Here is a 72,089-nt window from a genome sequence, read left to right as displayed (position 1 = left end):
TTTTCTGTTCAGATATTTTACTTCTTTTTCTATTGGACTATTCATGTACTTCTTATCTATCATAAAAACTACTTTAAGGTTGACATCTTTAAAACATTTGATCTTCCCATTAGGGACATAATACATCTCCCCAGTTTTCCAAATCCTCTTTTATGCATCAGTAAAATTTTAGGATTTTCTTTATATATTTCTTATTGTTGCTATGATGTATTTTGCTGCTATTGCAAATGGAATCTGCACACACACCCCATAGACTATATTATTTTTCTATTACTGCATAACAAATTACCACAAATTTAGTGACGTAACACAACACAAATTTGTTACCTCCCAGTCTTGTGGGTCAGGGGTCCAGCTCAGATTAGTGTCACAGGAAGCTGAAGTCAAGCAGTCAGCCAGGTGAGTCCTCATCAGGAAGCTTGACTAGGGAAAGATGCACTTCTAATCCTCCTTGGGTTCTTGGCAGAATTCATTTCCTCGTGGTTGTAAGACTAAGGTCCCTGCTTTTTTGGCTGTTTGTTGTCTGGGGTCCGTTCTCATCTACCAGAGGCTACTCTCATGTCTTTACCATGTGGCGCCTCCCTGTAAGCCTTTGAATCTGTGGGGAAGAGTGTAGTACCTTTTAAGGTCTGATATGATTAAGTCAGGCCCATCCAGGATAAGTCAAAGTCAACTGATTAGGGAACCTAATTACACCTTCAAAATTCCTTCTGCCATATAACACAATCATGGAGGTGACAGCCATCATCTTCACAGTTTTGCTCATACTCAAGGGGAGGGGATTATTTACCACAGGGCAGAAATCTTAGGGTGCTGTCTTAGAAATCTGTGTACCCCATGTATCAATGGGCTATGGCTGGGAGCTTTTGCTTGTCATCACTTGTTTCCTTATAGCGTAAGAAGTGATGTTTTCTAACATAAAAAGTTCTGGGGCGCCTGGGTGGCGCAGTCCGTTAAGAGATTGCCTTTGGCTCAGGTCATGATCCCAGGGTCCTGGGATCGAGTCCCACATCGGGCTCGCTGCTCAGTGGGGAGCCTGCTTCTCCCTCTCCCCCTGCTCCTGCTCTCTCTTGCTATCTCTGTCTCTCTCTCTCCAATAAATAAATAAAATCTTAAAAAAAAAAAAAAAGTTCTGGCAGGTGACAAGAAGATCAAGGTGGTCAATAAAAATATTGTAATCACACTAGTGGTAGGAGTCAGCCCACAGAATTCTGCATTTCCCTTGTAGGAAAGGAAGCACAGGGAGTCCTCAACTTTTAAACTGTTAGGCATTCACATATCTCTCAGTCACCCTTTGTTTACCAAGTGCATCTTCCACGCATCACTTGATAATGAACATTTCAAAGTATCATGTAATCATAGCCTGCCAGTCAAAATTCCAGCAGCATCTCTATCTTCGTAAACAGTATTTGTGCAATTATTTGACAGCTTGTATTTGTTAGACCCCACGCCCAGCGTGGAGCCCAACACGGGGCTTGAACTCACAACCCTGAGATCAAGACCTGAGCTGAGATCATGAGTCAGACGCTTAACCGACTGAGCCACTCAGGCGCCGCTGTTCTTATTATTTTCTAAAAAAAAGAGCAAAAGGGAAAAGAAAGGTAGCGATGTAAATAAGAACTCATAAAGTTAGTATAGTTGAAATAAAATAGAAATAAATGGGCTGAAAGTGCTATTTTTTAAAGACTCAAGGGGACACTTACTGGAATTAAGGTAGAAGAGCGTATAGCATCAGTCGAGGTCTAGTCAGAGTAACATAAACCATGCAGGCGAGTTCAAACAGAGGAGATTTATCAGCCGCTACCAGGAGAAACTGGAGGCTAAAGCTGTAGCTATCCTCTGTGTAGGGGCTTACTAAGTGCTTTTCCCTGGTACTCACGGAGTGCTCTCTCTATATTAGCTATTATTATTTTTATTGTAAGAGTTGGGGATTCCATACAAAATTAAAGGGAGCCATGGTTCAGTAGAGGACACTTAACATATACATCAGTTGTATTATTCAGAACCCAGTGAGGAAACAGAAACCACTCTGAGTATGTAAAAAGAATTTACATGTAGGAATTAACGGAGGAAATTGACTACAAAGTCTAAAATGTCAACAGGGGACAGTGAAGCGACCCACAATTAGCCATGGCCATAAGCTGCTACCACTCTTAAGCTGGAGAGACCTAAGTTGACCAGTCAAAGCTGGAATCATGGTGGGTTTATCCACTGGAACCTGGAACCGTGAAAGAGATGGAGCCACTGCCAGAGAAGGAAGATGAGTAATACCGGGGCTATTCCCTTCTTCCCCCCTCCAGTCTCGGATTGGTCAAACCCAGCTAGCAGCCCCCAGAAACAGGAATCTGGGAAACAGCCTGCAGAGCGAAGCCTCCTGAGATACAGAGCAGAGCTGGGGAAGCTTGAAGAATGATCTGAGGGCAAAGAGCACCGATCAGTCCTGAAGGGGGTCCTGAAGTCCTCCCTCCACTGGCTCATGCTTACGTGTGTACACACATGCAGCTCTCAAATCCAACACTGCGGTGGCTTCATCTGCAATCTGAAATATGTAAAGTACCAGACTGTTTGGACTGGTATTAAACCGTTAATCTATCCACATCCGGCACTGATAAACAGTAAGTATCTAGCACCCTTCCCAGCACATGAGTGATTGGGATTTTTATAGTTCTACAAGAAGAAATGGAAAATTATAGAACCCAAATTGTTGATAAAAGGTAAGTGTAAGTCCCTTGCCTGTGATTATGGCGAGGACATTCTTCATGTACCCTTTTTTATTTGTGCACATGCCTGAGGGCAAGCCCTGGTGGTCTGTGTTAGACCTGCAAGAGTTACATTTCATTTATTCTGAATCATAGCATGTGACATGCTTTCAACTTGAGTAGTCTTTCATTTCCTGTCAAATTTTCTTCCCTTTCTTAAGTTACCCGAAGCTGTGCGCTTTCTGCCCCTCTTCATTATGCCCTGTGTACAGAAGTTTTGAAATCAGCATCCCTCTGAACAGGCTCTGCATTGTAAGAATTCCTTAGAAGATGGTTCACCATGGAGATCTGTGTTTGAGAATGGTCAAGATTAAAGGCATCTCTGGGCAGTTCAGATGACTCTGCAGCCTGTGTGTCTCTTTCAAGGCACAAAGAGCCGCCTGTTTTCTGCTAAAAGAAAGCCAAAGTAAGCAGGATATTTGGAATTACATCCTAAAACATTTAGGTTTACAAAATGCATCCAGGTCTCTCGTTCCCCTGCACACATCTCCAACCCCATCAGCTAGACCATGGTTTCTGGTTATTGCTTAGTTGATATAAAGTCAGATCATTGGAGTGGAAATCAAAACAAGCCAAAATATTAATCCCCTCCCTCACCTATCAGAGTTTTTAGCAAATAACAAAGCAAGCTGAATGCAATTTCACTTCCTCCCAAACTGCCCAATAGAGAATGCTGGATAGTGACAACATGGGAATTGATTGGTGGCAGGAGGGAGAAAATCAAGAGGTTTGGATATGAAACAAGAAATGGTTAACTGAGGGCGCCTGGGTGGCTCAGTTGTTAAGCATCTGCCTTCGGCCCAGGTCATGATCCCAGGGTCCTGGCATCAAGCCCCACATTGGGCCCCTGCTCAGCGGGAAGCCTGCTTCTCCCTCTCCCACTCCCCCTGCTTGTGTTCCTGCTCTCGCTCTCTGTCAAACAAATAAATAAAATCTTTAAAAGAAAAAAAAAAAAAAAAGAAATGGCTAACTGTCCAAAGAAAAAACAAGAGTGAATGGAACAAATCACTATTTATTATGGCATGGAAGTTACCAGTTGTACCATTTGCTAACCACTGCATGTAGAAAATTGAAACTAATTTTAATTAAGTTAAAATTGGTTTAGGGAAATTCTCTTCTTATGTTCTTTACCATGATTTGAAAATAACCCTTTGGCAATATTATCAGATACTTTGGCATTGTTATCAGAATCATCAGCCTTACAAAATTATCAGCATGATCAGAAACATCCTGTTGCCCCTTTTCCTTCTAACTCTTGGCTAAATGAATGATTCCTATTTTTATGGACTGTTGACCTCCTCATTTATTTATGGGTTCTATAGAAAGCATGCTTTGCTATTTATAGATGACCCAAAGCTGGGAGAGGTAGTCAAACTCCTTGCCGCAAAGTGTCTCGGGGGTGGGGCACAAGAGGGAAAACTGAATTAGCCACTTGTTAAATGAAAACCAAAGAATTATTATACAGGAAAAAAAGTCACCTGAAATTGAATGGGAGACCACAAAAATCCTCACTTATCCGTTAAACAGATATAAACATCCAATGACCCCAGCCATATGCAAATTTTCTTTTTGGATCTTAAATTCACCAGTTAAATGTGGCAGCAGGTAGTTGTATGTGATCCCCACACCAGGGATGAGAAGAGATACCCTACAGCTTGATCCCCTCATGGTTTTTTGCGAAATCTCGTCAGCTAACTGGAGTCCTTGCCATGGGCTCTCATTTTTTTGTTATTGAGGTTATATTAACATATAACATTAAATCAGTGTGAGATATGTTCCCATACTTGTATATATTGCAAAATCATCACCACAATAAATCTAGGTAACATCCATTGCCACATGTAGTTACAATTTTTTTTCTTATGATCATAACTTTGAAGGTCTACTCTCTTAGAAGCTTTCAAATACACAATACGGTATTATTAACTATCTTATCATGCTGTACATTACATCTCCAGGACTCACTTATTTTATAACTGGAAGTTTGTACCTTTTGACCCCGTTTCCCCAATTTTTAAGGTGATTGCTCCCTTGGGCATGAAAGGAAATTTGCACCCATACCCCCTTTCATTTAGGTAGAATTCTTCTAAGAGCCAGGTCACTTCCTCAGCATCTGCGTAATATGTCCCCAGGAATTTCTGCTTCTTGGTAATTCATTAGTGTCTGATGACAAGTCAAGGTATGGTTGGAATATTACATTCTGGGGCTATGGCCCAGTCACCACGCCTTCCTGGCCCATATTCATGCACATAGACAAAGGCAAAGTCCTGCATTTCTACTTTGACGATAATTATATTGCTCCATATTTCACTACTAAAAACCAAGGTAACCTTAGTGATATCGTAACCACGATAAGAAATAAAAAGCATTGACAGATGTAAACTGTCCTGCATGGTTAAAAACCCTGCTGGATTGTGGTGCTCAATGCCAGGCAACATGTTTGTTTTAAAGATTTGTTTATTTGAGAGAGAGAAAGAGAGAGCACCTGTGAGCGGGCGGAGGGGCAAAGGGAGAGAGAGAGAGAATCTCAAGCAGACTCTCTGCTGAACACAGAGCCCAACAGGGCGGCTCGATCTCCCGGCCCTGAGATCCTGACCTGAGCCAAAATCAAGAGTCAGACACTCAACCGACTGAGCCACCCAGGCGCCCCAGGGAACATGTTTTAAGAGGAACGAGGGCAAATAGAGCACAGGGATGTTTCTTGGCAGAGGGAGCTCAAAAATCATGTCAGAGATGGAACAGTTGGAAAGTTGGAGCAGGGTGGTGAGGAGGAGACCAGGGCTGTCACGAAAGGGAGGGAGGAGCCTTGGTCTACTGTGCTCTGTGCTCGGGCGGATGGGATGAGCTTCTCGGAGGTTATCTGCGGCATTCCAGCACATGTCAGAGTGGAAGTGGTCGTTGAGGATGATGTTGGCTTCGTAGTAACCGACCAGCTGCCCCCACAGTGAGCAGGCAGGAGCAGGGGTGCTGTCCGAATGGGCAGTGGCACCTCCACAAGGCGTCTCCTTGAGGGGAGTTTGCATAGGCAGTGGGTTGATTCTAGGAGACAATGATTACTACGTTCCAGAAATAGGATATGAATTGGCAATGTCTAAATCCCCGAAACTGAGCTTAATAGGTAGTGAGTGTCTCGGGGACTGAAATCAGATACCTACTCTCCAAACAGCCTGGAGCCAGAGCCAATTTAAGAGCGACGAGGCTGGGGGCGGGGCAGACCCCAAGCTTTATAAAGCAGGGCTCGGGGACATCATTTTCCTCTCAACGTTATCTCGGGACTTTTAATTTCGAAGAGACTCCACCCAGCCCTGCCTTGCCCAGCAACTGTGCCAACCCTCTCTTTCACGTTGGGTTGACTCCGCCACTTGAGTTAGCTCCATTATTCCTGGAAGTCATTCACTCACTTATTTAACATTTATGCAGCACCTACTATGAATCAGGATCCGGTGCTAGACACTGGGAATAAAAATAAGAGAAAGGCACAGTTTCTGTCTTCAGAGAGCTCTGAGTCTGATGAGAAAGGCAGATTTCTAAAAACAAATTTCTAAACATACGAATGCAGAACAGGATGGTGAATGCCTTGGTAGGGGTGCGTACAGGTTGCCCGAGATGGGGAGAGGGAAGAGGAAGAGGCGCTGCCATGGAAGGCTTCCTGGAGCAGGTGATGTCTGGCTATTTGCAAGAGTATGGCAGGGAGGGTAATGAGAGGAAGAGCATTTGGTCAGCGTGGCAGCACAGAGGTAAGGAACAGCCCCCATTTCAGGGAACTACAGACTTGGGGTTGCCAGAGCTTATGGTGCAAGGCAGGGGTGTCCGGCAATGAGCTGGAGAGGCCAGCAGGAGTAGAGCATGGTGAGCTCTGTATTCCTTGCAGAGGTGATTGGGTTTGTAACCAGGACTGGCCTGGTCAGGTTGTTTAGGCAGACCCTCCTGGCTGCAAGCAGGGGCTGGACTTGAGGGAGCCCAGTGATATCCGGAAGATCGTTCAGGCCAACAGCTGTCTGCAATGCGACTGTGTCCTGATCGATCTGAGAACTGTCTCTGTGAGAGTCCACGGAACTGCCCAGGATTTGAAGCCTATTTTGTCTGGACCGCCTGCCCTAGGAGCAGCCTGAGCATACCTGCTATGATCATGCATGAGTATATTTTTCTCAGAAGAAAAAAGATGATGCCCACTGGTGTGGGTGAGAGATAACAGGGATCGAAACTTGCATACTGATAGCTGGGTTGATGAGGAGGGAAGGGTGACAATGAGAAAAATCTAGAGGATGCAATCAGAGGATTTAGTGATTGATCAGTCTAAGGTGGTGGTGTGAGAGAGTGAGAGGACCACCGGGATCTCCTCCCTTGCCAGGATTTCTAGCTTGGGTGGCAATTCACAGACTGGGATGCCGCCGAGTGGAATGTAAGTGCAGCCAAAGAAACAGTGTTCAGAACGCACAGAAGGAAGACCGTGTGAGGGCACAGCCAGAAGGAGGCCATCTGCAAGCCAAGGACAGAAGCCTCAGGAGAAACCAAACCTGCTGACACCTCGATCTCAGACTTCTATCCTTCAGGACGGTGGGAAACCAAATGTCTGTTGTTTAAGCCCCCCAGCCTCTGGTATCTTGTTATGGTAGCCCGAGCTGACCAAGACAGGTCCATAACTCAGAACCGGAGCCTACCTCTCAACACTTGCATTCAGAAGACTCAGGCATGTGCTTCTACTCACTTTGGGGAACCGGTTCTGCGGGGGAGATGTATTAGCGCAGCGGCTGTCAAGCTTCGATGATCATGAGCATCTCCTGGAGCTTGTCAAACCCCAGTTGCTGACCCCACCTCCAAGCCTTCTGAGTCCATAAGGTCTGGGGAGGGGCCCGAGAATCTGCATTTCTACCAAGCCCGGCGGAGGCTGCCGGGCCAGGCGGCATGCATTAAAAATTGAAATAGAAAGCTAAAAAATATTTTTACAAATTCATTTTAAAATAGCAATAATTAGCTCCATTATATGTTAGAATAAATAGCACTATAATGAAAAAATAGCTATATTTTCTAAAACAAAAAAGTTAACAAAGAGAATGGCATTATTTTGCATCTTTTGCAAATCTTTTTTGCAGCCAGATTCTCCTATTTACTTCTGTATTCAATCTGTGGCCATATCACACATCATGTGGCCTCTGGAAAACTCCGCTGTGCACACGTGACAGAATGAGGGTGGAAAAGATAAACAACATCTTATTATTATGAACATAGTTTCGATGTCACATTTTCCCTGAGACTGTCTCAAGCAGCCCCAAGGGTCTCTGGACCCCACTATGAGAACAGATGATTTGTGGGATGGGCAGAAGAAGAGAGCCCCCAAAGAACGGGCCAGAGAAACAGGAGGAAATCCAAGAGAGGCTCAGCAGCGGGAGTAGAACTGCGGTCTGCGCTGTGGTCAGAGCCCAGCCAGCTGGGTTGGAGTCAGTCCTCCTCTGGCCACATGCACATGGCTGAGCACACATGTGCCTTGCACACTGGGGAAATTAAAATCACGGCACAGAGCAAACATACTTGGTGTATGATTAGCAGCTTCATCCCATTCAAGCACATGGTGGGCTTCAGATTCTCGGACTATAGGTTCTGCTCTTCAGCCCTGGACTTTGGCACTAGATCCTCTTATGAATCTTTGCGGACCTCCTGGGCTTTGGAGTTTGTTGATTTTCTTGGAACCCTGGTGCTGTTCTTCTCCTTCCTATCTCCTTGCCTTTAGCATTTGTCCACAGCATGCATTTCCTTCTCCCCGACCTCTCCACCAAGCTGGGCCTTCAGAACTGCTCAGGCGGAAAAACAGCCCTTAGTTCTTCCGGGCTGCTAATTCCCTTACATTTACACTCTATTTTTAAGGGACAGGACTTTATTGGAATATGCCTTTGAAACTCGCCTATAGTCATTTAATTAAAAAATTTATTTTTTTGAAACTCGCCTATAATCTTATTTAATTCAATTAATTATTTTTTTTTTTGAAACTCACCTATAATTTTAAAGTCACCCCTTTCCAGTTCAAGAATAGGTAGACTTTGGATTTCAGGACACAGGCTGGGCAATAAATATTTATTAAGTGAATAAAGAAATAAATACATATTAGCATTCTTCCAGAGGCAGAAACATGAAATGACCCTGTGATGTGTCCCTTTTCAAGAGTGAGAAAATTCTTTCCAGAGTCCTTCTGGCACATTTCCTTCTTGTCTCATTGGCCAGGATTATTGCACATGCCTGTTCCCTAAAACAAATCACTTGGCATGAGACATTCGCCTCCCGGGGCTAGAAAAAGACCATGCCTTCCCTGAAAGATGTGGCTGCTTGGAGGACAGTGAACAACATTTGGGTTCTATTAGCAAGGAAGAAGGGCAAGTGGCAGGCCTAGTGACTGACTGTTGGGTAGACAACTGAGAGTATCTGCCAGAGTACAGTCTTCCTCATAGTGATAATCTTACCATTTCCCCACTCCTGTCACCCACAGGAAAGCCCTTGGTTTGTTCTGCAACCTACCGTCAGCTCTGGGTACCTTTTGGAAATAGGAGACCTCCAGGGAACGGGCTTAGGATAAAGCATCAGGGAAAGTAAGCCTCTAAGTCCAAAGGACGTGTCACAAAGTTCCATTTGTGGATATTAACTACTCTCTTCTTGCACTAGTAGTTTTTCTACTACACAAAGGCCTATCAGAGAACTCAGGTCTGTTTTTTAGGGAAGTAGCCCCATCTCTGTGTGGTTGCTGTGGAATGTTCCTGAGAGGATCCATTTTCATGAGTGTTTTATGTAAAGACTAAGGAGCTTACATAAATTTCTGGCTCACTCAGTATCTTGCCTGTAATGTTTGCTTCCTGCCTCCCCAGGGATCTAATCTCCATGGAATGTGCTTTCCCGCCCCCCTCCTGGGGCCCCACTTACTGAGGAGCCTTGTGTAAGCCTGGGAGCTCTCACTTGAGAAGACAGTTTTTTGGGTCTGTCATTTTGCCACAGGCCCTTCATTGTCTCTTGATAATTCTTCAAATGAAATTTCGGCTCTCTCATAATGCCTGTATTCTTTCCTAGACTCAGAAACTGAATTATCAGGAATTTGTTTCCAAATTGCTACTAATGATTACCACCATATCTCTGTTATGATGACTGTTACTATACTTTAGCTCACTGGTTGGTCGTTTCCACACTGGTTGTTATTTCCACCGGTGTGGTCTTCATTTCTACACTAAAGAAAAAAGTATGAATCCCTGTGATAAATTTCTTCATTTACAGAGCTCTCCACCAGTTTATTTATTTAAAAGAAGTGTAAGGTGATTGTTCCATTCCCTCTTCTATTCTGCCTGCTGTACTTTAGTCCGCCAGTAAAAAATAAAATGTATATACAGCTTATAAGTTTACAGATTAATGATTCTCAGTAACACACCTGCCCAACTGATTGTCACCTTTCATGAAATAACTTTTAAGTATATGTATTTAGAAAATCTGCGGTTTAATCAGATAAAGGAGTTTCATCGGAAGTCCCTGAAGGGGATACCACCCATTTAGCAATTAATTTGTCTTCATTGCCATATTTTTGGTTTCCCCAAAGATTGGCAAGATGGTAGGGGCTGTATTTGACAGTTCTTTGTATCTTCCACAATACTTAAAACAATGTGCTGGGCACAGAACATAATGATGTTAAGTGATGCATATTGCATTGAACTGAAATCCTAGGCTTGCCTTCCTGTGAGTTTCAGAGAACAGATGGATAGAATCTGGTTGGGAAAAGGATCAATCCCTTTTAAATCTGTCACCAAAATGAAGTTAAAAACTTGGCTCGACAATTAGAAAACAAACAACCCGATTAAAAAATGGGCCAAAGACCCGAAGATACACAGATAGCAAATAAGCATATGGAAATTCTCTACATCATATGTCATTAGGGAATTACAAATTAAAACAACACTGATATGCCAAGGCTTACCTATTAGAATGGCCAAAATCCAGAACACTGACAGCAACAAATGCTGATGAGGATGTGGAGCAACAGGAACTCTCATTCATTGCTGGTGGGAATGCAAAATGGTACAGCCACTTTGGAAGATAGTTGGCCATTTCTTACAAAACTAAACATATTCTTACCATTTGACCCAGCTATTATACTCTTTAGCATTTGCATGAGTTGAAATGAGTTGAAAATTTATGTCCACACAAAAACCTGTTTATAGCAGCTTTATTTATAATTGACAAAACTTGGAAGTAACCAAGATGTCCTTTAGTAGGTGGATGGATAAATAAACTGTCCTACATCAAGACAATGGGATATTATTCATCACTAAGAAGAAGTAAGCTATCAAGCCATGGAAAGACACAGATGAAAATTAAATGCATGTTACTAAGTGAAAGAAGCCAACCGAAAAGCCCGCATATTATAATATGATTCCAACTATATGACATTCTGGAAAAGGCAAAACTATGGAGACAGTAAAAAGATCACTGGTTGCCAGGGGTTGTGGGGGAGGGATGAGTCAGCAAAAGAGAGTGTTCAGGGTGGTGAAACTATTCTGTATGAAACTATAATGGTGGATACATGTCATTACACATTTGTCAAACCACAGAATGTACAACACCAAGAACAATCTATAGTAGAAAGCATAGACTTTGGGTGCTAATGATGTGTCAATGTAGTTCATCAAATGTAACAAATGTACCAGTCCAGTAGTGATGGTGATCATGGGGGAGGCTATGAATGTGTAGAATAGGAGGTATATGGAAAAGCTCTGTACCTTCCATTCAGTTTTGCTGTGAACTTAAAACTGCTCCCAAAATAAGGTCTGTTTAAAAAGACGAGTACGATTGGCCGGAACAGTACAGTGTTGACAAAGGTCCCCATAAAGTCATGGCTCTGTGTCACTGTTTGAACAAAGTCTTCCTAGAATTGCCATTATCCCCATTGTAAAAATCACTTTGGCTGTGGCAGTATGCAAAGCAGATCGGCAGGTGACATTTCTCTAAGTACCAAAGAGTACAGGAACTCAGGGCATAACCCAAAACTTTAAACCTTTTGTTCTAGAGGCTCAGCATCTATTTCATTTGTCTTTACCAGACCTCAGATGGGGAAAAGCTTTCAGCTTATCACTTATTACCCTGTGCTGCCATCATTCCCCTATGTTTACAGCAGAATTTTCAAGGATTTTGTACTGAAGGTTGAAGTCCCTGTAGGAATAAATCACATTTTTCCAGCCAGATGGTTACTGCTATGTTCCCTGCCTACTCTTGACCAATAGTGAGTCCTAGATGTACTCAGTCCAGATGATCCTGCAATGTCCTCTTACTTTGCTACTCGTTTTGCAGCCTAAAGAAGCTCAAATTTAGGCTTGTTGGGGTGGAATAATGCAACTCTAGTTGAGGTCATCGAAGGGTCTGAGATTCATATTCCTATAATATTTCAACACCGAGGTATTGAGTGTCTTTTATGTGACAGACACTCTACTGGTGACTATGTATCACCCCCAAGGAGCGGACTGTTGTATCAGTTAAGATGCTCTCAGCAGCAAATAACAGAAAATTCTACTTATTGTGGCTTAAATAAGGACATTTATTGAACATGAAGTTCAGAGGGAGGGCTGCTCCAGAGTTGGTTAATTCAGTGACTCAACCACATCATCAAGGATTCAGATGTTTTCAACTTTTATGTTCTGCCACCCTTAGGATCTGGGGTTTCTCCCCATGTCATCATTCCCCCCCTGGGGCAACAGTTGGTCCAGGTGTCCCTGCTGGATGAAGCAATGTCTAGAAGAGGCCCAGTTCTTGTGGTATCTCCTGGTTTAAGAGGAAGAGAATCTTTCCCAGTAGCCCCCTGCCCTTGCACATCCCATTGGCCAGAAGGAGGTCATCTCCCCAACCCTCAAATACTTCTCAAACAGGAAAAGGAGATAACCATAATAGAAATTAAGCAAAGGAAGAAGAAACTCATGTAGAAAGAGGAGGCCCAGACTCTAGTAGGATTATCCAGGGGGCTCCTGGGGATTCCCTAAGAAGGCAAGGAAGTACAGATTTCCCTCCCCTTATAACTTGTCACCAGGACTCTTATTGTTCTTCTTGGACTTTGCATCAGAAGCAAGGATTCAAGTTATACCATGGGCAGCTGTGAAGATATTTTCCCCCTCCTGCCTGACAGAGCCTTGGGAAACCAAAGGCAGAGGGAGGCGGGGAGGTTCCCCTCCTGTCTGAGCCCAACAGGGTGCATTATTAGCAAACTCTTGGCTTTGAAGTTAGGAGTCAAGTCCAGTATATCTAATTCAATTCAAATTTTCTGTTGGAGTTATGGTAATCCTAGACCTCAGCTCATCCAGAACTATGAGCTAAACACTTAATTCCTCAGTATATTTAACTCATGTGGTTATGAGTCATTGTTAATATGTTCAACAGATATGCTGGTTTCCAAGCTGCATATCCAAAGTCAGGGTTTTAATTGTTTTTCTTAGTGATTTGCTCATGTCTGCATACCAGCAGTCAGGCTTGGCTGACCAAAGCCATCTTGAAATATTTAACTTAGAATTGAGTATAGGACCAAACATGTTAAATATTTCCAAGATCTCTATCCAAAGACCTACAGATCCTTCATCAAAGTTAAGGTCCAAACCAAGTTACAGTAGTAGGTAAAACCAACGATGTATTTTATACATTAATATCATCTATGCGATGAATGAAATTTTACATGCCATGTAGACATTTTTTTGCATGTAAGAACAAACCTATTGTGTCTTTTGCAAAACTGGGGGAAAAGAGGAAATGTTTATCTGGTGAGCAATAGTTTTGAATTCTAGAATAATATCGATAATAACGAAATTCATAAAGTTGCTTATCTTCGTATTGATGTATATCTTGAACTGCAATATGCCTTCATTTAGCTGAAGTATGAAATAAAACAAGTAATAAAAGTTTGCAAAACAGGCTGTTCTTTCTTACCACTTTGAGTATGCCCCATGGCACCCAATTTTGGAGGCAGGTGGTAGTAGATGCTCATTTTGAAATCAGACGATATAGAAGTGTATAAATCTGAAAGTGAAAGGTTTCCTTGTTATTAACTCTCACCATGATCTCACTCCTTGAAAAGAACTATTGTCCATAGCTTAGTACATAGCTAGATGTTTCTAGTCATCAAACATATACACAAGACAGTGTTTGAATATAAGTTAAATAGGATTATTGTATTCATATGTGATATTGTGACATAATAAGAAATATATATTTGATCTTTGTCCCCACTTCTGGCACAGAGCTTCTAAAACCCTTGGAATTTCTGAAGTGATAAGCGTGTTAAATGGGTCTTGATATTCATAACAAACCCCTTTCAACCACCTGGGTTTATGTGAATGAGATGACTTTTGGAAAACACCTAAGGATGGATACTGATTGCTGGGGGACCAACCACATGATTAGAGGGTTGGCTCTTTCAGTCCTACCCCGTGACCTCCAAGGAGAGGAGAGGGGCTGGAGGTTGAATCAGTCACCAATGGCCAAAGATTTAATCAATCCTTATAATGAAGCCTCCATAAAAAACCCAAAAAGTTGGGCTTTGGAGAGCTTCCAGGCTGGTGAACTCGTGGAGGTGCTGAGTGGTTGCTCAGAGACCGTGGAAGCTTTATGCCCATTTCCCCAAACCTTGCCCTATGGACCTCTTCACCTGGCTGTTCATCTGTGTCCTTTATACTATCCTTTATCATAAACTAGTAAATGTAAGGAAATGTTTCTCTGACTTCTGTGAGCCGCTCTAGCAAATTAGTTGAACCTGTGGAGGTAGTTATGAGACCCTCCAACTGTAGCAATGGGTCAGAAGCAATGGGGACAACCTCGTCTTGCAATTGGCATCTGAAGTCAGGGGCAATCTTCTAGGACTGAAGAACCCTGACAGTGGGATCTCCAGACAGACAGTGTCAGAACTGACTTAATTGCTGGATGGCGTTGAAAAAAACGTACACATTGGAACACATTTTGTAACCTGCTCTTTTCACTAATGATACTTCCTGGACATCTCTCCCCGTGAACATTTAGAGTTCCTCCTTTTCCTTTATGACATTTTCACAGCATTCTAATGAATAGAATAAGTTATATAACCAGTTGCATATTTATAGATACTTAAGTTTCAGGTTTTTTTTTTTAAAGATTCATTTCTTTGAGAGAGAGAGAGTGGGGGAAGGGCACAGGGAGAGGGAGAGAGGGAGAATCTCAAGCAGACTCCCCGCTGAGTGCAGAGCCAGACATGGGGCTCAATCGAACAACCCTGAGATCCCATGACCTGAGCCAAAACCAAGAGTTGGACGCTTAACAGACTGAGCCACCCAGGCGCCCACTTAAGTTTCAGTTTTAAATGATGCTTCAGTTAATATCATTGAGTACTATTCTAGTATAATGCTAATCTCATTCAGAACTTATTGTCTATTTAGTTACTTGCTCATTGTCTGACACCCCCTGGAATATAAGCTCTGTGAATGCAGGGGCTCGTCCCTTGTTCCCGATTAAAGATTTTTATTTATTTATTTGACAGAGAGAGACACAGCGAGAGAGGGAACACAAGCAGGGGGAGTGGGAGAGGGAGAAGCAAGCTTCCCGCTGAGCAGGGAACCCAATGCGGGGCTTGATTCCAGGACCTGGAGATCATGACCTGAGCCGAAGGCAGAGGCTTAACAACTGAGTCACCCAGGCGCCCCCTCCTTGTTCCCAATTATATCCTTAGCAGCTGGGACAGTACCTGACAGATAATATCACTTGTTGTTGTTACTGGGAGCACATAGATATTTCTAGGTCTTTTCAACGATCCAACCTGGGGTGAGGTGGCTACTTCTGGCCCTCTCCCTTCCTAGTCCTCTGACTTAGCTAGTTACAACTCCTTCTTGCCTAAGCAGTGCCCTTGTGGGGATTCTGCTTCTCTAACACCTTGAAATAGTCACAGTTTGAAAATTAGGAACCAGTTCAGAGCTCAGGAATTCCACCCCCACCACGTGTCCTTTCCTCTTGGCGACTTATCTGACTGTATGAGGCAGGTGGGGAGCCAGGACACATTGGGTCACTCACGTCCTTTGACACGTGTGCTCTTGGTAAAATCCAATGGCTCGTTTACCATCCATCTGCATATCTTCTTTGGTATCTGTTAAGGTCTTATGCCCACTTTTTAGTTTGGGTTGTCTGTTTTCTTATTGTTGAATTTTAAGAGCTCTTTGTATATTTTAGATAACAATCCTTTATCAGATGTATCTTTGCAAATATTTTCTCCCAGTCTGTGGCTTGTTCTCTAATACCCTTGACATTGTCTTTCACAGAAGTTTGTAATTTTATTTTTTTTTAAGGTTTTATTTATTTGAGAGAGAGAGTGAAAAAGAGAGAGATCACAAGCAGGGAGGAGGGGTAGAGGGAGAAGCAGGCTCCCTGCTGAGCAAGGAGCCCAGTGTGGGACTTGATCCCAGGACCCTGGGATCATGACCTGAGCCGAAGGCAGACATTTAACCAACTGAACCACCCAGGTGCCCTAGAAGTTTGTAATTTTAATGAAGTCCAGCTTATCAATAATTTCTTTCACGAATCATGTCTTTAGTGTTGTATCTAAAAAGTCATCACCAAACCCAAGGTCATCTAGGTTTTGTGTTTTACAGTTAAGTGTATGATCCATTTTGACTTAATTTTTGTGAAGGATGTAAAGTCTTGTGTAGACTCATTTTTTTTTTGCATGTAAATGTCCAGTTGTTCCAGCATCGTTTGTTGAAGTATGGGAGTTTTTCCAATCTTTACTTTTACCCAACTAACTGTGATTAGCAACAGAGCGCTGAGAAGAAAGCACAACCTGCCTTTTTCCACTTGATTTATTAATAGATTTACCAAAAATCTCTATGGTTTGTCTGAGTGGTTCCTCATTTAGTTTTACCTCCCCTGATTTTTGAGACTGTATGCTAATTTTTGTGTTTGAGGGTCCTGAATGGTGCCTACATCTGAAAGCCCTCAAGAAGTGACAAGAGTCAGGCAGGTGAAGATAACAATCCCACTTTTGTTAATGTTAAGGCTGCTGCTGCAAAGCATGGCTTGTGAGCCTAGTGGGCTTGCTTCTGCTCCTTGCCTCCTAACCCTCCTGAGTTTAGACCTTCGAACAGTCCACCTAAGGGAAAACAGCTTACACCCACTACCCTCCCAAACACACATGTTGGATATTTATTGATTTTAAAACCTAGAATGCTAAACACACACTTCAGTAAAAGGCCTTTATAACCAGGAAATGTGGAATAAGCATCTCAGTAAAATATAAAAATAAATTTAAGGTTGTATTGTTGTCGTGGGCCTTGTTTTTTTTTTAAGATATTACTTTAGTTATTTGCCAGACAGAGAAAGAGGGCGCACAAGCGGAGGGGAGGGGCAGCAGGCAGAGGGAGAAGCAGACTCCCTGCTCAGCAGGGAGCCTGATCTGGGACTCGATCCCAGGACTCTGGGATCATGACCTGAGCTGAAGGCAGACGCTTAACCTACTGAGCCACCCAGGCCTCCCGTTGGCCCGTGTTCTTTATGAGACACACGATTTTAACTCTTTGGTATATCTCGAGTTCTATCCTATGAGGACCTTGCCTGCCGCCGGAAGTACAAACAGTTGACTTTAACACCCCCACCCCATGGAAATGACGCCGAAGGACTGCAGCTCACAGGAGGAACACAATCCAGTATGGACACCAGCCTCTCATTCTGCAGAAACCGTAAAACCAAAACATATGAACGAAATAGCTATCGGGAGTCACTGAGTTCAGGATCTATAGTGTGTATATAATCTTGCCAAAATATAACTTACGTGTTCTTCTTGGCTTGTGCTCCAGAGGTGAGCGGTACATCCAGTAGGGAGAGAGGGATCCCTCGGAAAGCTCCAGTAATCTCCCAGGACACAGCTGGGCCTTATCTGTGGCTAACGTATGTGGTATTTTATCTCCCCGATTAAAAATAACGAATCTCCGGCTTAGGTGTCAGGTGGGTAGGAACGTTATTTTTGCTCTCGGCAAACACTTTAAGAGGAAAAGTTGACTCACCTGCTCTGGAGGGAAAGGACTAAGGCATTTTCTAAAAGCAAGAGCTAATCTCTCAGCTGTTTTGGCAGTAGGCAGGGACAGACAAGAAACATCTGGCCTTCACAGTTCTTCCCAAGTTTGGAACTACCCAGCCAACTGGGAGCTGCTGATCAAAACGGGGTGGTCCCTGAGAATACCTCGCTGTAGCTACTAGAACAGAGCCAGTTATAAATGGCCAACATCCCTCTCACATGCCCCGTCTGAACTCAGCAGCCTGGGCCGACTGCATTGCTCTCAGGGGTGCGTGAATGCACTGGGGGAGTCTCTGGAGAAGGACAGGGGTCTGCCTTCTGCCGAAAGTCACCAACGCCTTAGCCTTAGACTCTCCCTGACCTTCAGCCCTCAGACTTCTGCATTCACTTCTGAAGTTGGTGAGTATGAATTATCCACGGCCTGGGGCACTTAAGATGTGGGTGAGGCGGGGGTTGTGGCGGATGGAAAGAATTTGCCATCATGGGTTTTCTGAGGACTTCAGTCTTCCCTTGTGTCCCTCCATATCACATCCTGGGGGGTTGGTCGTCTGGCCTCCTGTGTCTCCCAGTGCTGGGATTAAGTAAGCAGGTCTAAGCTTTACTCGTGGGGGTAGGAGTAGAGTCTCGGGAAGGGTCTCAAGAGAAAGAAGTAGGCACAGAGGTTCTCAAAACACCTGTGGGATTGCCAACAAAAGAGAAAATGGCTTCGGGGACTGAGAAGCACAGCAGGGAAGAAGCAAAGAAAGTTTGCACTAGATGAACTGGGGGCCTTCTGGGGTCTCAGTGGGGTCTGCTGCCCCCCCCCCCCCGCAAGGCATGCGGCTCACAGCAGGAGGCCTTGACTGCCCGCAGGCTCCGTCCCCCTCAGGCAGCTGGGCTGGACCCACTGCAGCAGCATCAGCTAGATCCGGGCTCAGTAAATTTTCTTAAAAAAAAAAAAATTTGTAATTACACCACATGATATATTAACAGATTCTCTTTATAAAAATTTAAACATTACAGACTGGGTTCAAGTCTGCTTTGATTATCACCTACAAGGCTGATCTCCTCCCCAGAGATCACGCATGTTATCACATTTTCTGGAGTCTTCTTGTGCATTTACATTTATGTATCTATATAACATATACAGGGTTATTCTGTGTGGAGAGGAATTGCTTACATGCATGGTATCATTATGCATTTAGATACATGTATATTTAACAAGAGAAAACATAGTACGGTTCTATGGGGGAGGGTTTACATACACGGTATTCTGTAAGTATAGTTTTGGGACTTGCTTTTTGGTGCATAACAATGCCTTGGAACTCTTCCGCATCCGTGGCTTTAGATTTCATTCCTCTTAAGTGCTAATTCTTTAGGTGTTCTCGCCTCTTTCACACGTGGATTCATTCTCCTCCAATCGCTCTGGACACTTGGTGAGTAGAGGACAGGATTTTATATTGTTTAGATCTCTCCCAAGTGTCCAGGGTAGCCAGACTCTGCCCTGCCTCTGAAGTCCCTGAGGCTCCCTCCCCCTGGTTTCGGGTGTATTTGCCCCTTTCCTGGTCTTTGCTTCATCAAGAAAACGGTGGAGCCTCTCCGTGTCTGCGGGGCAGGCCTGGAAAGCCCTGCCCAGAGCCTGAGGACCAGGGACAAAGAGGCAGTGATGACGGTCAGTCGACGAAACACAGTCCTCCTGTTTTGTTTTACTGTACTTTTTCTTCGCCCACCGCATGCCAACCAGGTCAGCTCTAGAAACACAGCGTGCCATTCTCCTTCCCTTGGAGCCTGCCCGGATAGAGGTGGCGGCAAGTGCCAGCAAAGATTTTGCCGGTGGTCAACTTTGTTTACCGGCTCTGGAGGTTTCGGTTTCACGAAGGTTTACATGAGGGCCACTGGACTGGCCATTCGAAAGGATGAAAACGGCTACAGGAGCTTATACTTGTGAATTTTTCCAGATAAAGTCTAAAATCTATTCAGCCTTATATATTTTCTGACCGTGAAACTAATTAGATCCTAGAATAGGCTCCCAAGAAAATAAACCCACAAACTTGCCAGTTTTACTTTAGTTAGCACCTTAGAAAATAAGGTGGAGAAAATATTAAGGTATTTTATTTTCTTTTGCTGTTAAGAAAAACTTTTCTTAATCTTTCTTGATTTTTGCTCTCAACATTTTCTGAACGTAATATGTAGATTATTAAACATCGAGTTTAACAGACTCTTTGCACTTATGTCAAAACTCCGTATCCAAGCCACGTTAAGTAGGAAATATTTGTGATAATAATGTAAATAAATGGCATGAGTTTGGAGAAAATGGCTTATTTGAAAAACTTTAAGATGTTTCTGTTGAAACTTAAGTAGATTCTCTCTCTCTCACCCCTCCTTTTGTGGTGGATATCCTTAGAAGTTTTTCTGGTTTTCTCCTTTTTCCTTCTAGGGATGGAAAATAAAAGCCTTGGATTTGGCTGGTGAAATTTATTCATTTTAGCGTCATTTTTTTCATTTATTTTCATTTCTAACTAGTGTTTACCACTTCTAGTCCTTCCTTCTTTTCCTCTTCCCTACTTTTTCCATAAGGCTACCTTTTGCTTCCCCACCCCCAGCGGTGTCCACAACAGACTTTCCTACGCTGTTCACCCTTCACCCCTACGGTTCAGCTCTGGGTGCCAATGCATTTGGAGAAGTTTGGATTAGGCTTTTAATCTTGTCTGCTCTCTCTGTTGGTGCAAAGAAGTTAATGAAAGTTTGATTCTTCTGCACATACAGATCACAGTGGCCACTGTTAAAAACCTTCAGCGTCTGGAACTTTCAGTCTTTGACTTGTGCTGGGGGCAGTGAGGTATTAAAGATTACGCTTTCCATGCAGAAGAGTTATAGCAAGGCTTCTTGTGATTATTAAAAAATATATCTTTCCTTTCTTGAGAGTACCAGTGCTTGCCTTGGCAACGTTAAAACTTTCCAGCAGTGGTAACTGGAAGAGCCCACCAGTGGCATATTTCTGAGAAGTAAGGAAGCACTAAAGTGGTGATTTTGATGATCGATGGTAATTACAAGCTGTTTTTGGTCTAGTTCTTCGAGGGAAGTCTAGGAAAGATTCCTTCACTACCATAAATAACCTAGCAGATGGATCCTAATGGATGTACTTTTTGAAAGATGGCATTCCATAAAATTTGGTTGATTTGTGGCTGATTTTCAAGGTGAAATGCTTTATATTTTTTCTGCTGTGGAGTTGAGCTGCACAATGCTCATGCCAATATTGTTATTGTAAATGTAAATCTGTAATTTAGGTCCACTTTCTTGGTCAAAAAATGCTCTGTAATTCTTATAAAAATTGAAGTCACCACTTCTGAAACAGTTGGCTCTTTTTGCATCACAGACTCTGGTCTCATGAAAAAGAGAAACTGCTGTTTTCTTTTGAATTAGATGATAGTCTTGAAGTCTGCTCTTAGAAATAGAATATTTTTAAAAATTTAAGCTTACTGATTACAAATGCTATGTTCCTGGTTGAGGAATCATTTAGAATACAGGTAGGTATGGATGTACATTTTTATCTTAAATTGCTAACAAATCAAATCCAGCAGGATATTAAATGATACACCACGATGACTTTGAATTATTCAAAGAAGGAGAGAATGGCATTATACTGGGAAATTTATTTTACGACATTAGATTTGTAGATTGCAACATTGCTGGCCAATGACTGAGTAAGGTGGTTCCTCCTTCCCCCCCTCCGCCCCCCCCAGCCCAGGCACACACCTAGACTGTATTTCCCAGCCTGCCTTGCAGTTAGGTGTGATTCTGTGCCTGGGTTCTGGCAAGTGGAATGTAGCTGGAAATGATGTGTGCCACTTCCCACTCGGACCCATAACAATCTTCCTGTGCAATCGGTTACTCTCTCTTCCTCCATCTACTGGCTGGGTGCAGAGAATCCTGCAAAGAATCTGCAGCTCTAAGGGATGGCTGTGGATGGCTGCATCGGAAGCTGGAAGTGGTGGGTCCTTGAAGAATCCGTTGGAGGGCTACCTCAAGAACATTTGCACCTGTTCCTTCAGCTGCTACCATCTTGAGGATTGTTACAGCAGTTAGCCTACCTTGACTAATACAGCAACAAGGCATTCAATAAAATTCGGCACCTACTGCTAATTTGAAAAAAATTGTCAGAATAGGATTCGTTATTAACTAGTGAAAAAAGATCTATCTTCTATCAAATGCCAACGTTGTTTTTAATGATGAAATACTAGAGACATTCTCATTCAAATAAACAAGACCAGGATGCCCGCTGACACCGCTATTAACAGTGATGGGTTCCCAGTTCAGGCTAATAGCTGAGAAATAAAATTACCATTATTTGACATGAAAAGATCATCTACATTGAAAATCCAGGAAAAACCAACTATAAAATTATTAGAGTGACTAGGATACGTTAATAAAGTCACTGCTTCTCCCTCTCCCTCTGCTTGTGTCCCCTCTCTTGCTGTGTCTCTGTCAGATAAATAAAATCTTTAAAACAAACAAACTTCGGGCTTATTAGTCATGGAGCCACTGATCTGAAAAATTCTACCACTTCCTGGGTCAGGACCACTAAGAATAAGCACAGAATACTCCACAATCTCTTACACAGAGAAAATTTTATTACTGGAGAGATCACACAATGTTTTTGTATACAAAGTTCAAAATGTGGAAAAGTTAATATTTACATTTTCCATACAGTACATGATAATCCTTCTCTTATGCCTAATAGAATGCTAAATAGAGGAAAAAACCAAAACCATCAGAAAACATTGTTCAAGGTATAACACTTAGTTGGAAATAAAATTAAGAAAATTCTTTAATATTTTAAAGTACGTTATATAAAATACATTTTATCAAGACACATTTTTTTCCCATTTGATTGGCACTAATGCTAACATATTTTTTTAACACTTTTAAATATTCAGCAAAATCCTATTTAAGTACAGAAATGAATTCTACATAATGTCTGACAAAGATACTGTACAAACTTTAGAATTCTAAATGTTAAAAAGCAAAAGTTAAAAGTATAAGCAACTATAAATGGTCATAAAAATACAATCTTGAGTGGTCATAAAACATTTTTTTTTTAAAAGGAAATCAATTGTCCTTGGTTTAATTTCTAAAGAGTAAATTTCATCTAATCCTTCAGGACATACTATTTAAAAATGTAGAAGGATCAGAGAGCAGCATAATACAATCAACACTGGACATCAAGCACCTTATTTTAGTGGCATAACAGATGTATGAAATTCCTAAAACAATAAGACTTTATAAAATTCACACAGGGAAGATGATAAAGTGGAATAAGTGGATTCCATTACAACACCTTCTGGTGTGTCAAATATTTTTTATACTATAAAAGAATACTATTTTTCAATTTTCTTAGAAACTCAGTGTCAAAGCTACCAAAGTAGTGCTAAAATCTGAGAAGAACATAACAAAAATAGTTGGATAGCTTTTCCAGGATTCCTAAAAAAAGTTCAAATACATATAAACTTATTTTCAAATATATAAAAAAGATACAAAGATAAGCTTTAAATACTTTAGCAAAGAAATATCTTGATTTTATACCATAAAAGTGAAATAGCATATAGTACATCTTAAAATACTTTTAACAAGAGTAGAATCTTCATAAATAGAAAAGGAAGATTCCTCTCACTGCCTCCTCCCACACAACTTAAAAAAATATTATTAACCAGCACATTTCTGCTTTCTGGGTACACGGTCATCGTTAACCTCTGTGCGAAATGAATCCTTTTATTCTCGGAATCTACTGTTTCCAGTGTAACAGCCCGCAATGTAGCTGTCGGTGCAAAAGAACAGAACAGGGATACTGATGAGACAGCGCGCTGTCCCCTCCAGTGTAACACAAATCCACTTCTCAGCGGCGGGCGAACCTGTCCCTCAGGTATCAGAGTGACTGCCGGGGCCCTGCTCTTTTCTGCCCCCAGAAGCCGAGTGAACGAGCAGTGACGTGGAGCCTCTTGGGCTGCCCGGCTCCGAGGAACCTGGGGCCTGCAAGCTGTAGCTCTGCCCTGGGCCGGCTTCAGTGATGTCACTTTTTGCAGTCACCCTAGGTAAAAAGACGAAAGGTGACATACTATAGACCAAAGCACACACGTGAGGCCAAATGTCCTCACCCACTGCCATCCCCCTCTCATGAGTTTTACTCCCAAGCAGCATCCACCCTTATCAGAGCACATATCTATTTCAAAGGCACAAATCTACTTAGAATCCAGTCTGCAAAAGCGGTTATGGGAACACAAAGAAGGTGCATCTGGTTTAGTCTGGGAGGAGGGAAGTGAGACAACCTTGAGACCTAAAAGTACTTAGCTGTCGGCATTCTGGCTAATTCGATGTTTACCTGTGTTTGGATCACCTATGACCATTTGGGAAAATTCATTAAAGATAATGTCAATATCCTTTCATGTTCAGAAAATAAAAAACATTTTATAATCATCTTCATATGAAATGACAACTGCCTTTTAGTACTATGATACGGTGCTAATTACAACTTAATAGCCTGTATTTCAGAAGGATCTTAAACATTTACCCAAATATACATGCAACACTTAACAACTGCCATCGAAATGAACATCACTTTCCTACTTGAACAACATTCACGAAGGCTCTCTTCCAAGCTAAGAATCAAACTACCGAATAGCACATTTATAGGCTGAACCCAAACTTCTTAAAGCCAAACTTCCTTGGATGAAGTGTATGGACATGTCCTCTCCTAGAACATTTTCTTTCCAGATGTGCTATGCTTTAATAAAAAACGGATAATGCAGTATTCAAAGTAGTCCCGATTTAAGGTAACAAAATCCAAGCTCACCTTCCTTCACTCCGCGTACTTTCAGACACGCTGATCTTATCATTCCCATTGCCTGCCCGGCCTTTCCTGTCGGCCTGTTCCCCACAGAGTTTGGAGCTGGATGCTGCTGGGGAGGCCGGCTCCCCACAGTCCTCTTCTCTGGATCTGGGGGTGCTCGCTCCATCTGCTCTCACCTCTCTCACGGACGTCTCTGGGGAGGTTGGTATTTCTGTCGAAGCTTCTTGTCCTAAGTAATCGTGGTTAGTGATTGCCACCGAGGACGTGCCGTGATTTCCTGTGGTGCCTGTGCTGGTTCCCATGGATTTGGAAATGACCTTCAGCTTGTGCGAACTGGGTTTGCAGTGCTTCTTTTTGTGTTTAACTTTAGAATTGTGCTTTAAGAAGAACTCACATGACTCCTGTAGAACTCTGCGGCTTTCACTGATTGGACTGCAAGAGAAACCAAGGACAGGGCTTACTCGGTGAATGTTAAGTGCTATCGAGAAGCCAAAAAGCACACCACATCTCTTATGCCAAAAATCCTGAGTCAACCCAGTCAAAAATTCTAAATGATCTATAGTTACGAAATCTGGGATTATAGATATCACGAGCTATAAGTAGATGGTCATGAAATGAAGTCTTTTTTGCATCACTGTTAGTTGCCTTTGTCAGCATAAGTAGATTGGTAAGAAATGAAAGAAGCTAAACCAAAGGATGAGGACAAGGAAACTCAAAGCAGCACAGAGTAGGGCACAATCTGTGTATCACACGTAAATACATCAAATATAAAAGTAAACTAGAAGAGAAAGGAGATAGAATGGTTGTTGTTAAATTTGTTTGCTTTCTAACATTAAAGTTTGCAAGTTATACTTAAGTGTGAGTATATAAATACAGGATAGATATGTAATAATAGTGCAAAATAATTCAAGTCCAGTTAAATGCAATTCTTCAATCAGGCTCCCTGCTCAGCTCCCTCTCCCCCTGCTTGTGTGCTCTCTCTGTCAAATAAAGAAAATCTTTAAAAAAAAAAATGCAATTCTTCAGACTTCAAAAACTTAGAAAAGATCTATAGTTCTGAAGTTTTTACCCCAAAAAAGTTTATTAATCAAACCAATGGGGAATAGTTTAAAAACCTATACTACACTGTTGATTGTATAGAGCGTACAATGTACATAAATAACCAAAATGAACTATTTACTTGTAAATCTACTATATTGTTACAAAATACTACGTAAGTTTAAAATTTTACCATCTTAAGCAAGGCAAATAAGTGACTTTTTTTTTTTAAAAGATTTTATTTATTTGACAGAGAGAGACACAGTGAGAGAGGGAACACAAGCAGGGGGAGTGGGAGAGGGAGAAGCAGGCTTCCCATGAGCAGGGAGCCCGATGTGGGGCTCGATCCCAGGACCCTGGGATCATGACCTGAGCCGAAGGCAGACGCTTAATGACTGAGCCACCCAGGCGCCCCAATAAGTGACATTTTAAGCCAGCACTATGTGTAATAAAATTTAAAGGTAGTAAACAATGATCATACAATATATTTGAATCATACTCTATAGATTTCCTTACATATATTTGATCCCATTTAATCTTTTATCACTGATAATTAAAATTTAAAATGCTGCACCCAAAATAATGAATCCAGTGATAGCAGTGATAATATTAAATATAAGCTGTGTAAAGAAAATAAACACTTTACAAAACTTTCATTCATATTTCAAGAGAATAGTATAGGTCAAAGACTATTTTAATGAATGCCAAACAAAATAAAGTATATTTCCCCAGGAAAAAGATTTCCAAATTTGACCTAACAGTTGACATACGAAAGTACGATAATGACTTGAATAGTTCCTTGGTTTTTGTTCTATTTAATTTAAAACAACATCAGATAATTCAATAGCTTCTTACTCTCTCTTACGATTTCGTTTAAAAAACCCAGCCCATTCCGTGCATGTCTTTTTGCTTCCAACCCAGAAGACGGCAGAGATGCCAACAATTAATGTCATCAGATATTTTATCATAAATAAAGCCAGTTCTGGTCGAGTTTCTGTTTTTGCCTACAAAGAAAAGTGAATAATAAAAATTTCAGTGATACATTTTCAGTGGAAAGAAGTCTATATAGTCAATGTAAAACTTGAACAAAAAGTATAAATCTTCAGTCTGTTTTATTGTAAAATGTTTGACATAGCATAATATAATGACTAGTGCTGCATTAAGTATATTCTTCACTAAAGTTGTGAATGAAGAACTTATCTGTGTACCAAAATATATAGCTAGAAAAGGAAAACACTTAAATATATTTAGGAAGCACATCCTAAATCTTGGCCTGATTTCTCAGCATTTTTTCCCTGTAAGTGTAGCAGCCTCTTGTAATTGCCAAAATATCTGGCTTTAAGTATTCATCTACTTTGCTTCATGAGAATCTACCAAAAAATTACATTTAAATTCACTGGAACAACATACTATTTTAGAGTCTTTATGCATTGTTGTTTATGTTTTAAAAAAATTTGGTTGGTCAGAGTGAAATAAGTATTAATACAATACAGTAAAATAAGTTCTGTTTTTATAAGCATATATATGAAACAAAAATTATGATACGATCACATTCAATATACCCAAGTAAGTTTCCCCCCCACTAACTGAAGAATTAAAAACAACTCCCAATTCAGCAGAAATTGACAGATCTGTTCTTCTGTTTCTGTTCCTCATTATTATTTATCTGCCTTTGCAACCAAATTTAACTTTAGGAAGCATTTTAACTATTGTAACCAAAGCCTAAACTTGAGGAAAGAACTCTTGAGGCACGGACCCCAGTTTCTTCTTTTTTTTTGTTAATTAAAGATTATTTATTTATTTATTTGACAGAGAGAGACACAGCGAGAGAGGGATCACAAGCGGGGGAGCGGGAGAGGGAGCAGCAGGCTTCCCACTGAGCAGGGAGCCCACCCGATGCAGGGCTCGATTCCAGGACCCTGGGATCATGACCTGAGCCAAGGGCAGATGCTTTAACAACTGAGCCACCCAGGTGCCCCGACCCCAGTTTCTTCTGATGCCCAAGGAATCATTCCCTCTGTCTATTGGATTTTCTTATGGGAAATCTAAGGTCATGTTCATGACTAGTTCAAGTGTGCTTCCAGGGAACATCCTCTATGTTAAAGTTAAACAGTGAACTAATATAGGGGTCCCTGAGTGGCTCAGTTGGTTAAGCGTCTGCCTTCAGCTCAGGTGATGATCTCAGGGCTTTGGGATCGAGCCCCGTGTCTCGGGCTCCCTGCTCAGCGGGGAGTCTGCTTCTCCCTCTCCCTCTGCCCATCCCCACTGGCTTGTGCACTCTCTCTCTCTCTCTCTCTCAAATAAATAAATAAAATCTTTAAAAAAGATAGCAAACTAATACAAATGCTCTTTACCTGATAAGGACATGGGATGTGGTACTGACGACAGTGGTCGGAGACCCAGGTTATCTCCCAGGTGATCCTGTTCACTTGCTCATAGACGTAGCATCCTAGAAGTGTCACCAGGGGCACAAGATACAGGCCACTAAAGACCCCAATTCGAATCATAAATTTCTTTAGTTTCTCTTGGTTCCGGCCATCATGCTGGATAACTTGCCGAACGTGATTTAAGGAAATAATGCCAGCTAAAAGAAGAGACAGTCCGACAAACACACAAAGGCAAAGTGGCAGGAGCACAAAGTAGCGGGAAGCATCCAGGTCATAAAGACCGACGAAGCAAACGCCACTAATGTTGTCTCCTTCAACTTTGTTCATAGCAAGAAGCATAACGGTCAGAAAACCCGGTATTCCCCACGCAACAGCATGAAACCATACCGCTTTTTGTTCAATGGCTTCACAACTCCATTTTCTTCCTGCCGCCAGGAACCACGTGATGGTAAGAATCACCCACCACACTGTGCCGGCCATTGTGAAAAAATACAAAAACATAAACAGAACAGTGCAAGCCTTATTCTGAGAGCCCAGAACGACGGTGTCCCCGAGTTCTAGCTTCTCATCTGCTTTGTTGCACGCTGTGCGGTCACCTAACAAGAATCCGATAAAGTACATCAGGGACACGATGCTGTAGCAGACAGAGTAATATATAATTGGTCTCTCTGGGTATCTGAATCTTTTAACATCAATTAAGAAAGTAAGGAATGTGAACAGAGTTGCACAAAGACAAAATATTGAAACTATCCCGATAAAACTTTTTGCAAACTCTAGCTCATCACTTTTAAAATACATGTTAGGGCATGGAGGTGCGCACTGGTCAATTCCCAGAAACTTATAGCCTTGTCCCCCGGAAGTCTTAAGGTGCCTTGGACACCAAAATCCAATGTCTCTTTGAACTTCCTCTGTTTTCTTCTGAGGACCAAGAAACTGTGTGTGTGGATCAAAAGTTACAGGAACGGTCTCATCACAGTATTGCAATCTGTAGAGATTACAAAAATTGAAGGTAACATTTTTACTGATTCACTATTTTAATGCTATGCTTTCCAACTATAAAGTATTACCTTATGCATTCATAATTGAAGGGAAGACACACAACCTGGATAGATTATAGGCTAGAGCTTTGAAGTTAACCAAAAACTTGTAGTTGTTAGTGAGGCCCCAACACGCTAACATATATTTAATACGAGGCAAGTGAATATGAAAATTCCCTTACTCAGAAAATGATCAATTAATAATTTTTATTTTGTAAACTTTTTTTTAAGTAAGCTCTACACCCTAGGTGGGGCTTGAACTCAGAACCCCGAGATCAAGAGTTGCATGCTCCACTGACTGAGCCAGCCAGGTGCCCCAATTAATTTTTAAATAATTTCTGCTTCCAAGACTAAATACTTAAGAAAGAATTTATCCTAAAAAAAAAGAAAGAAAGAATTTATCTTAATTAGTAGTCTCCAGACAAAAAAGTGCTGGCTTATCTGTTTACAGCATTAGAAATATAAAACTTGGGGAAGTTCACTTGTTTTTTTTTTTAAAGATTTTTTTTAATTTGACAGAGAGAGAGAGAGCTAGAGAGGGAACACAAGCAGGGGGAGTGGGAGAGGGAGAAGCAGGCTTCCCGCCGAGCAGGGAGCCTGATGCGGGGCTCGATCCCAGGACCCTGGAATCATGACCTGAGCCGAAGGCAGGCGCTTAACGACTGAGCCACCCAGGCGCCCCGTTCACTTGTTTTTTTAATGCCCACAAGCAAAGTAGCTCAACCATATGACTAAGGTTTTGACAGTTAAAATTGACTGAAATGAGACCCTTCCCCTTCCTGGATTGAGTTCAGGTGATCTCTACATTCTTAAAGGCAAGAAGATCACCAAGAGGTAGACTGGGACCAGCTTAATTCACATCACTATTCTGTTTCAGTTTGGCTGGGTTTTTTTAATTGAGGTATAACTGACATACACTATTATATGAGTTTTAGGTGTACAACATAGTGATTCGACATTTATATACATTGAGAAATGGTCACCATAGTAAACCTAATCACCATCTGTCACAAAATTAATACGATGTTATTGGCTATATTCCCCAGGCTGTACATTATATCCCCATGACACACTTATTTTATAACTGGAAGTCTGTACTCCTTGCCTCCCTTGTTTATGGGAGACCAGAGTGATATACACAGGTATATTTCTATTTTGTGAAAAACTTCATTACTCAGTTGAGTTCTACACACCAGTATTAATTTGGAGGATCTATATAGTTTAAAAATTAGTGGGAGTTTTGGGGCACCTGGGTGGCTCAGTCAGTTAAGCATCTGATTTTGGCTCAGGTCATGATCTTCGGGTCCTGGGATTGAGCCCCACATTGGGCTCCCTACTCATGTGGGAGTCTGCTTGTCCCTCTCCCTCTTCCTCTGTCCCTACCCCCACTTGTGCTCTCTCTCTTAAATAAATAAATAAAATCTTTTAAAAAAATAAAAATTAGTGGGAGTTTCTAACAAGAAAACATTTTATTTATTTATTTACTTGTTTATTTTTGTGTTTTTTTCAGATTTTATTTTTAAGTAATCTCTACACACCCAAAGTAGGACTCAAACTCATAACCCCAAGGTCAAGAGTCTCATGCTCCGGGGTGCCTGGGTGGCTCAGTCATTAAGCGTCTGCCTTTGGCTCAGGTCATGATCCCATGGCCCTGGGATCGAGCCCCGCATCGGGCTCCCTGCTCAGCGGGAAGCCTGCTTCTCCCTCTCCCACTCCCCCTGCTTGTGTTCCCTTTCTTGCTGTGTCTCTCTCTGTCAAATAAATAAATAAAATCTTTAAAAAAGAGTCTCATGCACCACTAGCTGAGCCAGCCAAGCACCCCAAGCAGAAAACGTTTAAAATATGCTTTAGATATAGATAAGAGTAGCAAATATTAAAATGTATGCCCATAAAAAGAACACTGTGTATCTACCAGCATTTTTTAAATGTAATATTATGTCAGTTTTGCTTTATATCTTTTAAAATAACTAATATAACAGTAGAGATCAGTTGGGACCCCTTTCTGGTCCTATTCTCTTTGCTCTCACCCCAGAAATACTCATTAGTACAAGTTCAGTTTTTATTCTCCTTATGCATTTAAAAAAATTTTTACTATGTGACTTTCTAACCATAATGTTATATATAATACTGTTTTATGAAGGTTTTGAATTTTATATAAATGACATCATACTATATATATGATCCTGTAGCATCCTTTTTTAACTTAACACTATAATTTTTAGATTTATCCATGTTTACAGAGGTGGATCAACTACATTAATTTTATCAACTGTATCATGGTATTCTAGTGTGTAAGTACATCACAGTTTACTAGTCATTCTTCTACACTGGAGTTTCACTTTTTCCCTTTTTAAAAAAAATTAGAAATAATGTGGCAATCAGTATTCTTAGCATGATTCCTTATTTGTGTAAAAGTTGCTATAGAAGGGGATTGTCTAGAGTGTAAGGTATGAGCATCCTCATCTTTACTATATATTATCAATTGTTCCTGAAAACGATTATCCACCAGAAGTATATGACTTCTACAAAGCTTCTATACTTAGTCTATAAATAAAGACACAAAAAGATAGACACAGCTTCCTTCCCAGCTTTATCATGTGAAGTCTCATTATATCAGTAGAATATTTCAAATTACAATCCACCAATGTCTACAGAATAGGAGATGAAAGTAATAAGCCAAGGTCAATGTGCAAAAAGGTCAGTGAATTGATAATAAGTTCATTTCCCCCCAGTTTGGGTCAAAGGCACCCTTACATCTTCTCAGAGAACTGTGTACTTCTCCCTGTTGTATCTAGCATGGTTATAATTTTACATTTATTATTATAATCATTTGATTACCATCTGTTCCTCCCACCCCACTGTACCTTCCCACCACAAATCTGTTTTTGCTCACCATTGTGTCCAAAACACTGTCGCCACAGTGGCTGGCACATGTTAAGTGTGCAATAAACATGTGTTAAATAATGAAAGCCTGTCACGAACATTCTGGAAAACTACTATCAACATTAGAAGATCACTGGTAGCTTTCAGTTGAAAACATAATTTACCTGTCACATTCAAGTTCCTCAGGCCATCGCATACCAAAAGTGTCGATTAATTTTTTGCAATCAGAATATACTTTCTCACAAAAGTTACGACAAGGTGGAACCACGTTAATTTGTTCTGTGCAGGCTGGTACAAAAGCTTTGCAAAGGAAAGTTTCGATGTTTGGTGAACACTCCAAATTTGCAAGAGGAAGAAAAGGCTATTAAAAACAGCAAGATAAGGTTAGAAAACATTTTAATAACAAATGAATGGAACTTACTTACTATTTAAAGTATATACCTTTTCACTTACACTCCAAAAGAATATTTCACTCTCAATACAGTTAATTTCTTTCACTTTTATTAATTTATTTTTAAACTAATCTCTATGCCCAACATGGGGTTTGAACTCATGACCCTGAGATCAAGAGTCATAAGCTCTACTGACTGAGTCAGCCAGGTGCCCCTCATACAATCAAATTTAAAGGAGAGAATTTCAGTTAGTCTGTTAGACTTATGAACCCTTCACACATAATGGAATATTATTATTTTATTCAATTGTACATTTTTCAAGAAGACATGCTAAATCAAATCAAAAGCATGAGTTGATTGCTAGATAAAATAAATTATGCAAATATTCAGTTTAATAAAATGGAATACCCTAACATTGTACTGAGCATTCTAGAGAATGAAGGAATGTTTGGGGCAGAGGAACAGCATGAAAAAGGCATGAGGATCATTAGAACCTTGTCCATGCAGGGCAAGCTTAGTGTGGCTAGAATATAAGGTCAAAGAGGTGGTGTTAAGGGCAGAGCAGAGAGAGGTGAGATTGGAGAGGTACGCTGGGCCTGATCCTGAAGAACGGGAATGGCATGCTAAGTTGTGTGGATTTTAGAAATCAAGGAATAAAATACTATTGGAGAGTTTTAAAAGCAGGAAGTATCTCTAGAGTCTGACGGCTGAGTTGGAATGCTAGTCCCCCACTTACTGGCTGTGTAACTTTGTCAAGTTAACTTTTCTGTGCCTTAGTTTCTTCATCTGTAAAATGGCAATAATAATAGTACCTATTGCATAAGATTGTTATGAGTATGGAATTAATAAATGTAAAGCACTTCAAACAGTGTCTGGCATACTTCAAACAGTGTCTGGCATGTAGTAATAAGCACTCAATAAACATTATTGCAATGATTACACTTCAGAGAGGCAGATGGGTTCTGGATAAACCTGGCACATTAACCACATATGTTTACCCTCTTTTCCTCTTCATGCTTCCTTACTAAAATTATAATAAAGAAAAAAAAGGCACTAACCCATTAGTAAGTGAACAGAAGAGACTACATTAGCATATCTGACTTTTCCAATGACAAAAAAAAAAGAAAGCCCCAGCCTTTCCATGATGGAAAGCTATCAGAGGAGTGGAAAGTGACTTAATGGGACATGGGGTGGATTATGAAGTAGGAGTGGAGGGATTCAGATGACAATGAGCTGATGTGCTCTAAATAATCCAAGAGTCTCAGTTCTTTGAGGTACCAAGTAGCACAAAAGGCTACCCTCACCCCTACCCCAGCCCGGATAACTACTGCATTCTACCAGGGTTGTTTCCAGGAGAAATGGAGATGGAGATGTTCTGCACTTGAGGCATCAAGCACAGGGCAGGGATAATGCACAAAATGAAAAGAGGGGGACTGAGTAACAGTCTACCTATAGGAACATAAAGCCCTCATCTTCCTCCTCCTGTTCTGTTCAGGCACATACCTACCATCCCCATTCTTTGAAAAAACTCAACAGTCTTGAAGAGCTCTACACACTGACAATGAAAAAGCCAGCTGACCTTGAGCTCACCCTACTATGAAGCCCACCAGTAACAAGCCCCGTTCTTGCACACGGAGCTTTTTAGTGCCCCACACAAATAAAAATGGGCAGCCAAGGATCATCAGACATTTGAAGAAAGCCTCCCACATCAAAGAGAGACCAAAGCAAGCAAGCAGATAATTGAATATTTGGAGGAAACAGAGACTATGCAGAGAACAGAAGAAAACAAATCACAGAACAAATAAAAACCTTAATATCTTAAATGAGAAGTTACTGCATTCATTTAAAAGGGATAGGATGCTATGAAAAATTAAAATAGTAAGATAGCTCAAATTAAAAAAAAAAAAAAAACTCTACAGAAGGATTAGAAGATAAGGCTGAGGGAAGAGATGGACAATCGGAGAGAAAATCCTCCCAATCAGAGGATCAGTCCAAGTGTCCAACACATGACTAAAGGAGTTCCAGAAAGAACAGGGAGACTGGGGTATGGATGATAATCAAATACAGAATATAAGAACATTTTTCAGAACAGAAGGGTACTAGTTTACAAACTGAAAAAGCTGGTATCACACTGCAATCTTATTACTAAAACATTTCTGGGCTAAAACTTCAGTCAATTTTCTTTTCTAAGATTTATTTATTTGAAAGAGAGAACGCGAGCAGGAGGAGAGGCAGAGGGAGAGAGAGAGCCTTAAGCAGACTCCATGCTGAGCACGGAGCCCGACGTGGGGCTCAATCTCATGACTCTGAGATCATGAGCTGAGCTGAAATCAAAAGTTGGATGCTTAACCAACTGTGCCACCCAGGTGCCCCCAGTCAATTTTATTTTACAGAGATCTCTCTCATATTCTCCTCTCTTCCAACCCCCTAATTCCAAACCCTATGCTACAGTGATTATCCCACCAGACAAACTTGTTCTATTATCTCCCACCACAAACAAAACAAAACAATAATATCTTTCCTTGACTCCACATCCCAATTCCCATCTAGCCATTATCCCATTTTTCTGTTCCCCTTTATAGAAAAACTCCTCAAAATAGTTGTCTTTACTTTCTTTCTCTAATTCTGCTCTTCCCATTCCCTCTTGAGCCTCCCTCCAATCATACTCATACTTCAGTGAAACTGCTTGTCAGAGCCATCAATAAACTCCACATTGTCAAATCCAATAGTCAATTCTAAGTCCTCATCCTACTAAACTCTTAACAACATTTTACACAGTGGATCCTGCCCTCCTCATGAAACATTTTTTTCAACTGGCATCTAGAATATGAATTCTCCTGGATTTCTACCTATCTCACTGCTGTTCTTTTTTTGATTCTCTTCCATTTCCCAATTCTAAATATTGGAGTGCTCGAGAGTTCCATCCTCAGATCGCTATCTTATCTATACTCACTCCCCAGGGGAACTCATCCAGAACCATGGTATTAAATACCAACTGTACATGAAGGATTCCCAAAGTTATCTCTGGCCCCATCTCTCCTGTGAACCCTCTACTTGATGACCACCTGCCTCCAAGGAGAATTCCAATAAGCTGTCAACATGCATCTCAAACCCAGTATGTCCAAAACACAACTCAATCCCCTGCACCCTATCTCCCAAACAATCCCTCAGTCTTCCTCATCTCAGTTAGGTGGTGCCACCATTCACCAAGTTGCTCTGGCCAAGAATCCAAAGATTCATCTTTTACTCCTCTCTTTCTCTTACCCCATATCCAACCCAGCAGCAAATCCTGTTGGTTCTCCCTGTAGGATGTATTTCAAATCTGACCATTTCTCACTATTACTAAGTTATTACGTCTAAGCCACTAAATCTTTCACCTAGACTACTGAAATAGCTTCCTAATGGTCTCACTACTTAACATTCTTGCAAATTTGACAGTCAATTTCCATTCAGATCCACCCTCCAACCAATGTGATTCTTTAAAATGTAAGTTTGTCCTTGTTCAAAAGACTCCATTAGAATAAATTCCAGAGCCCTTATCAAGTCCTATGAGGCCTTAAATTTCCTGGCCCCTGGCTACAAATCCACTTTCCTACCACCCTTTTCCTCATTTCCTACCATGCTTTCTCTTATTCACTCCAGTGCCACCAAATTGGCCTTTTGCTTCTCATCATTCCATGTGTATTTCTGCTTCGGAGTCTTTGTATTTGCTGTTCCCTTAACCTAGAACACTCTTCCTCCACAGAGTCACATAGCTTATGTCCTCATTCATTTGGGTCTCTGCATAACTGTCACTTCAGAGAAGCATTCCCTACCCACCCTATGTAAAAAATTGTCCTTCCATTCTCTGTTCCATTATTCTGCTTTGTATTTCTTTATAGTCCTTACCACTATCTGACATTTCATTATATATTAGTTTATTTCTTAATTTCTGCCTTTACCACTAGAATGTAAATTCCATGAGGCAAAGGGATTTTGTCTATTTTTTTCACTGCTATATCCCTACTGCCTAGAACAACGTGTGTGTGTGTGTGTGTGTGTGTGTGTGTGTATAGAATGATTTTTTCTATAAATATTTGTCAAATAAATGAACAATCCAGAGCAATGAATGAACTAGGCACATCAATAAAAAATTTCAGAGCATCAAGAGATCATAAATGCTTCCAAATAGAAAAAAACAGGTCACACACAAAGGAATTAAATTCTGAATATCTAATAATATCAGATACTAGAAGACAATGCAAAAATAACTCTAATATTCTGAAGGAATATTACTTTTAAGCTAGAATTCTATACCTAACCATTTAGGTGACAGTAAAATAATGACATTTTAAGCTCTGTAAGGAATAAAAAATATTAACTTACAAGTATCCCTTTTTAGGAAGCAACTAGAGGATGTAGTATTCATAAAACCAATTGAAGGAATATATGAATAAACCATGAAGGAAAATGACATGGGACTCAGGAATTAGTTGCCAACAATGGAGAATGGCAAGAGGAAGCCTTAGCATGACGGCTATGTATCTAGTCCAGAAAGCAATCAGGGCATATATAGGAGGACAGACAGCTGCAGGAGGACTGTCTCAAGGGAATGGGAATGGGGGACTGGAACTGAGAGATTATATCATATTTTGAGCATCTGAAAAAATTGCTGTTAGATGTCTAAAAGTCTGTTGGGACATCAGAGAAAAAAAATTAGCTATAGGTACATAAAAAAACAAAGCAAATAAGGGAAAATGCAGTTACTGTATTAACCAAGAGGGAAGGTATTAAAGAAAGACATGCAATCAAAGCATATTACTTGACTCAGTAATGTACAATATTTAATGTTCCTAGTAATGCTAGCACTGATTTTTTTTTTAAGATTTTTATTTATTTATTGAGAGAGAGAGAGAGAATGATAGAGAGAGAGCATGAATAGGGAAGAGGGTCAGAGGGAGAAGCAGACTCCCTGCTGAGCAAGGAGCCCGATGTGGGACTCGATCCCAGGTCTCCAGGATCATGACCTGAGCCGAAGGCAGTTGCTCAACCAACTGAACCACCCAGGCGCCCCCGTGTTTTAACCAAGAACTATATTAGAACATTGGGAAGAGAAGTAAAAATAGTAGAGTGAGACAAATAAATTATCAACTACTGTAATAGGAAAGAATAAACAGAGACTGCCTGAAGTTCTAAATGGAAGAATCAATAAGTAACAGACTAAGCATATTAGAACATGGCCTATGTATCAGGGGCGCCTGGGTGGCTCAGTCGTTGGGCGTCTGCCTTTGGCTCAGGTCATGATCCCAGGGTCCTGGGATCGAGCCCCGCATCGGGCTCCCTGCTCAGCGGGAAGCCTGCTTCTCCCTCTCCCACTCCCCCTGCTTGTGTTCCCTCTTTTGCTGTGTCTCTCTCTGTCAAATAAATAAATAAAACCTTTAAAAAAAAAAAAAAAAGAACATGGCCTATGTATCAGAAGAGCCCTGGAAGAGTTCAAAGTGTCTGCCTTTGGGGAGGAGGATTGGGATGGGGATAGAGAAGAGTGGGCAGGAACTGCCATTTTTCTGTTAAAAGCCTTTAATACTGAGGGTTTTCTTCCAGCTTTATTTAGGTATAATTGGCATATGATAAATTGAACATGTATAAAGTGTAAACTTTGATGGGTTTTGAAACCATTACCACAACCAAGGAAATAAATAGATCCATCACCACGAAAAGTTTCCTCTTGCCTCTTTGTAATCCTTCCCTCCTATCTCACCTCTCACCTCCTACCCCCACCCCAAGCCAATAACCTCCCCTGGCAACCACTGATATGCTTTCTGTCATTATAGAGTGGTGTTTTCTAGAGTTTTACAGAAATGGAATCATACAGCATATATTCTTTTTTGTCTGGCTTCTTTCACTTGGCATCATTATTTTGAGATTCATCCATATTGTTCCATACATCAACAGTTCATTTTTTTAATTGCTAAGTAGTATTCCATTGTGTGGCTACACCATAATTTGTTTATCCATTCACCTGCTGATGGACAGTTTGAAGTGCCCATGGGACATGTGAGTGTGGATATCTACTAGCAGACAGTTAAATAAATAGAGCTCTGCAAGTGAGAGACTTTAGGTAAAGGACACAGATTTGGAAGCCATCACTATAAAAATGGTAATTGAATTATGTGAATGAAATTGCCCAAAGAGAACATATAGAGTAAGAGATGAAAATTCTGATTCAAGAGGAATGCACTGAACTTACATATTAACATCCTCTTCCTCTCCAAATGCCACTGAAATGGGAAAAAAAGGCTAAGGATAAAAAAGAAAATCTATAGCTCTACAAAAAACTAGGAAAAGATCTTATCAATGAACTATAAACATTGAGACATTTCTGAAAGATAAAAAGGAATGGAGGTGGACCATCTGGTAAGATGGAGGAATGGGAGGACCCTAAGCTCACCTTGGCCCACAGATACAACTAGATAACACTCACATCAGTGTAAAAAACCCAGAAAACCACCCAAAGACTGGCGGAACCAACTCCACAACTAAAGGTAGAGAAGAGGCCACACTGAAGAGGGTAGGAAGGGTGGAGATGTGATCAGAGCTAAATGAACCCTGGCAGTCCTTAGAAAGGAGGGAACCATGGACACGGAGAGGGGAGAGCAAGACTATCACACAGGGGAGCCTGCATGGGGAAAATGAAGTGCCATAACATTTGGCTTTCAAAACTAGAGGGGCTGAATTTTGTGAGTTCTCACCATCAGTGGAACTTAAAGCCTCGGATTTTAAAAATCAGCAGGCTGGTTTCTGGGAGAGCCAGCTGAGTCCCCAACCTTAAAGAGACAGCACTACAAACAACCCGTGGGGAAACAGCCTAGACAGAGCAGTCTGGGGCATACAGGAGGGTTATTTACTAATTTCAGAGTGTGTCCCCAGGGGTTAGAGATCCCTGGGAGACTCCCTCAGGAACAAAGGAGCTGGCAGGCACCATTTCCCTTCCCCACCCCCAGAACAAACACATGGCCACCTTTGGGAACTAGCCCAGAGCTGACACTCATTACCTAACTTGCCTATACCACCACCTGCCCTGTTAAGGGATCTGCCCCCCCCAAGCCAAGCTTGCCTCAGTCCCAGCACTGAGGGTCTCCTCCCCAGAATACTGGTGCACCTTGCCAACACCTTGTCTCCCAACCCCTGTGCTTTGTGAAGCCTCAATCCTCCAGTGGTGGTGGGTCCCACTACAGACCAGCATGCCTTGTTAAAACTGCAGGCCCCATACCAGCGGCTGCTTGGCCACACCCTGCACTGGCAGCTCCCCTCTGCCAACACAAACCTTGTAGACACTGTGGGCCCTGCCTCCTCCAACAGCTCTTGGTTGGAGCCTATTCCAACTGGAGCCACAAGCCAGGCAGTATGCAAGGAGCCGTGACAGGGGTCACAGCACCACTCCAAAGTGACTCCTGCCCTTGGGTGAGGGGAAGATAACCACACACCCCAGTCGGACAGTCCCAGCAGTGGGCTGGGGGCAGACAGTTGGTCTGATTGCAGGCCCACCAACCAATAAAAGCTTCTCAAGGGACAACACAGGGAAAGCACCCTTCAGTTTGGTGCTATAGCAACTCAGGCAAATGCCTGGTCTGACGAAACTCAAGCCCAAGGTGGCCCCAGACTGGCCCACTAACAACACAGGGATGAAACACTGCCCACAACAGGCAAAGAGAGCCATTGCAGAAGACTGGACTAAAGGCAAAAGTGGCCAACACAGCAGTAGGGCACATGCAATACACATAGGACATACCCCTAAAGCACCAGATTCTGGGGAACAGGGGACACTGCACCACAGGGCTCTACAGGATCTCTTATTCATAAGGCCATGACTTTCAAGAGCAGGAGATGTAGCTGACTTTCCTAACACACAGAAACAGACACAGAGAGTTAGACAAAATGAGGAGACAGAGGAATATGTACCAAATAAAAGAACAGGACAACACCATAACAAGAGACCTCAGGAAAACAGAGATAAGTAATGTGTCTGACAGAGAAGTTAAAGTAATGATCATAAAGATACTCACTGGACTTGAGTAAAGAGTGGAGGACATTAGTGAGACTCTTAGAAAAAAGAGATAAAAAGAGCTAATTAAAGATGAAGAACACAATAAATGAAATTAAAAATACACTAGAGGGAGGGGTGCCTGAGTGGCTCAGTCGGTTAAGTGTCCAGCTTGATTTCAGCTCAGGTCTCCATCTTGGGGTTGTGAAGTTCAAGTCACACACTGGGCTTCTGGCTGGGCATGGAGCCTGCTTAAAAAAATACACTAGATGGAATAGATAGCAAGCTAGAGGAAGCAAAAAAATGAATTAGCAACCTGGAGGACAGAGTAATGGAAAGCAATCAAGTTTGGCAGGTGAGAGAAAAAAAATTATGCAAAATGAGAACAGACTTAGGAAACTCAGCAACTTTATCAAGCATAACATTCTCATTACGGGAATCCCAGAAGAAGAAGAGAGGGGAATGGGGGCAGAAAATTTATTTGAATAAATAACAGCTGAAAACTTCCCTAATCTGCAGAAGGAAATAGATAACCAGATCCAGGAGGCACAGAAATCCTCCAACAAGATCAACCCTAGGAAGCCAAACCAACACACATAGTAATTAAAATGGCAAAAAGTAGTAATAGAGAGAAAATTTTAAAAGCAATCAAGAGAAAAGAAGACAGTTACATACAGGGGGAAGCCCCATGAGGCCATCAGCAGACTTTTCAGCAGAAACTTTGCAGGCAGAAGAAAGTGGCATGATATATTCAAAGTGCTGAAAGGAAAAAAAAATCTGCAGCCAAGAATAATCTATCCAGCAAGGTTATCATTCAGAATAGAAGGAGAGAGAGAGAGTTTCCCAGACAACAAAGGTTAAGGGAGTTCATGACTACTATAGCAAGCCAGCAAGAAATGGTAAAGGGGACTCTTCTGCGTGGAAAGGAAAGACCATAAGTAAGAGTAAGAAAAGTAGGAAGCATAAAAGCAGTAAAATTTAAGTATATCTGTAAAAATCGGTCAAGCGACTCACAAATTAAAAGAATATAAAGTATGACTCCATATATGTAAAACACAGCAGGGGGAGAGTAAAGAAGTTTCAAACTTGGGCAACCATCAACTTAATGTAAACTGATATATACAGAAGATGTTATATACAAACCTGATGGTAACCACAATCAAAAAACAGTAATAGATATAAAAAAAATAAAGAAAAGGAATCCAAGTATATCACTAAAGAAAGCCAGCAAACCATGAGAGAAGAGAGCAAGAGAAGAAAGGAACAGAGAAGAACTATAAAAATAACCACACAACAAGTAACAAAATAGCAATACATACATATCTATCATTAATTACTCTGAATGTAAATGGACAAAACACTCCAGTCAAAAGACATAGGGTGATGGAATGGATAAAAAAACAAGACCCGTCTATATGCTACCTACAAGAGACTTATTTCTGACTTAAAGACACAAGCAGATTGAAAGTGAAGGGATGGGGGAAAAGCATTTATCATGCAAATAGATGTGAAAAGAAAGCTGTGGCATAACATACTTATATTGGACAAAACAGACTTTAAAACAAAGATTGTAACAAGAGACAAAGAAGGACACTATATTATCATAAAGGGGACAATCCAACAAGAAGATATAACAATTGTAAATATTTATGCACCCAACATGGGAGCACTCAAATACATAAAACAGTTAATAACAAACATAAAGGAACTACTGATAGTAATACAATAACAGTAGGAGACTTTAACACCCCACTTACATCAATGGACAGATCACCCAAACAGAAAATCAACAAGGAAACAGTGACTTTGAATGACACAGATATATTCAGAACATTCCTTCCTAAGACAGCAGAATATATATTCTTTTCAAGTGCATATGAAACATTCTCCAGAACAGATCACATATCAGGCCACAAAACAAGTCTCAACCAATTCAAAAAGATCAAAGTCATACAAAGCATCTTTTCTGACCACAATGCTATGAAACTAGAAATCAACCACAAGAAAAAATCTGGAAAGAACACATATATATTGAGGTTAAATAACAAGTTACTAAAAATAAATGGATCAACCAAGAAATCAAGAAATAAAAAATTACATGGACAGAAATGAAAATGAAAACACAATGGTCTAAAATCTTTGAGATGCAGCAAAACTGGTTCTAAGAGGGAAGTTTATAGCAATACAGGTCTACCCAAAGAAGCAAGAAAAATCTCAAATAAACAACCTAACCTTACACCTAAAAGAACGAGAAAAAGAATAACAAACAAAACCCAAAGCCAACAGAAGAAAGAAAATAATAAAAATTAGAGCAGATATAGATGACATAGAAACTAAAAAGAACAATAGAACAGATCAGTGAAACCAGGAGCTGGTTCTTTGAAAAGATCAACAACAAACAAACAAAAAGAGAGAGAGAGAGGACTCAAATAACCAAATCAGAAATGAAAGAGAAGAAATAACAACCAACACCATAGAAATACAAAGGATTGTAAGAGAATATGAAAAATTATATGTCAACAAACTGGACAACCTAGAAGAAATGGATAAATTCCTAGAAACATATAGCTTCGCAATACTGAATCAGGAAAAAATAGAAAATTTGAACAGACCAATTACCAGCAATGAAATTGAATGGGTAATTTAAAAACTCCCAACAAACAAAAGTCCAGGACCAGACAGCTTCACAGGTGAATTCTAACAACATTTAAAGAAGAGTTAATACCTATTCTTCTCAAACTTTTCTAAAAATATAGAAGAGGAAGGAAAACTTCCATATTCATTCTATGAGGCCAGCATCCCTGATACCAAAACCAGATAAAGACAGAACACAAAAAGGAGAACTACAGGCCAATATTTTTAATGAACATAGACACAAAAATCCTCAACAAAATATTAGTGAATCGAATCCAACAATACATTAAAAAGATCATTCACCACAATCAAGTGGGACTTATTCCTGGATGCAAGGGTGGTTCAATATTCACAAATCAATCAACAAGATGCATCACATCAATAAGAGAAACGATAAAAACCATACGATCATTTCAATAGATGCAGAAAAAAGCATTTGACAAAATACAACATCCACTCACGATAAAAGTCTTCAACAAAGTAGGTTTAGAGGGAACATACAATAATATAAAAAAGGTCTTATATCAAAAACTCACAGCCAACATCATACTCAATGGGGAAAAACTGAGAACTTTCCCCCTAAGGTCAGGAACAAGACAAGGATGTCCACTCTCTGCACTTTTATTCAACATAGTACTGGAAATCCTAGCCACAGCACTCAGACAACAAAAAGAAATGAAAGGCATTCAAACTGGTAAGGAAGAAGTAAAATTTTCACTATTTGCAGATGACATGACTTTATATATAGGATAGGAAACCCTACACACTCCACCAAAAAACTACCAGAACTGATAAATGAATTCAGCAAGGTCGCAGGATACAAAATCAGTGTAGGGAAATTCATTGCGTTTCTACACAATAATAATGACGCAGTAGAAAGAGAAATTAAGAAAAGAATCCCATTTACAATTTCACCAAAAATAATAAAATACCTTGGAATAAACTTAACCAAAGAGATGAAAGACCTGTACTCTGAAACCTGTAAAACACTGATGAAAGAAACTGAAGATGACACAAACAAATGGAAAGATATTCCACGTTTGTGGATTGGAAGAACAAATGTTGTTAAAATGTCTATACTACCCAAAGCAATGTACACATTTAATGCAATCCCTATGAAACAGCATTTTTCACACTCCTAAAAAAAACAACTCTAAAATTTGTATGGAACCACAGAAGACCCTCAATAGCCAAAGCAATCTTGAAAAAGAAAAACAAAACTGGAGGTATCACAATTCCAGACTTCAAGCTATATTACAAAGCTGTAGTAATCAAAACAGTATGGTACTGGCACAAAAATAGACACAAAGATCAATGGAACAGAAAAGTTCAGAATTAAACTCATACTTATATGGTCAATTAATCTTTAACAAAGGAGGCAAGAATACACAATGGGGAAAAAACAGTCTCTTTAACAAATGTGTTAGCAAAACTGGACAGCTACATGCAAAAGAATGAAACTGAATAACTTCTTTACACCAAACACAAAAATAAAGTCAAAATGAATGAAAGAACTAAATGTGAGACCTGAAACCATAAAAATCCTAGAAGGGAGCACAGGCAGTAATTTCTCTGACATCAGCCATAACAACATCTTTCTAGATATGTCTCCTGAGGCAAAAGAAATAAAGGCAAAGATAAACTACTGGGACTACATCAAAATAAAAAGCTTCTACACAGCAAAGGAAATAATCAACAAAACTAAAAGATAACCTACTGAGTGGGAGAATATGTTTACAAATAATGTATCCAATAAAGGGTTAGTATCCAAAATATATAAAAGAACTGATACAACTCAACACCAGAAAACCAAATAATCCAAGTAAGAAATGGGCAGAAGACATGAACAGACATTTCTCCAAAGAAGACATACAGACGGCCAACAGACCCATGAAAAGATGCTCAACATCACTCATCAGGGAAACGCAAATCAAAACCACAACGAGGTATCAACTCATACCTGTCAGAATGGCTAAAATTAATAACTCAAGAAAGAACAAGTGTTGGTGGAGATGTGGAGAAAATGGAACCTTCTTGCACCGTTGATGGGAATGCAAACTGGTGCCGTCATGGTGGAAGACAGTATGGATGTTCCTCAAAAAATAAAAAACGGAACTACACTATGATCCAGTAATTGCACTACTGGGTATTTACCCACAGAATACAAAAACACTAATTTGAAGGGATATATGCACCCCTTTGTTTACTGCAGCATTATTTACAATAGCCAAATTATGGAAACAGCCTAAGTGTCCATCGATAGATGAATGGATAAAGAAGATGTGGTAGATATATAATGGAATATTATTCAGCCATAAAAATAAATGAAATCTTGCCATTTCCAACAACATGGATGCAGCTAGAGAGTATAATGCTAAATGAAATAAGCCAGTCAGTGAAAGACAAATACCATATGATTTTACTCATAAATGGAATTTAAGAAACAAAACAAAGGAACAACAACAAAAAAAGACAATCCCGCCCCCCTAAAAACAAACTCTTAACTACAGAGAACAAATAGAAGTTTATTAGAAGGGAGGTGGGTTGGGGATGGGTGAGACAGATGATGAGGATTAAAGAGTGCACTTATCTTGATGAGCACTGAGTAATATACTGAATTGCTGAATCACTACATTGTACACCTGAAACCAATATAACACTACAGGGTAACTACACTGGAATTAAAATTTAAAAAATAAAATAAAAATGTGACATGATGCTGAGCAACTGAAAGAATGTAGGAAATGAAAGAAAAAAGAATGAGGACTTCTACTTTCTAGGAGTGTGACCAACTAAATATCTCCTACCAAAAAACATTTAGATTCTGGATAAATTGCAACAGATATACTTTAAAACACATTGCTGAGCACTGTATACACCTAATAAAATAGCATAAAATGTATAAAGTAAAAAGCAACGAAACTACAAGGAGAAATGGAGAATTCCATAATCTTCATGAGAAATTTCAATGCATATTTCCCGGTAAATGAAAGGACAAACATAGAAAAAATAAGTAAATATGAGATGTGATTACAACACTACAGTTAACAAGTGTGATGTAAAGGGCACCTACAGAACCCACACCCAACAATTAGAGAACAAGAGCTTTAAAGGACGTTGGACCAGTGGAGAGTTCACCATGTGCTGATGGGGCAAAGTGACCAGGCAAAGAGAGGCCCTCCACAGGTGGTGTACCATATCGCCCTTATACGAATGATCTAAGTCCGACCCTTTCTGCCTAACAGGAGCTTGTTAGAGAACAAACAGCAGAATACTTCTCTCAGTTTTCTCTACTGCAAGGGGGAGAATGCCCAGACTGTGCAAGTACCCGTTCTGGAGCTGAGGTGGAAGAAGGAGAACCATGGGCAACTAGTAGCATTTATTTCCTTATTCCCAAATAAGCCTCGTTCCTAAAATTTTTGAGTGTCTGTTAATCTATAGTGGAAAGAATGAAAATACACTGTGTTTAATTCTAACTCAGGAGTCATTCTGTAATAGCTAGTCAGCATTTAAGAACTCTTTACTGTCCAGTTTAAGGGCAGGCGGAATGAAAGTGACACGTCCTTTTGCTATGTTAAAATCATTTCCTTACAGGGCAAATATGGCAAGTCCCATCCTTTGCTTAATTCTTCTAGAATGCCAGCACGGGTTAATCCAATAATGCTGGGGTTCATGCAATGAGCAGACAATAAATCAGATGTTGAACCCTCAAATACCTTCAGAGGCCAGGCAGGTAAATTCAGAGGGCAGAAGAGAGCGGGAGCAGCTGGGGGCGGCTGCCATGGGGGCACAGACTTGTCAGAGATATCAATCTTTCAGAAGGAAACAGAATCTAGATTTTTATGTAAAATCTCCAAATTTTAAATTTTGGCACTTTAATATAAACATTTAAGATACCGTACAGGACAAATAAAACATGTCTTCGAGTCAGATCCAGTGTGGACCACTTTCAAGTTCTGCTGCAAACTAACAGACATGAAGAATTTTAGATTTGGAAGGGACTTGAGTGGACTTTTAAGTCTATTATTTTCTAAATGTGTTTGTGTGTGTGTGTGTGTGTGTGTGTATTTTGCCAAAGAAGATTTTCTTTAAATAAGAGATTACAAAGAAGCCCGATATATTAAATAAATAAAAGCACAGCTGCTCCGGCTGAAAAGGAAGCCCTCCCCCGGAGAGACCTCTCACTGCTCCCCTCCCCTGCCAGTGACCTCAAAGCATTTCCAGAGATCACAGTCTGAAAACCACTGACCTAATCCAGACCTTCAGGTTAAAAGTGAGAAGACAGAATCCAACTGCTTTTTGAAGTTGTTCCTGAAGTCCCCAAATCTAACCTGAATTAGAATTTCAGTGCCCTTACTCCTGTTTAATGCTCCTTTTACCAACACTAGAGCTACTGATAACAAATCAGAGTTGCACTTGCCATAAACTAGGCACTGTGGTTTTTCATGTGCCAATTCTTTTACAACAATCCTCTGTGAGAGATGTTCTTATCTTCACCCTGCAGATGAGGACACCGAGGCTCTATGAGCAACTTTCATCGAGCGTCCTAAGTAGTAAGTGGCAACCAGGATGTGAACGTGCGTCTATACGACTCCAGAGTATGTCCTCTTTAACTCTGACACTACCCTACCACCCAACTCTCCCTGAAAACTACCCTTCCCCAAACCACAAGATGGGCAAGAAGGCCAATAAGGATGAAGGGGAAAACAGATATCCAAAGAGGGCTGGTAAACTTCTACATGAAACGAAAGTCTTCAGTTTGAAAAATAAATGTTCACAGTACACATAATCCAAGAGTATAACACCTCAAACTCTGTTTATCACATTTCAGATGACACATGTACCTCCTGATGCAGGTGGTTTATTAAAACAAATAATTATAGAATAAGAGCACTTCAAATAATGGGTAGTCAGCCTGTTATTGAACTCATCCCAATCGAGTGAAAACAACAAATAGAACGAGCATATTTCCCCAATCATTTGAACTAAAAAACTTGATAGGAATCACTTATGGTTTTCCACAAAATGTCCTGTGTTTCTCAGAAACCAAGCCCTGAGATGGAAAAACTTCTAACTTGGCTCATGTGACATTTCTTATGTCCATAATCTTATACTCTGAATTCCATCATATTATTAAACTAGTATTTCTATTCAGCAGGACAAGTGCTATGTAAATATGTGAATTTAGCAAAGATTCAAAGCTCCTAGTCTGATCAGTCTGCTCCCTTTCTTCCCCCCTTAGTAACATACTTCCTTCAAGTCTCTCAGTAAGTAACCTTCATGCTGTCACTTGTGAATTTCTCCTTTTCAAATTTCATTCTCAAAGAAGGCTCAGAAACTCATCAGGTAACCAACCACAACATAAAATATCAATGCTTTTGAGATTCTACTATTCAATAGTAACTAAAATAGTCCAGCTGGGACGCCTGGGTGGCTCAGTCGGTTAGGCGTCTGCCTTCGGCTCAGGCCATGATCTCACAGTCCTGAGCCCCACATTGGGCTCCTTGCTCGGCAGGGAGCCTGCTTCTCCCTCTGCCTGCAGCTCCCCCGGCTTGAGTTCGCACTCTCTCTCTCTCTGACAAATAAATAAAATCGTTAAAAAATAAAATAAGATAAAATAAAATAGTCCAGAGGCGCCTGGGTGGCTCAGTCATTAAGCGTCTGCCTTCGGCTCAGGTCATGATCCTAGGGTCCTGGGATCGAGCCCCATATCGGACTCCCTGCTTGGCAGGAAGCCTGCTTCTCCCTCTCCCACTCCCCCTGCTTGTGTTTCCTCTCTTGCTGTGTCTCTGTCAAATAAATAAATAAAATCTTTAAAAATAAAAAAATAAAATAAAATAGTCAGCTGATTACAGTTTTAACATTCAGAGAAATTAAACATAGCCTCCTTTAAGGAAATGGTTAGCCCCTGGCAGAAATCCTGTGGTAGTTACTATTAGTACTAGCAGGGATGAGGAAGAAGTGGGCAATTAAGAAGGCAACTGATGCCTCCATTCTCAAATATAACCAGAGTCAAACTATGATAAATAGACAATAAGAACCAAAATATGCAAAGTATTTTATATAATCCTTTGTCAGAAAAAATGCCAGTGTTCCAATTCCGGCTCTAGCTGTGTCATGAACTAACTACTCCTGTCCACCTGTGGCAGATCATTTTCCGTGTTGGAGTCTCAGACCATCCATCAGTAAAATGAGAGTGATGAATTGCCAGATAAAATGTCTAAGGACATTTTATGACTCAGAAAGTTTACAAAGAAGGTAACAAAGACTTGAGTAGCAGAGCTGGACATAAATTTCTAAACAACTGTAGGCACTACAATGAAATTTCCTCCTTGATAGGTAATCCTGTCTTGCGCTGAGCTCTGGAGTGAAGGCTTATCATTTCCATCTGCCCAGCAGCCCTATTTTGGGAATCCCAAAGTAGGTGAGATGCTACAGAAGCTTAAGGACAGGTGCAGGGGTGCGACCTGACAATAAACACATAGGCACGTAATCTAAGCGTGGCCATTTGGGTGCTCCAAGGATTGTGATTCTTGGGGAGAAGGCTGTGCAAAAGAACAGATCCACTCAGATTATTTAAGGCATCGATAAGGCCCACAGTGCCAAAATAAATATCCAGGGACAATGGTCTAATAAGTGTCCAATGGCCTTGGCACTGGTGAAAGACTGATCCTATGGTATGATCTTAGCTGTGTCCTGGTTCCCTCTGCTCCTCTCTCTATTCTGAACCTGGTTCTCCAGTCTCCCCAGCGATTCAAGAAGCTATCCAATATCCGTCCATTTTCTGCTTAAATTAGTCAAAGTTGGTTTCTATTGTTTGCAGCCAAGAAGACTGACTGGTACAGCAATTATATAAAGAATGGGTTGGAAGTGACCTCGGTGAGACAGGAGGAATCCTAGAACTGGTGTTCTGGCCTAACTGGGGCCAAGAGCAGTGAACACTCTGCCAGCACTTGGGAGATGCAAATCTGGCAACCCATGGTATGTAGTAGGAAACCAGCTAATTGCATTTTCCTTGTAATCACTTAAATTCCCCGAATGTCTTAAGATGATGTGCCCAGTAAAGGTAAGGCTGAGTGGCTACTGCCAGAGAAGCCAAAGATCGTATGGAAAGCATGAGGTATTCAAGCACTGTGGGCTGAGGTGTGAGCTTCTAGAGCCACTGTTTAGCTTAGGAAAAGAGTGACAAACTGGCATCCCTCAATTCTTGGTTCAAGGAGTGGAATGAAATACAAAGATTAAAAGGATTTAAGGTTTAAGAAGTTGAAAACCAAATGCACAGTTTGATCCCGCAGGTTGCCAAATTATATTTTGGTTAAATCTGCTTCTCTTTCAAATAAGAGATGGAGAGATATTGTGATCTGGAAGCAGTGGGACCCCCAGATCTGAAGTGGGGGTACAAGACAAGGTTCAGAGTACTCACACAGAGCTCTCTGAACCTGAAGACCTCGGAGCAGACTCTCATCCCTTGTCTGTTGGGGCAGGTGCTCCTCATCTGAAAGATCTGCTTTGTCAGAAGAAAAGAAATAGCCTCATACCACATCTCAACCACTCTTCAACGTCTCAACCTATAAGCAGAGTTCTACCACAGCATGCCCTAGGAGGGTCAAGTCAAAATCAAATCTGGAAAAGAGGACTATACATTACTTGTAAGACAATGTTCACTATATTGGTTTCTGAGTGTGCTGGATTAAGGAGGAAAGAACAGAATTTTAGACAGGGCTAAAATACACTGATAAGGGTGTATTCATTCTCGATTCAATGAGCTAGTTTCAGAAATTGGGCTTCTGGAGGTCAGATGATAAATGGGCTCATGACAGGGGCTTGGTGGGACCCCAAAGGCAACCCATTGTAATTTCCCAAGTCCATGCATGCATACTTCAAATAGCTGTATTTAGCAACAGCACAATCACCATACGGCTTCCTGGATAAACATTATTATGGTAGAAGAGGCCAAATGAAAACCACTAGAAATCTCCCTCTACCATGGTAGAAAATCAAAAGCAATACTACAAGTTGGGGTGGGGGGCACTTTCAGGGACTAATAACACCACTGAAAACATATTTAGGGGTGTAATTCTTAGCACCTGTCCACTTTAACTCTCCAGCACAACCAAATATGTTATTAATAGATTGTCTCAAGCAACCTTAATCCAATGGCTAAGATGCTTTTCCAGATGTGCTCTCTATTAGAGCAAATCAGTACAGTCTTGGCACCTCATACGCAGGCCAGTGTTAATCTGGCCAATGCTTTTTGCTTCCAAAAGCCATTTACTTTCATCTAGGAAGGACGGCAACACATCCTTCCCCACTTGCCTTAGCGCAGTGGTTCTCAGAGTGGTCCCTGAGTAAGCAGCAGCAGCATCGCAAGGGAACTTGTTAGCAGTGCAAACTCCCCATCCCACCCCAGCCTACAGATTCAGGTGGGGGCAGTGATCTGTGTTTTAACAGGCCCTTCAGATGGTTCTCACGCACACCAAAGTTTGAGAAGCACCACCTTAGAGTAACATCAGCTCTTCATCTCTGTGCCTCAATTTCATCGTCAAAGACTCTAACCGTATTGCTGCTTCACAGGACATCGCACTGGCCCACCATATTTAGGACATAAAGCTGCCATAGATATATTCCGATGAGGAGATTAACCTTAAATAAACAAAAGGGCCTTCTACCTTGGTTTTGCTAGTAGTTCCTGGTAGAGACTAGATACAACTATGGGACACCTACACATAACCACTGGACGCTACCTCTCACAAACTGAGTATTATCTCAGTTAACTCACCAACTCATGACATCAGGTACACCCAGCAGCATTCCATCTTCAAGTGCCCTAGCGGATATTTAAGACACAGGAAAGCGGCACGAGCGAACTGTGTACCCTCTCTGAGAGTCTGCTTCTGCCATATTACCATCTTTTTCCTTAAAACACACCAGCTAGCTGCCCATGCCATGACTTGACAATGGAAGGAATCACAATGTAAGCCTGGAGTTGGTGACGCTGTAAGATCCTCAAGAGAAAGTCTGGCTTAGAATTTTCTAGAGAGCGATCAAAAGAAGAAAGATATTTTGATTTTTTAAAAATACACAAAGCCACCCCACCCCAGAGCAGAGTGGTGCTGTGCCTGTATCCGAGCTACGCCTTGACTCCCTCAGTACTAAACGAAAAGACAGAGCATATATAAGCATCTGTCACTTTGCTGAAACATGAATCCCACATGGAAGCAAGGAAGCAAGCCCTTTACTACTGCACAAGACTGAGTGCCGCAAAATATCTGATTCTCAGCTCAGGATCTGTGCTTTCTGCTTATGGGGACATACACAGTAATTCTCAAAAAGTGCTAAAAGCTTTATTCCTTATTTTAAAAAAGCACCAAAACAAAGTCAACTTCTAGTGATGGTAATGAAAATGAGGGTGAAGCGAAGAAGTCTAAAAAATAATTGAGGGAAAAAAAGTAATAGGCCTTAGCTAGACAACAGAGTCACTTAAGATCTAAAGGGGTCTTTATTTATTTTTTAAAGAGATTTTATTTATTTGAGAGAGAGAGAGTGCGTGCGTGCGAGAGAGCACAAGCGGTGGAGAGGGAGAAGCAAGGTGCCCGCCGAGCAGGGAGCCCGACGTGGGGCTCAATCCCAGGACCCCGGAATCATGACCTGAGCTGAAGGCAGACGCTTCAGCGACTGAGCCACCCAGGCACACCTAAAGGGGTCCTTATATGTTTACACCTCAGACAGTAAATACCGTTAAAGTGGCTACAGAGATCTCAAGTAAATTCTAGGAGATTATTAACAGACAATGATACAAGAAAGTGATGCAAACTTTGTCACTTATTTTCATGAATGTGACCAATATCAGGCAAGTGAGCTTCTTTAAATAATACAAACCAGAGCCTGGAATACAAGAGAAGAAAAAGCAGGAATTGCATTATTTCCACAATGGAATACTTGTTATTTTTAAAATAGTTCTTAACAGGCAGCATTATAAATCTTAAATTATTTCTCCAAAAGACTGTTTATTTTGGAAATTAGACCAATATACACAATAACTGGTTGATACTACAAAAGAATCTGTCCAGTAAAGAGCCAACTTTTTAATTTAAAACTTGTAACTTGGAAAAACTCTAATTCCAGGGAAACTACACATTCAGGTACACATTCAACAAATATTAATGAATGAATACATGACAAATATACAAACCAGAGTAATAAGGCTTCATTATCTACATGTCACATTCTCAAGGAAAGGAAATAACCACAACACGACAGTCTTCTCACGGTCTGAAAGAACCATGTCTCTTTGTGGACAGGCTTTCCTGAAGGCATAACTAGTAATGTCCTAGATTGTGGAATATCAAGGAATGGCCCTGTAGGGACCTTGTGCTTATCAGCTCAGTCTCCCAGGAGAAGTACTGTTCTCTGTTCACATACACGTCTAACCCTGATTCTGCAGACGCAGAAATAGTCATGGTACTTTCTTACTACCGATGTGGGAAACAAAGGTAAAAGAAAAATTAAATTTCCTTACTACTTACAGCCCACTGACAAGTCCTTAAACAGGCAGAGTGACATTCCTCTAGGAACTCCTGCCTTCATGTTAAGACTTCGCTAAGTGCAAAAGGCAATCTCAGCCCAACCCCCAGGATCCTGTAAGTCTACTTTAACATAAAAATTTCTTTGGAAACTTCCTTTTCTCTACCTCCCCCCAGATACATGTTGGCAATCATCCTCCAAGCATATGACCTGCTGAAATATATCTGAAGAGTCTCATGACTGAGTTTTTACCAAAGAGTAATAAATGACCTTTTCCTAACAATAGCTAGCCCCGCTCTGGATCCTTGTTTCCAAAATACCTGGGAGGCTTAGGCTATCCCTAACCCCCTCCCAACTTGAAAGTATAAAATGAGCCATTCCTCATGACCCAATGCAGCTCTTTCTACACTCCTGTCCCCGTGCTTTAACAAAACAACCTTTTTCCATCAAAGACGTCTCAAGAATTCTTTCTTGGCCCTTGGCTCTGAACCCTAACAACTTTCCTACATCACTACTATAACACAGTATCACAAAGGAAGTTAAGTTTGTGAGTTCTACATTTAAAATACAAAGGTAGCCACTAATCACACACGGACTTGGAACACATTTCAATATCTGTTTCATTTTGAAAGACTCAACAACTTACTTTCAGAATAGTTACAGCTATATTCAGAAAGTCTTTCCTGAAAAACAAAAGTTATCACACTAAATATTTTCTTTCCTTCTATACGGAGATGTAAGAGTAGAGAATAAGGAGGAAATGAAGGGGCCCACCAGACTCTTCTAAAAGCAGGAAAGTGAAAATGTTTAAAAATCACTGCCTAGCAGAAATAGGTTTTTTTCCTTAGAAGTTTGTTTATACAGTTTCTCTCCATTCCTTTATTTTTAATTGGATAGAGAGACATTTTAGTGGTGCATATTAACAGGTGGAAAGGAAAAGAGTTTTTTTTGGCTTACTTCCCTTTAGACTGTTCAAAAGTGGAAGGGCCACATGCTGTTCCAAACACAATACATGACTTTGCTTTTGCCTAGACCTCCATGAAGGCGATTCAAAAAGAAAAATACAATATTCCTGTTTCCATTTTCCCTAGATCAGTCTCAGCTCTTTCTGGACAAAATCAGTCTCTCCAGGGACATCAACCTCACAATTTGGGAAACAATGCTCTAGATACGAAACAAAAAGGAACACAATGGAAACCCAGAAGCCATTTGTTTTTCTACTCGGGAGAGTGAGGCAGCACAACACCCTTTTCGTTACCAAGCCGAGTTACTACTCAGAACTGTAAATTCACTCTTTGAAATACAAATGACTTCAGCTTCCAATAAACAAAAGAAAAAACTAAAGTCCCTCATTTCAAGCAATCTCTGAAACAAAATCGAAGAACCAGAATATCCCAGTCAGTGGTCTGTGATAAATGTGGCCTAAGAAAAATTTATGTAGAAAGTAAATAACATACAGCTCAGGTAACATATTAACAAGAATGAACAATAATGTTTACTTATTACATACTGTGTGTGTATAATCCTTAAGAACACTTTCAAATACCTTAAACCAGGTCGAGCAAACTACAGCCTGTGGGCCAAAAAATGACCCACTGCCTGTTTTTGTAAATAAAGTTTTACTGAAAACACATCCACACTCATTTGTTTACATATTGTTTATGGCTGTTTTGCTACAACTGCAGAGTTGAATAGCTGTGACAGAGCCTGTATGGTCTGCAAAGCCAAAAATACTTATTATTTGGTCCTTTACATAAAGTTTGCATTCCTTGCTCTAAACCAATGGGTCTCAAACTTTAACGTTCATAAGAAACACTTAGACAGCTTGTTAAAACACAGCCTCCTGGGCTCTAGCTTCACAGATCATGATTCATTAGGTTGGGATTGGGGGTGGGGGGGAGTCCATGAACGTGCATTTCTGACAAGCTCACAAGCTGCTGGTCTATGAACTCGACTTTGAGAACCACTGTTCTAAACCATCTCCTGTAATCACAGATGAGCAAGGACAACAGATGCTATAAATTCTATCACTATAAAACAGGATAGCCCTCATACAAAATGGAAACTAAGGCGTAAAAGAGGAGACAGATCTGTTGACATAGGGAATTCTTGATAGCTAAGAAAGCACAACTGGTTGCTGTAATCAGCTGATAATTCTTCAGCCCCTCATCCTAACATTAAGTCATAGTGAACACTGGAAATTCAACAGGGACCAGCAGGAACGGAAGGCAGCGTGTTGGAAGTGTAAAACACAATCTGTTCTTTAGAGAAGTTATAAAGCACTTTTTTTTAGTAAAAGCCAGGCTATGTGCAGTTATGATTTAGTATTTGACTACAGTACAATGTTTGAAAAAAAACTGAGACATGTGGTTTATAATACAATGAGCCAATCAAAAGATGAATTCTTTCATTCCATATAAATGGTTAAAGAGAACAATCTTTTTTTTAAAAAAAAAAAAGATTTTATTTATTTATTTGACAGAGAGACACAGCGAGAGAGGGAACACAAGCAGGGGGGGTGGGAGAGGGAGAAGCAGGATCCCCGCGGGGCAGGGAGCCCAATGCGGGGCTCAATCCCAGGACGCTGGGATCATGACCTGAGGCGAAGACAGACGCTTAACAACTGAGCCAACCAGGCGCCCCCAAAATCTTTTAACATTTATTTTTTTTTTGAGAGACAGCACATGTGAGCAGGGGGAGGGGCAGAGAGAAAGGGAGACAAGTAGACTCCCTGCTGAGCAGGGAGCCCTGCAATGGGGCTAGATTCTAGGACCCAGAGATCATGACCGGAGCTGAAACCAAGAGTTGGATGCTTAACCGACTGAGCCACCCAGGTGCCCCCAAAATAAGATTCTTTAAATAAATTCTAAGAAACATGTATCATGCTAATATGGGAAAGAATATAGAGGATGTCAACTAATACACTTCATTAGAACTAGGCTCAGGTAGATCCAAAGTGGGTGATAAGCAAACCACCTAAAAATATCAGAGTTTCTTTCACTTGAATACTGCAGATGATAGAGGTGGAAAGTAAAGATTTGGAGGTAAAATTCTCTTTGCTGATTTATTAGAACAGGAAACACCACCTTTTCTTTATTCAGCTTTTACTGTGCATCTACAATGCTCCGAGGCACTGTACTAGGCACTGGGAAAAAAATGAATAAACACCAGCCTTACTCTCAACACACCTGCAATCTAATGAGAACCACATAAATAACTGCAATACAGCATAATAAGTGTAAGAACCATTGTATATTTTAAGTACTATCAGAGTATAGAAAATGAGCAGCTTACATATGCTTGGGAGAAAGGTGAAAGAAGGCCTCAATGAGCAGAGTTACTGCTTTAACTGAGACCTGCAGAAACGGAGCACGTGAACGATAGGTAGAGAGCCTAGGAAGCAATGCATACAATGTGTACAAAGGTACAGAAGTGAGAGAGAGTAATATGCATGTGAGTTCTACAAAGAGGTCAGTTTGGCTGAAGCAGAGTGTGTAACGTCTAAAGGGACAAGTGGGGAAGCTGGACAGGAAGGCAAGGTCCCATATGAAGAGACTGGGCTGTCATGCTAGAGTCAGATCTATTCTTCTAGCTCTAGGGAAATGGTGAAAAATGTTACCCCCAAAGTGGACTGTGTGGATTTTTTTTTTAAGATTTTATTTATTTATTTGACAGAGAGAGCAAGAGAGAAAGCACAAGCAGGGGGAGCAGGAGAAGGAGAGGGAGAAGCAGACTCCCCACTGACCAGGGAGCCCGATGCAGGGCTCGATCCCAGGACCCCGGGATCATGACCTGAGCCAAAGGCAGACCCTCAACCATCTGAGCCACCCAGGCGCCCCTGGATTTTCGTTTTAATAAAATCACTTTGACATCACCAGAGAGGAGCAACTGGTGAAAACTGTTGAGAGCCACGTAAAAACTGTTGAGAGGAGACTTGGTATTCATGGCACAGATGAGAAGGAGAAAGAGAGGTAGGTCTGAATAGGGGTTAAAAAAAAAAAGTACCAAAATTCCCAGTTTAATTTTTATAGAAATGAAATTTGCATGGGGCGCCTGGGTGGCTCAGTTGGTTAAGCAACTGCCTTCGGCTCAGGTCATGATCCTGGGGTCCCAGGATCGAGTTCCGCATCAGGATCCCTGCTTAGCGGGGAATCTGCTTCTCCTTCTGAGCCTCCCCACACTCGTGCTCTCTCTCTCAAATAAATAAAATCTTAAAAAAAAAAATGTCCATCACCCAGCCACCCCATCCCTCCCAAAGCTCTGCTATTTTAGACCTGAATCTACAAATGAGGTAGTCGAAAAACTATTCAACTAAACAACAGTGGAAGACTTTTGAATGCACAAAATCAAATCTAATCACTTTTTAAATTAGTATCTACATTAAAATTGTAGGAGTTTCATCTCTTAGCAACGTTCTGAGGGGGGAAAAGCCTTTACCACCCCTGGACATTTCTTCTGGAGAAAAACTACAAAAATCTTTGTCTTCTTCCCTTCATGAGACTTCTTATCAATCTGACAGATCTGTTCAGGAGGACAGGTTCCCGTCTCCACAGGTAACTCTTCCCACACATCCCTGGCAATCTGCATATCTCTAAACCGGAGGCAGGTAACTGAGGTACCTAAGGCCATCTTTAGTGCCACTCTGCTCCTCCCCAGACATGTGCTTTCTTTTAACAGGTATCTTAGAAAGAGTACTTAAGTGCCTCGCTTAAAAAAAAGTCACTTTTTAGCGAAACACTACAGCCCCCAAATCTTCCAGTAATGGATTTATTTCAGAAAACCTGGGCCAGGTGAACATTACAAGTGCTTATGAAAATATAGGGATGTAGTTCAAGCACTTCTAGTCCAAGCAATATAGGATATATGTGCAATGAATTAGGAAAAATTCAGAATTCACATTTCCAGAGGAACTACCATAATTGATTCAGGGAAGCAAAATATTTGCTAGGTGCAAGATATTTCAAAATCATCACTATGTCTCATATAAAATAAACCCTACCTTAAGCAAATCCACTAACAAGGGCCACAAAACCTAAGTTAATAGGGGAAATTAATTTTCAAAAGGATGTATTCAAAATATGAAGTTGTGCACAACTTAAAGGAATCCCTTACTGTGTTTAAAAAAAAAAAAAAAAAAGTCACATTTATAGTTTATTCCAGAGCAGAACATAAACTATTTCTCTATCAATGTATGAAGAAATACTCACCTCCATTTTCACAGCAGCTGTACTCTGGTCATAATGCCTCATCAAATTAGGGAAAAATGTCATGTTGTAGGCCATTTTCATACATCTGGGAACAGTAATTGGTTCACAGGTGAAAAGACTGTGCCCTCTTATGAAGGGGAGAAAAACACATGTCCACAAAAATGTCAACATTTCCATTTTCTTCAAATTCCTGGTTTTACCACATGGCTGGGATTAATCGCTCTTTTCATCCTCAGATTTCCATCCAAAAATAAAATGTTCAAATTCCTCTTTCATTATTTTGCCATTTTGAAGGAAGCTCTTTTCCTGAAATGAGTTCTGGGTCAATTACTGTAAAAACAACCAAGAGAGGGCATCTGCAACATTTGTCATAAACTCAAATGCGGACATCAAAGTGCAGAGTTAAGATTTTCACCCTGGGTAACCAACACTGGAAAAAGGACGGAAAATTCCGTCCTTTGGAGATACTCTTCCACCTGCTTTGGCACAGAATACAGAATTTGCTGAGGAAGTCTCATCTCTAGGGAACTGATGATAGAACGTTTGTGCTGTCTGGAACAGATGGTAAAAGGGGGGCAGAGGATGAGTGGGGTGCAGGAAAAAAAAATCATGCTAGGTTTGGGAATAAGTTAAAAAGCATTAATAGAATTGTAAAATCTAAGGGCCCCTGTTGGGTATCTGATTACGCACGAGAAAACTTGAGTCCCGGGGAAATTCCTTAAGACCTAGTGAGTTCCTCAACTCTTTAAGGACTCCAAAGAGCCAGTTTCTGGGGCAGTCTCTGGGAGATAGACTTTCCTGCTTTTCAAAGGGCCAACTAGGGGGAGACGTCTAGGATTCCTTCCGGAGGAGCGAAATTAGCTCTCACCGGCTGGGGCGAGGAGTGACCCCGCCGAAAGGGAAAAGGAACAAAGCTGGACCGGGAGGGTGACGGATGTCTGGGGGAGGAAAGGCTCTGGGCCCTGAGTCGCGACGAACCGCACCCCGCACCCCAACACCCCCGCCCGGTGCCAGGCTTCCAGCGCCTGGCACGGTAACTCGCCCCACACCCCCGCACCTGCCCCGGGGCCTAGAGCCGGGCAGTAGCGTCCCGGCCCGGCTGGGCGGCGCGGGGCCCCGGCCCCGTCCTTCAGGAGCTGGCCCCAACTTCTGCGGAAACTCCGGCCTGCGCGGCCTGTCCCGCCGCCGCCGCCGCCGCCGCCGGCCCCGCACCTGTGGCTCCCAGCCCGCCGCGCGCCCCCGAGGCCCACCCGCTCGCCCCGGGACCCACCGGGCCGCGGCCGCGCGCCCAGCCGGCCCGAGGAGCCTCACCTCCCTCCGGTCCTCGTCCAGTCGGCCGTCCGCCCACCGCGACCTGAGACGGCGGCTCCGGGAAGCGTCCGGAACTCCAGCTGCCTCCCGAGCGGCCCGGGGAGTGAGGGCCGAGCGATCCCGCGAGACTGCGCCGCCAGGTCGGGCGGGCAGGTCTGGGCTCGCGGCGGCGGCGGCGGCGGCGGACCTGGCCCTCCGCCCGGCCCCGCCTGCGCTGCGGCCGGGGCGGCGCCCCAGTGGCCGAGGTCGGGCTGCGGGTCCCGCTGTGCGGCCGGCAGGTCCCCTCCACCTTGCCGTCTGTCCTGGTACCCGCAGCACACGACTGGGCCGCGCGGCTCGCTATCCAGGTCCAGAGGGGTTCGGCCTGGAAGGGTTTTCTTGAAGCTCTTGGTCATCCCCTGAATAAAACTTCCTTTAAGAGAACCCACTGCATTTCGGATCTCAGGACACACAAGAGTTCTTAAAAGGGGGCAGATTTGCTCTGTAAAGTCAATCGTCCAAGGGTCCTTAGTTGGAGAGTGGGGAACTTCCTCGGTAACTATCCTAAAAAAAAAATCCCTTTTGTTAATTCTGGGAGTCCGGCCACCAACCTGAGGCGCAGGTGGCCATGGGATTCCAGCCCTGGCAGGTCCCACAGTTTTACTGAGGCAAAACCCTAATAGAAAGTTGAACTTTTTTTTTTTTTTTTTTTAAGATTTTTGATTTATGTATCTGTCAGAGAGCACAAGCAGGGGGAGCGGCAGGCAGAGGGAGAAGCAGGCTCCCCGCTGAGCAGGGAGCCCGATGCGGGACTTGGTCCCAGGACCCTGGGATCATGACCTGAGCCGAAGGCAGACGCATAACTGACTGAGCCACCCAGGCCACCCAAAAGTTGGACTACTTTAGAAGTCAACCTGGTTTTTAGTACCAACCATGTCACACAACATCTCATGTGTTTCACCTATTATTCATCCCTCCTTTCTTCCTAAGACCCAACGACCAGGGATATTTTTCCTCTCTCCATAGTTTTGTCTTTTCTAGAATGTCATATAGTTGGAATTGTATATGTAGCCTTTGCAGATTGGCCTCTTTTCACTTAGTAATATTCTTTAACGTCTTCTCATGGCTGGACAGCTCATTTCTTATTAGTGCTGAATAAAATTCCATTGTCTGGATGTACCATCATTTATTTATCTATTCACCTCTGGAAGGAGGTCTTGGTTTTGGCAATTGTGATTAAAACTGCTATAAACATCCGTGTGCAGGTTTTCGTATTGATGTTAGGTTTTCAACTCTTTGGGGCAAATACTAAGGAGCCCAATTGCTGGATCCTAAGGTAAGAGCATGTTTCGTTATACAAGAAACTGCCAAACTGTCTTCCAAATTGGCTGTACCATTTTGCCTTACCACTAGCAAAGTTTGAGAGTTCCTCTTGCTCCACATCCTCAACAGCATTTGGTGTTGTCAGTGTTCCAGATTTTGGCTATTCTAATAGGAGCAGAGTGGAATCCCATTGTTGTTTTAACTTGCACTTCTCTGATGACATATGATGTGAACATCTTTTCATGCACTATTTACTGTCTGTGTATCTTCTTCTTTTTTTTAAAAAGATTTTATTTTATTCGACAGAGAGAGACACAGCAAGAGAGGGGACAAGCAAGGGCAGAGGGAGAGGGAGAACCGGACTCCCCGCTGAGCAGGGACCCCGATGCGGGGCTCAATCCCAGGACCCTGGGATCATGACCTGAGCCTAACGCAGACGCTTAACGACTGAATCACCCACTGTGTATCTTCTCTGATGAGGTTTCTGTTAAGGTCTTTCGCCTATTTTTTAATGGGTTGTTTGCTTTCTTCTGGTTGGGTTTTAAGAGTCCTTTGTATATTTTGGATAACAATCCTTTATCAGATATATCTTTTGCAAATATTTTCTCCCAGTCTGTGGCTTATCTTTTAGTTCTCTTGACACTGTCTTTCACAGAGCAGAAGTGTTTAATTTTAATGAAGTCCAGCTCATCAATTATTTCTTTCATGGATCATGCCTTTGGTGTTGTACAGAAAAAGTCATCAACAAACCCAAGGAATTCCAGACTTTCTCCTATGTTATCTTCTAGGAGTTTTATAGTTCTGTGTTTTATATTTAGGTCTATGATCCATTTTGAGTTAATTTTTGTGAAGATTTTGTGTAAGATTTGTAACCAGATTCATTGTTTCTCATGTGAATGTCCAGTTGTTCCAGCCCTATTGGTTGAAAAGATTCTCTTTGCTCCATGTATTGTCTTCACTCCTTTGTCAAGGATGAGTTGCTATATTTATATGGGTGTATTTCTGGGCTCTCTATCCTGTTCCTAATGAACAAAGCTGGACCAGGAGGGTGACAGAATGTCTGGGGGAGGAAGACTGTGGGCCCTGAATCACAAGTAACTGCACCCTCCAACACACATGCCCTGCCCAGGCTTCCAGCACTGAGCAGGGTGACTCGCCCCACACCCCAGCACCTGTCCCTGTGTTGAGCATGTCTATTGGTACCATTTTTGCAACGGCATTTGCTCACTTCATGTTTCTGTGCCATATTTTGGTAATTCTCAAATTATTTCAAACTCTTTCATTACTATTATATCTGTTATGCTGAACTGTGATCAGTGATTATGACTCACTGAAAGTTCAGACCACGGTTAGCATTTTTTAATTAAGGTACGTACATTGTTTCTTTAGACATAATGCTATTGCACACCTACTATACTACAGCATAGTGTAAACATAACTTTTATATGCACCAGGAAACCAAAACATTCATGTGACTTGCTTTATTGCAATATTTGCTTTATTGCAGTGGTCTGGAACCAAACCATAGTATCTCTGAGGTATGCATGTATCTGCTTATAGTACCCATCTGTTTTTGCATGGTGTCTACTTTTTCCTTTAGATCCCTTAGCATATTAATCATAGTTCTTTTAAATTCCTGGTCTGATCATTCCAACATTTCTGTATATCTGAGTCTAGTTCTGGGGCTTGCTCTGTTTCTTCAGATTGAGTCTTTTTGCATTGTAAGTATGCCCTGTAACTTTTTGTTGAAAGCCAGACATGAGGTACTAGGAAAAAGAACTGTAGTAAATGAGGCTTTAGTGATGTGGTATTAAAGTGGGGATGGCAGGGGGCGCCTGGGTGGTTCAGTTAATTAAGTGTCTGCCTTCGGCTCAGGTCATGATCCCAGGTTCCTGGGATGGAGTCCTGCGTTGGGCTCCTTGCTCAGGGGGAGTCTGTTTCTCCCTCTCCCTCTGCTGCTCCCCCTGCTTGTGTTCCCTCTCTCGCTCTCTCTCCTGCTCTGTCAAATAAATAAATAAAATCTTAAAAAGAAAAAATAAAGTGGGGGGTGGGGTGGGGAAGCATTCTATAGACCTATGATCAGGTCTCAGTTTTTTAGGGAGCTTGTGAACTTTACAAGTGTTTATCAGTTTATACTCCTCTCAGGTGGGACAATATCGCTGGAGTGGGCTGAGTGGGGTCCGGTATTTTTCTTCCCGCAACTCAGTAAGGCTCTGATAAAATCCCAATAGATTAGGCTTTGACAAAATAATTTCCCTGGAAGTCAGGCCTTATTAAGAAGAACAGAATGCTCAGGCATATTTTAATATGGTTTCTTTGCTCCTTCCCCTGCCAGAAACATGAGGGGATTTTTCTCCAGCAGTCACTGTCAAAAGCTGGTAGAGCTTCGGGGGTTGCAGATGCACAAACCCACAAGTTTGGGGGTTCCCTGAAGACTGGGTCCCCGTGGGGTTTTTAACGCTCAGACTTGTCTACACTGAGTCTCCAGCAAATCATCAATTAGAATTCAAGTTTTCCTATCCCCTGCTCTTTCCCCTGGAAGGTTTCTGCTCTGATAGGTTGTGATTCTCTGTGTCTGTCTCTCCAATTTGAGGAAGAGCAGTGGCCTTATGATCTCAGTTCTCTGAGAGATCTAAGAAAAGTTAGTGATCTTCAGTTTATTCAGCTTTTCACTTGTTCAGATGGAGTGATAGCTTCTCAGTTATTTACATGCCAGACCAGAAATTCCAATCCTTCATTTTCTAAAATAAGTATTGCTTTAAGAAATGGCTCAATATTTCAGTGGCTACTGCCTTAGCAGAACAAAGTTTCTCTGAATTAAAATTAAGTTCAAACACTCCAAGAGCTATAACAACTCAGGAAAGTTATGTAATTTAACGTTGTTGTTAACGGAACACTGATTATATGAAAATCATGATTATAATAACAAAATTAAGTGATCTTGCTAAAATGAAGAGAAGAAAATGAAGTTTATGGAGTAAACATATCACTTGTAAATTGTGCTAAGTTTTTATTTTATTACTTATCCAAACATCTCCAGCCCGTCACCAGGCTAAGCAGATGCACACAATAATAATAACATTTCTTGAACTTGGTAATTTGCCTATACTCATTAAAATATAGCTTTATACATTAAATGTTTTTAAATTTTATGATAAAGGTAGGGAGGCAGAACATATTTTATTTAACAGTCTGTTAGCTTGATTTATGGCTTTTAAGTGTGTAGACATATAGTATGGTGTCCTCCTTTGTGCTCTTGCCTGGAGCCCGCACAGGTCATGTGGGTAGACCTGCTTGTAATCGCTGACCTGATGCCCAGGCCTTAGGGGTGGAGGGAGCAAACAGCAGTAGGGGGACCCCAGCTGGAGGAAGCTGAGTGAGCAGGAGCAAAGAAGGCAACAGAGGAAGAGAGGAGCTTGGGCTCCAGGGGCTCCTTCCCTCTTGAAGTTCCCTCCCAAACTCTTGTTTGCCTTACCCTCGAAAGCTCTGCCTGAGGCTGCAGTCCCTCCAAGTGACACGTGCGAATGTGATTGCTTATTGACTTAATTTGGGGGAGTCTATGAACACAAGTAGAGGATAGCCTTTATTGAAAAACTTTCACTTGAAGTGCATGGCCTGTCGCTCCCTGCTCCAAAAGCTAATTGCTGCAGCGTCTCTAGCCTAGCCATTAACCTTTTTGCTGTAGTTGTATCCACTATGGTTGCCCAGAAATTATACACCTTCTAATTACTACCCCCAGTATTACTGGGAAATAAAAATTTCAGTAGTAACATGACACTGCAGGAAGGAGGGGGGGTCTTTGGGAGGTACCTGGGTTTTGATGAGCTATGAGGGTAGATTAGTATGGGATTAGTATCCTTAGAAGAGACACCAGAGCTTTCTTTTTCCATCATGTGAGGACATAGCCAGAAGGTGGGCACCTGCAAGCCAAGAAGCAAGCCCTCACAAAGTACAAAGAACCAGATCTGCTGGCACCTTGATTTTAGACTTCTCAGCCTCCAGAGCTGTGAGGGATAAATATTTGTTGCTTAAGTCACCCAATCTACAGTATTTTGTTGTAGCACCATAAGCTGACTGAGACAGTAGGTGAATGAATAAATAAACTATGGTACATTCAGACAATGGAATATTTATTATTCAGCACTAAAAAGAAATGAGCTATCAAGCCATAAAAAGACATGAAGAAATCTTAAAAACATATTACTAACTAAAGAAGCCAATTTGAAAAAAGCTAAGAATTATAGGATGAATCCAACTATATGACACTTAGGAAAAGGCAAAACTATGGAGACAGTAAAAAAGATCAGTGGTTGCCAGGGATTGAAGGGAAAGTGGGATGAATAGGCAGAGCATAGAGGATTTTTAGAGCAGTGAAACCATTCCGTACGATTCTATAACTGTGGACACAAGCCATTTTACATCCGTCAAAACCCATGGAATATACAACACCAAGAGTGAACCCTAACATAAAGTATGGACTCTGGCTGGGGCGCCTGGGTGGCTCAGTCAGTTAAGCATCTGCCTTTGGCTCAGGTCATGATCTCAGAGTTCTGGGATTGAGCCCTGTAGGGCTCCCTGCTCAGCGGGGAGTCTGCTTCTCCCTCTCCCTCTGCCCCTCCCTCCTGCTCATGCTGGCTCTCTCTTTCTCTCTCTCAAATAAAGAAATAAAATCTTTTTTAAAAAAGTTAGACTCTGGTTGATAATGGTGTGTCAACGTAGGTTCAACAGTTGTAACAAATGCACCACTCTGTATGGGTTGCTGATAGTGGGGGAGACTGTGTGCTTGTGAGGACCAGGGGTATACCAGCGGTCTGTGGGAGCTCTCTGTACTTCCCACTCAATTTTACTGTGAACCTAAAACCGTTCTGAAATATAAAGTTCATTAGAAAAGAAAAAGAAAGCGTTCCATGAAAACTTCCCTGAACAAGACCGGCATACTGGCACCTTGGGTTTGAGAGCCCGAAGGTTAATTTCAAGAGGTGGGAGAAATGAGGGGTTCCTATCAGGGTCTTTAAAAACTACAGGCAAGAAGGAGATGAGATCATAGGAATGCTCTAAAATAATTAGTTAGACAAATAGGTGAAATAAAAAGAAGGTCCATAAGCAGATAGACAAGTATTTATACTACTCCGCCTAGAGGCAGCAGTCAAGTCCCTAGCAGTGGGATTGAGGTGAGAGGTAGTAGAGGATTCCCACTGTCCCACATCAAGTCAAGAATGACAAAGTCCTACTGTGTGTATCTGTGGAATGCGGGGGGAGGGCGTGTTGTACCAGGGCCCCAAGAGGTGTCAGAAAAAAAATACTAGTAGGGAAATGAGTAATACTGCCTGCTCTGAGGGAGAAATTAAATAAGGTAGAGGAAATTTCTAGAAAAGTGTATATGTCTTGGTCATGTTTCATCCAGGCTGGCGACTGGAATTCTCATTTAAGAAATCTTAGAGCAGAGAGCTATACGCTACCAAACTGCAGAAAACGTTGGAATGGAGACATTCCTCGGCTTTTTTCCTGCTGGACTAATTTAACTATGATTGAAGTGTTGGCAGTCCATTGTACTCAACAACAACAACAAAAAATAGTCATTTGAGACATTTTGTAACTATCATGAGCTGCAGAGAAATATATCATGGAAGAAAAAAACTGGACACATCTTGGACATTAGGCGTGACTTTTAGATCTGCTTTTATCATTTTATTTAGCATTTGATTCCCGGCTGAAGCCTTTTGCATAAGCCCATCTCATACATTTTTCTAAACCTAATTTATGCACACTTCTATTTCTGGGTAGGATGGAAACTCTCACAATGGAAAATTGATTCTCTTTTGGGAAAGGAGTGTTTTTTTCTAATTGCTCCCATACTTTTGGTAATGAGCCTTTTTAAACATTTCTCCTGATCATGGTTCTAAGCTTCAAATGTAACAGTGAAATTCCTTAGAAACAGGAAGTAAGAAAAACGACTTTGAGGTTGGAGAAGCCTGGAAAATGAATGAGGTATTTGGTGACATCTGGTGCTCTGGAGAGAGCCTGGTGAAAGGTGTTGGGGGGCTACTTACAACCACTAGGTTTTGTGAAGGTAAGTATAGTCCCTGCTGACAATCTTCCCCTTTACACTGGATAGCAAGAGGCAGTGTAGGATGGTTAGTCGAAAGGGCTGTAACTTTAGACTTCCTGGGTTAGAAACCTGTGCTAGACATTTACTAACTCCGTACCCTGGGTAAGTGTCTTCAGTTCTCTCTCATGGCTTCTATACCTGTCAAATCAGTTCAATGATAATAATATATTTCTCACTGGGTGTTGTGAGACTTAAGAATTAATTTACATAAAGCATTACAACTATTATCTGGCAAGTGGTAAGATGTCCAATTAATGTTGGCTATTAAGTCCACTGAAGAAAGTTCTTGCAGGCCTTCTGGGATACAGGCACTTGATGGTGACATGACCTATTCTGATCAGGACATCAGGCATTCCCTATCTCTTTCCATCTCAGGAGGTGTTTCTGAGAATCACACAGCAACCATTTACTATTGCCTGTGAATTTACAGGTTAACTGGGTGGGTCTTCTGGTCTCAGCTAAGCTTCTTCATGCATCTGTGGTCCGCTACAGGTCAGCAAGGTGGTTATGCTTCCAGAGATTGACTGGCTATTGGCTCTGCCACTTCTCTCCCCCATATCCCCTTGTGTTTTCCAGCAGGCTTGTCTAGCTAGCGTTTGTTCATAGGGTTCTCAGAGTTTCTAGAAGGAGAGCAAAACTCTGCAAGGTTTTTTGAGAACTAGACTCAGAACTGGCAAAATATTGCCTCCGATGCATTATCTTAGGTAAAGTGAGCCACAAGGGGTGGGGGAATGCCATCACTCAATGGGAGGAGCTTCAACATCATCTTGCAAAGGAGAAAGGGGAAAGAGAAGAAAGTGTAGCCACTTTTGTAAACAGTCTTCTACGCTACCCAATTGAATAATTTCTTCTACAGCATTTCCAGCAGGTGGTCACATGGGACCCCTTGAAAGATGGGCAGATCACTGTTTTACAGGGCAGCTCTATGTTGGAAGGTTCTTCATTATTACGCCTCTATAAAGACACTGATTCTCATAGAATCTTTGAATCACAGGATTGAAGGTCATCCAGGCAATGAACACGTTGAAGCCAGATTCCTGGGCAGGAAGCCACAGGAAGTCTGCAATTTCCATGGATTTGTCCCAGTTCTACCTTTCGGAGCAAAACAAAGCATTATATATTTGTTACTCATTTATTTTTAAGAGATTCTTATCCAGGCCTACTTGGGCATTACGTAACAGGTACATATTCCATTGCAGTCCCCATTCATTCATTTTTTCCATTCATTTATTCACACATTCGGCAGCTATTAAATAGATTCTGTGGCCAGGCACTCATCTTAAAATGAGTAAGAGCAGACGTTTCAAATCACTTAGATTTACCTATCAGTCTCATTTTATCACTTTCCAACTCTGTGACTTGGGAAGTTATTTAATTTCTTCATTTCTCAGTTTCCTCATCTGAAAAATGGGTATGTAATTATCCCTACCTCACAGAGTGGTTGTAATAATTCAATTAAATAATGAAAACAAAGGCCTGGCCTTTAGCAGGCACTCAGTTATTGGTAGCTAACACCATTATTATTACTCTTAAGGGATGATCCCCGCCCTGGATGTTTCCTGGGATCTCACTGTCTCCTGGGGTCTCTAATTACTCCCCATGTCTTGGCAATAAGTTATATTTTACATAGACAACATAGTGTAGCATAGCAGTTTGAATAAATGGCCTTTGCATATTTGGGTTTGAATCCTGGCTCAGCCATTCACTATTCTGTGACTTAGACTCTCCAAGCTTTAGTTTATGAATCTGAAAAATTAGAATAATAATAATTCATAGATTTGATATGAGGATTATGTGAGAGAATGTACATAAAACCCTTAGCATGGTGTCTGACATTTAATAAGTCCCTCCACTACCCGCTCTCCACCTAATGGAAGTTAGGAATTTAATTCAATGCATTTTCATGATGTGTAGCATGGTGTCCTGGAAAGAATCAGAAGAAAACTTGAATCAAGTTACTCCAGCTCTTGGAGTCTTCACCTCAATGTGTAAGGAAGGGGATGGATCCTGAGGTCCCCAGGACAGCTTATAGCTCATGATTCACTTCTTCCAGGTTCTCTCATTCTTTTGATCAGAAATAGAATTATGGAGGAGTGTCGGAGTTACGGTAGAGAGCACAAGAAAGTGGAAATTCAACCCTTCCAAGATTAAGTAATCCCTCACTGTAAGAGTTTCTTCTCTGCTTCCCAAGAATATGCCAGGCCACCCTCTCATTGACAATCAAGTACCATGGTCTGGAAGGCCAAAGTTAGGGAGAAATTGCCCTCTTCTGTCCAGGCTTTTTGCCAGGAGTTTAATAAAGTGCTAGATAGAATACAAGGTGTCACAGCAGCTGAAACTGAGGGGACAGGCCACTGGACAAAGGCTGTTCTGGAAAGCAGAAACACCACTGTCAAATGTCACAGGTAAATACTTGATAAGCTTTACTGTTTTTCTTACATTTCCCTTTCCGTGTCCTCCAAAGTATAGAAAAACAACTGTTTGCCTCTTCCTCTGCATCTTCTCATGTGCATTTTGTGTGTGATTTTCTTCGAGTGACAGTCTCATATACATAACAGGTGTGGAAATAACCTAAAATTGAAAGATGGCAGTAACGAAGGACCCGGGACTCACTTCCTGGCACTGGCTTAGCTCTTGTTCAGAGGTTAGAAAGGAAGACTGTAGCAAATTATTTACTTCCATGTTCTAGTGACTTATGCTAAGGCTAAGCATGCACTTAAAAAAAAATTGATCTAAGTTTTGGCAGATGATGTCCTTAAGGTTAAAGTCTCCTAGACATAAGGACTGGATCTAACATGAGAGGGAGAAGTTTGCAGAACAACGGTGGGTCTTGTGATATTTTTTCCCTAATGTCAAGAGCTCCCACTAGTGTTAAAAGCATATCCACAGGAAATATTCAGAGCAATCCACGACTCTGGCCGGCTTAAGTGAAAGGTCTGATGTGCCTGTGTTCGGGTCATCACATTATACTGAGAGCAACTTATCCACGCTCATAGCTGCATGCAGGCTAATCTTGTTATTGTTGGCTTAGGTTCCATTTAGGGCTCAACATTCCTTTTATGTTAACCCTTCCCTCAAAAATGCTCCCTTGTAAGTTATCTAAGAAATGTACCATATTTAACAATGTAGTTGAGCAATAAAAATGTATGTGTGTATATATATATATATATATTTTTTTTTTTTTTTTTTTTTTTTTTACCTTATGATAGAATGTTCCACTCCCAGGGTACCTCATTAGTGCTGTTTCTGACTTGAACCAAGATGCTCCTTCAACCATTGCAAAGGGCAGTCATGTCTTGTGAAATTCCTGTCAGTTTCAACTGGAATATTGTTCTCCAGGCTGCTGACAATATATAGGCATATCTATGTTATTTGTGTAAAAAATAAGTAACCAGATGCTAGTCTGCTCTCTTAAACCATGGAAAGAGAAGAGATTGTGGGAGACAGTGCTAGTTTTGGCAAAAATAATAGATTTTGTAATAAATCAAGCCCCACAATGTACCAGAGCTATTATAAAACATTTGCGAACATTTATAAATCTCATCTTTAAGAATATAATAAGGAGGGGCCCCTGGGTGGCTCACTGGATTAAGTGTCCAACTCTTGATTTCAGCTCAGTCATGATTTCAGGGTTGCGTCTGGCTCCACGCTCAGCTCAGAGTCTGCTTGTCCCCACCACCCCTTCGTCCCCGCGCACTCTCTCTCTTTCTCTCAAATAAATAAAGAAATAAAATCTTCTTTTAAAAAAAGAATATAATAAGGAAAAGTCAGTCAGACATAAACTTACCATGCAGTGTATTATGGATAAAGCCCCGTGACATGTCATAGTGGTGTCAGAAAAATCACCCCTGGGAACAAAACAGTAATTAGCAAGAAAACTTATATCACTGTGGCAGGTCCATCAAACATTATTTTGACATAATTGCAGACCTCTATAGCGTGTAATCATTAGTCAGTTTTCCATATTAGTAGGGCTTTAACAGTATGATAAGTAAGTCAGTCAAGTAAAAAACAGAGTAAAACAAACAGTCCATACTATAAGAAGAATAGAAAGAATGAAATCATCAGACAGACAAAGAATAACACAGAGGAGAAAGAAACTGTTTAGCAAATACACCCACGGAATTACAGCTCTAAGAAGTGTTGGGAGCCAAATCGGCCTACCATCGCTCCGTTAGACATCCTGCATCTTGCCCTGCCTCCCCAAGATCAAGTTTTGGAAATATTTTAGATGATAATTATAATGAACATTTATTGGGTACTTACCATGTGTCAGACATTTGCTGAATGGTTGCATCATCTTGCCTGGTTCTGCCACTAACTGTCCTCCTAGTAGGTAGGTACTATTCTATAACTGACTTCTGGAGACTGAGTCTCTTGCCCAAGGTTACACATCGAGGAAGTGAGAGAGCCAGGGAGGGAACCCACATCTCTCTGGCTTTGACCCTCTGGCCATCATTTGCTTGTTGCTCTCAGCTGCAATCTAGCCCTTCCATGATCTGCTGCGCATCACGGGGAGCTAAATCTGTGCTGTCCAATTCGAAACCACTAGCTGCACGTGGTGCCTCAAATTAATTTAAAATGAAATAAAGTTTAAAATTCAGTTCCTCAGGGTGCCTCGGTGGCCCAGTCAGT

At 41.3% G+C, this 72,089-nt stretch overlaps 1 protein-coding gene across 2 annotated transcripts; it reads right to left on the bottom strand.

Moving 5' to 3' along the window:
- Nucleotides 1-22,375: 22,375 nt before the first annotated feature.
- On the bottom strand, nucleotides 22,376-60,226 carry FZD6 (frizzled class receptor 6). 2 transcript variants are annotated; one of them, XM_081816387.1, is made up of 7 exons: nucleotides 60,044-60,226; nucleotides 58,733-59,038; nucleotides 32,120-32,316; nucleotides 28,003-29,020; nucleotides 26,504-26,652; nucleotides 24,614-25,042; nucleotides 22,376-23,851 (listed from the first exon to the last, which is right to left on the bottom strand). In XM_081816387.1, the coding sequence occupies exons 2-7, from the start codon at nucleotides 58,907-58,909 to the stop codon at nucleotides 23,683-23,685; spliced, it is 2,139 nt and encodes a 712-aa protein (XP_081672513.1). In that variant the 5' UTR covers nucleotides 58,910-59,038; nucleotides 60,044-60,226; the 3' UTR covers nucleotides 22,376-23,682. The 2 variants fall into 2 exon arrangements, with proteins under 2 accessions (XP_081672513.1, XP_081672512.1); XM_081816386.1 differs by having other exon boundaries at nucleotides 58,733-59,062; nucleotides 60,044-60,225.
- Between the last annotated feature and the right edge of the window lie 11,863 nt (nucleotides 60,227-72,089).

Source organism: Leptonychotes weddellii, chromosome 4 (assembly GCF_054177405.1).
Source record: "Leptonychotes weddellii isolate Sample4059 chromosome 4, ASM5417740v2, whole genome shotgun sequence".
NCBI classification, from domain to species: Eukaryota; Metazoa; Chordata; class Mammalia; order Carnivora; family Phocidae; genus Leptonychotes; species Leptonychotes weddellii.
Note: the sequence above shows the minus strand (reverse complement) of the source record. Positions and strands in the feature narration are given on the sequence as shown.

What these genes read in the sequence shown, in the direction of transcription:
- FZD6 (XM_081816387.1), bottom strand. Translation starts at nt 58,909, where the DNA reads ATGGAAATGTTGACATTTTTGTGGACATGTGTTTTTCTCCCCTTCATA. An exon ending in GAGGAACTTGAATGTGACAG is followed by an intron (nt 29,021 to 32,119) that starts GTAAATTATGTT and finishes TAATCTCTACAG; the next exon opens with ATTGCAATACTGTGATGAGA. An exon ending in AAACGAAATCGTAAGAGAGA is followed by an intron (nt 25,043 to 26,503) that starts GTAAGAAGCTAT and finishes TTTCTCTTGCAG; the next exon opens with TCCAATCAGTGAAAGCCGCA.